General features: G+C 40.1%; 2 protein-coding genes across 2 annotated transcripts; one reads left to right on the top strand and one right to left on the bottom strand.

Annotated features, from left to right (window-relative positions):
* The first annotated feature begins 25,971 nt into the window (after positions 1 to 25,971).
* LOC111894031 (premnaspirodiene oxygenase) lies at positions 25,972 to 27,913 on the top strand. The gene is made up of 2 exons (XM_023890094.3): positions 25,972 to 26,931; positions 27,066 to 27,913. The coding sequence occupies exons 1-2, from the start codon at positions 26,038 to 26,040 to the stop codon at positions 27,690 to 27,692; spliced, it is 1,521 nt and encodes a 506-aa protein (XP_023745862.1). The 5' UTR covers positions 25,972 to 26,037; the 3' UTR covers positions 27,693 to 27,913.
* Positions 27,914 to 48,618: 20,705 nt separating this feature from the next.
* On the bottom strand, positions 48,619 to 51,033 carry LOC128127343 (peroxiredoxin Q, chloroplastic-like). The gene is made up of 5 exons (XM_052765809.1): positions 50,782 to 51,033; positions 50,398 to 50,535; positions 50,146 to 50,235; positions 49,878 to 49,992; positions 48,619 to 48,665 (listed from the first exon to the last, which is right to left on the bottom strand). Exons 1-5 carry the CDS (start codon positions 51,031 to 51,033, stop codon positions 48,619 to 48,621), a joined length of 642 nt encoding a protein of 213 aa, XP_052621769.1.
* Positions 51,034 to 72,089: the final 21,056 nt, after the last annotated feature.

A 72,089-nucleotide genomic window follows, 5' to 3' on the forward strand; every position in this document is an offset into this window, starting at 1 on the left:
AAAGGAAACTTAGTAATATACAAATCTTAACAATGAAGTCCCAAAAGAAAATGTTCGATTTCATGGATTGAAATAAAATTAAAAACAAAATCATAATCATCGAATGGTCGAACCATAATTGAGATATACAGATTAATATTTTACAAAATTCACTTTACCCTAACGACATTGGTAATTACCTATTTTAAAAACCTATTGTTTTTCACTTACTTTTGTTGTTAATTGAGAGAGGAAGAGATATGATGGTTGTTTTGGTCAAAAAATAATTGAACTAAAATGGACCAAAGTGTATGAGAGGCTCTGATGTTAAATGTAAACCAAGTAAGTAAAATGAATCAAAACAACACAAATCGTTTACAAGGAAAGCCCTTTATCCTTGTTAGGATCGCCGACATAAAACCTTGGGAGGTGATAATGATCACCTGCCTTGATATTTTTATTAATTGAAACGAAAATTACAGAGAGAATGAAATGAGTGTCAGTACTAGTAAAAGTATTCCGCCAAAAAAATCGTGTTTAGTGTGATGATTACAAGTGTTTTATATAGTCAAACCCTAACAAATAGAACTCCAAGAATTTCGGGATCCTCCGAGATTACTTATATCCGGTTTCTTGACTTGGTCTTTTGGGTCTTTTGCATAGTTCTGATGACTATCCGTTGTGTCTATGACTTTGACTAGTTATTTACGCACGTGTGGGAAAAACAAAAGAATATGTGTGCGTTAATAATAAATATATTAGTCAGGATCATGAAGTATATTCGGGATCCTAAGGATCGAGGATCATGATCCTTTAAGGCTCCTTAGACTTCGGGATCTCAATGTAGTTTCGAGATCCTAGCCCTAACAATTGCCTACAAGTCATTCCTAAAAATAAGTGAGTTAGTTTCGAAAATATTAAAGGAATATCTTAAAGTAAATTAATAAATGAAGAGAGAGATAAGGGTAATTTTTGAATATATTCCCTAACAGATAGGATTTATCCAATCGAGAGTAATCATAACCGGTCTAATCACTATTTCTCTTTCTTTTGTCGTTGGCTTAAATAAAGGCAATCGATTAAGGATTCTCGTCCGTTCATATTTAAGCTCTTATTTAGTCGTTTCTGAAGGTGCATTTCTCTCCCCTTCTCCTTACTTTACTCTTCATTAACAATGGGCAAGAAAGTGACAGTATCTCGCAAGGACATCCTCACATCCTCTTGGGATGTTTCATTGACCAGAGGATCTTATCCTATGATAAGGTTTGTTCTTTCGAAGAAGATGATATCGAGTTGTTGAAAACAGTAACCGCTTTCTCTAATGAAGTTGTCTTCAAACCCTTCGATCTGAAACTCCAAAGTAATTTAGCTTCTTCGTCCTAGGCCTACTTTCCTGGGTATCCCTTTCGCTTAGGTTTGAAATACCCCTTTCCCAGGATTATTTCCATATTCTTCGAAATCAATAAAATTTCTTACATCCAGGGCATGCCCATTATCTGGAGAGTTTTGTTTTGGATTAAGAGATTGAACCAGTCCAAAGGTTTAGATATAGATCTATCTGAGTTGGCTCACATGTATGATCTTGCTACCTTTTGTATTTCTCGTTTTCTTCTTAGGCTTAAACCTCGCCAATCCCCTTTCGTTCTTAAAATGAAACAAAACAACGGTGCTTGGAAGGAAAAATATTTCTCTGTGAAATGCGACTCAATTCCTGATGGGGATTCCTTATGTCACACCCCAAAACCGATAACGGCGGAATACGTTTCTGGGTGGAGGACGTCATGTACAGTATCATCACAATTTCATAATAGTAAAAACAAGAAACATACAACCATTGCATTACATAGTGAGTTTAGTTACAAGTGCGTTTTGTAATGTTCAACAAACACCAAAAGTAACACAAAAATAAGAGATGGATCTTGTATGCTCCACCTTCTCCAAAATGCTGCACCTGTACCTGTCTATCTTTGACTTGAGGATACAAGTTATTTTGAAAATGAATATCAGCATAAAGCTGGTGAGTTCATAAAATTTTAGTGTGAGTTTTTGTATAAAAGGCATTAGAACCGATAGTATGAAAAGCTGCAATTTACATTCATAAGTAGAAGAAAAACCTAGAAAATCCTATATTTTCCAGAAATATATTGTAAGTGAAAACCTTTAAGAAATATGTAATTTTCATCTTCGAAAACCATTTATTGTAAAAGTATAATAGTGAATCTCAAATAAGTAATGCAATATGGAAGGTTTTGCCTGTAGTTAATAATAGTGGTGCAGACTTCCTTTAGTGTTAGATACTTGATTACTTCGGGATATTAATTTAGGCTTTAGTTTAGTATTTTAGTGTAGTTATAGTGGATTTCTTGTATGTTTCCAATAGTGTGAATAATAGAGGATCCCATGACCTTCCTGGTCATGCACAGTGTAGTGAAGTAGTGGCACCCCTGGGCCTGTACGGCTCGGACTGCAGTTAGCAGTCGGGATGTAATAGTGTCTGCCCCGTATAGATCTATACATATAGCGTCGTCTTCCTATCAGAAGACTCTGGGCGTAGTGCGTAGCGAATAGAGTATCTCGTAGTGGGTTAGTGTGTTATCTCTTGATTAGTGCTTTCTCTTGTATTATAGTGTAGTAGTTTGTTGTATAACTCGTATTGTGTTCTCTTATTAGTGTATGGTATCATAATAGAGTGTATTATAGTGTGTAGAGTAGTAGCTATAGCGAGTAATAGTGGCCTTAACTATACCTATTATTGTTAACTTAGTGTGTATGATTCTTGTCAGTTTAGTGGTTTAAACATCGAATGAAATTAAAATACTCGTATCCAACACTAATATATATGATATATAACTAAGAAATCAACGACAGTCGGACGGATAACAACTACCCTAAGCCCACAATCAAACAAGAACAGGAAATAAGGCGAGCTATCGGTCCTAAGTCCTTCAAGTCTTACTTATATAAATATATTGGTGTGGTTACATTTTATAAGGAATTTAATTAATAAAAATCTTGTCAAAAGGGAACATTTAGAAAATTGTTTATTTATCCAAAATTGTTTTGAAAACGAAAATCCTTTTTATAAAACATAGTAGTAAATCACATGTGATTCGCACTACGGATAGTGAATCACATGTGATTAATTTCCGTAACATGAATAATTGACTTGTATAAATTTCCATAAACATGTATAATTGACTTGTATCCCCCCCCCTAAAACATATAAAACATTTGAAAGGTTCATTAAAGCGGTATGAACTCACCTGAAATCGCGTAAATCGGGTGAATCGGGTGAAAGTGTCGGTTGAGCGTTTTGTACCAAATAAAGACTTGTGCACCTTTTAAGACCCTAATGTCATATGAAATATGTATTTTACAAGAAATTAATCATTTTATGCTTTTCATTAAAGTATTTAGGCATTCTAGCATTGATTTGGGGTCTTAGGGCTTAGAAGGGGTTCCCGGGAGTAGTACAAGGCCAAGAGGGGTTTACAGGGGAGTCCAAGAGTTTACTCCCTTGGAGTTTACGGCCCAAAGGCCACTCCTTGGGAGTTTACGGCCGTAAGCCACTAGGCTTGGCCGTAAACTCTTGTTTTCCTCCAAAAATGCAAGTTAAGGCCTTATTTCAACTCCATATATTTCTAGTAAATGCCTAGGACCAATTTAGATGGTTAAAACCTTCATTTGGTGTCATTTGGGGGAGTTTACGGTCCTAGCTTGTGCTTGGGCCGTAAACTCCATTTTGTCCCTCAAAATGGATTGTTAAATGGTCCTAAGCACTCCCTTAAATCATAACTAAATTCTAGAAGGCCTTAGGTGAGTTTTTTTTGGGACATTTTAGCATGAGGAATGGGTGTTTACAGCCCAGGTATAGTCTTGGCCGTAAACTCCCTTTTTAGGTCCTAAAATGTGTTTTTTAATGTCCTTAAGCATTTCCTAAGATCATATCTAAATTCTAACATGCCTTGGATGAGTTTTTGGGGCAATCTAACATGGAAATTGGGTGTTTACGGCCTAAGAACAAGCTTGGGCCGTAAACCCTCTTTTAGGCTTTAAAAACTTGTGTTTTCATGTCCAAACTCATCTAGGCTAATTCCTTAATTAATATCCCAGCTTAAAGGAAGGGAAAATGGGACTTTTGGCCAAGTTTTGGGTGTTTACGGCCTAAGAGGCTTCTTTGGCCGTAAACTCCATGTTTTCCTCTAAATCATAAGATTTTTGTGTCCTAAATACAATGAAGTACATTTAGAACAAGCTAGGGAAGAAACCCTTACGTTTGGAAGCCGGAAATCGCGGTTTTGGAGTTGGGTTCGGGTCTAGAGAGAGAAAGTAGTGAGAGAGAGAGTGAATGAGTGGTGAAAAGGGTTCAAAGTGGTGTTCATTTACTTTTTATATGCCTCGGGTATTGCACCCGGTACACGGCTACCCGATGCTAAAGTTTAACGGGGTTAAAACATTTTACTCGGGTGAAGTGGTTGAAAAGTAATATAACTCTATTTAGTTAAACAGGGTTAACACTTACCAGTTATATCTACTTATACTAAAATGATAATGTCAAGAAAGTATAAATAACTAGATATTTATTTATTGACGACTTCAAATATTTCGGAAATTAATACATAACGACGAATTCCGTTAGTGAGAACGGGATTATGTAACGACAATAAATTTGGGTTGTCACATCATCCCCCCGTTAGGGGAATTTCATCCCGAAATTTAGAATTCATACAGATAAGTATTACAATACTACTAAGCGAAGATATGGGGATATTTGAGTTTCATTTGATCTTCGCGTTCCCAAGTAAATTCCGGTCCACGCTTGGAATTCCACCGAACCTTCACAATTGGGATGCGGCTTTGTTTCGTTCTTTTCACTTCCCGATCCATAATCTCCGCAGGCTCTTCCACGAAGTTGAGGCCCTCATTGACCTCGACCTCGTCGAGGGGAATCACAAGAGTCTCGTCGGACAGGCATTTCTTCAGGTTTGAAACGTGGAAGGTAGGATGTATGTTACTTAGCCCGTGGGGTAGGTTGAGTTTGTAAGCTACGGGGCTGATTCTGGCGAGAATCTCAAAAGGCCCTATGTACCTTGGGTTCAGCTTTCCACGCTTTCCGAAGCGTATCGTGCCCTTCCAAGGCGAGACCTTCAAAAGGACTCGGTCTCCCACCTGGAATTCCAAGGGTTTTCTCTGTTTGTCTGCGTAGCTTTTCTGTCGATCCCTAGCGGCTTTTAGTCGTTCGCCAATCTGTACAATCTTTTCGGTCGTTTCTCAAATAATCTCCGGACCAGTGAGGGCGCTATCAGGAACTCGTCCCTTAGCTAACTGAGTGTCACCCACCTCAGCCCAGCACATAGGGGATCTACACTTCCGGCCGTAGAGGGCTTCGAATGGAGCTGCCTTGATGCTCGTATGATAACTGTTGTTGTAGGAAAACTCCACAAGAGGCAAGTGTGTATCCCACGATTTACCGAAGTCGATCACGCAAGCTCGCAACATATCTTCTAGAGTTTGGATCGTCCTCTCACTTTGTCCGTCAGTCTGCGGATGGTAGGCTGTACTCATGTGCAGCCTCGTCCCTAGCGCCTTTTGTATTGATTGCCAAAATCTAGAGGTAAATCTACTGTCTCTGTCCGAAATAATAGATATAGGGACGCCATGCAGCCGCACTATTTCCTTTATGTAGGTTCTTGTGAGTTTCTCCATCTTGTCCGTTTCCTTGATGGGTAGGAAGTGTGCAGACTTGGTCAATCTGTCGACGATGACCCAAATGGTATCCAACCCACCCGCTGTCTTGGGTAGCTTGGTTATAAAGTCCATTGTAATCCGCTCCCACTTCCATTCAGGTATCTCTGGTTGTTGGAGGAGTCCTGATGGCTTTTGATATTCGACCTTGACCTTCGCGCAAGTAAGGCACTTGCTCACAAAGGTAGCGATCTCCGCTTTCATGTTAGGCCACCAGTATAGCTTTTTGAGATCCAGATACATCTTATCTGAGCCTGGGTGGATGGAGTAGCGAGTGTTGTGTGCTTCCCTCATGACCAAGTCTCTGAAACCACCATGGCGCGGGGTCCAGATTCGGTCCATGAAGTAGTAGGCTCCGTCACTCTTGACCTCCAAAATTTTATCCATTCCGCGCAGGGATTCTCCCATCACATTCTCAGGTTTTAAGGCTTCCAGTTGAGCCTCCCTGATCTGCGCGGATAGATGCGAACGGATAGTCATTGTCAATGACTTGGTCCTTTGTCCAGAGTACTCCTTCCTACTCAGGGCGTCTGCTACTACGTTGGCTTTCCCCGGGTGGTATCGGATTTCGCAATCATAATCGCTGAGTAGTTCGACCCATCGACGCTGCCTCATGTTGAGTTCTTTCTGGTTCAGTATGTGTTGGAGGCTTTTGTGATCAGTGTACACCACGCTCTTCGTCCCATACAAGTAGTGTCTCCAGATTTTTAGTGCGAAGACGACCGCTCCTAACTCGAGGTCGTGAGTAGTGTAGTTCACCTCATGTGTCTTTAGCTGTCTGGAGGCATAGGCGATGACCTTACCTCGTTGCATCATGACACAACCGAGCCCCTGATTTGATGCATCGCAGTATACAACGAAATCCTCTGTCCCTTCGGGAAGAGATAATACCGGTGCGGTGCATAAAGCTTGCTTCAGGGTCTGGAATGCCTTCTCCTGTTTCTCTTCCCAGTCAAATGATACACCCTTCTGTGTCAACATGGTGATAGGCTTCGCAATCCGAGAGAAGTTTTGGATGAACCTGTGGTAGTAGCCAGCTAGGCCTAGAAATTGGCGAATTTCTGTAGGCGTCTTCGGTGCTGACCAGTTCTCAATAGCTTTAATTTTGGAGGGATCCTCGTGGATTCCTTCTTCACTAACCACGTGTCCTAAGAATTCAACTCTCCGGATCCAAAACTCGCACTTAGAGAACTTCGCATATAACTTCTCTGATCGCAGCGTTTCCAGGACTCGTCGCAGGTGATCCTTGTGTTCTTCCTTGCTTCGAGAGTAGACGAGTATATCGTCAATGAAGACGATGACGAACTGATCTAGATACGGACGACACGCCCTATTCATCAAGTCCATGAATACTGCGGGGGCGTTAGTCAGTCCAAAGGGCATCACTACGAACTCAAAATGCCCGTAACGGGTTCGGAAGGCTGTCTTCGGGACATCTTCCTCAAGCACCCGTAACTGGTGATACCCGGATCTAAGATCAATCTTGGAGAAGTAACTTGCTCCTTGCAGTTGGTTGAATAGATCGTCGATATGAGGGAGAGGATAACGATTTTTGACTATGAGTTTGTTGAGTTCTCTATAATCGATGCACATCCGAAACGATCCATCCTTCTTCTTCACGAACAAGACCGGAGCTCCCCAAGGTGAGAAGCTCGGTCTTATAAAACCCTTGTTGAGCAGTTCGTTGAGTTGACCGGATAGTTCTTGCATTTCGGCAGGCGATAAACGATAGGGCGACTTAGCTACGGGAGTAGCTCCTGGGATTAGGTCGATTCTGAGCTCAACCTGAGGTTTGGGAGGTAGACCTGGAAGATCATCTGGGAAAACATCAGGGAATTCGCATACAACGGGAATGTCCTTTGGATCTTTCGATTTCTGGCTAGTGTCGACGACGTGAGCAATAAAGGCGCGATATTCCTTGCACAAGTATTTCTGAGCCTGAACACTGGAGATGATATGAAGGCTCGTATCGGGTTTATCTCCATAGATCAATAGGGTTTCGTGATTTGGAAGATTCAGGCGGATGGCTTTGTCGGAGCATAGGATATCGGCGCGATGAAGACTCAGCCAATCCATACCAACAATGACATCGAAATTTTTGATTGAGACTGGTATAAGATCGATTGGAAATGGGTGATCGTCTAACGTGAGGGTACAACCTATGTAGATTTCGTTAAAGCTTTCAGTCTTCCCATTAGCCATTTCTACGATGAATGTTTCTTTTAGTGGTTGAGGAGTTTGTTTGAGTAAGTGTTTAAAGTTTTGATTTATGAAGCTTCTTTCTGCACCACTATCGAATAAGGCACATGCATAAGAGTTGTTGAGAAGAAACGTACCCGGGACCACTGTGGGATCTGCTACCGCTTCATTGTGACCGATAGCGAGTAACCTTCCAGTTCCCGCAGCATTTGTAGCCTTCGGACAGTTCTTCTTAAAATGACCAGCTTCACCGCAACCATAACACGTCGGGGTCACTCTTGAACCGGGAACTTGCGAGATAGGTTTGGGAGGGGTCTTGCAAAATCGGACAGTATGGCCTTTCCGGCCGCAGTTGGAGCACTGCAATTCACGGCAGGGGCCGTGGTGGTGAAAAGGACATTTGGGCAGATTCTCGCTATAAGCTTTTGGCAGGGCAGGTGCGGCTGGAGTGGTGGCAGCATGGACCGCCACAATTTGTTGGTCCTTGGAGGAGGGTTGAGTTTTCTTGCCTTTCTTCTTATCCATACGCTTCCTCTTTCTTTCAGATGAACCGGGTGGTGCAGTGGTAGTGGGGGTTGCTGTTGCTGGAATGGAAGAGACTTCATGGTTGATCAGACTCTGGGCCAATTCCTTGGCGCTGTCGAAGGTGGTAGGCGTAAGGCTAGAACATTTCCTCGATACGGGGGCCTAAACCCCAGATGTACCATTCAATCTTCTTGCTCTCTGACGGGATCATGTTGGGACACACAGCCGCCAAGTCGCAGAACCTGGCCGTGTACGCTATTATATTGGTCCCCACCATCTTAAGGTTCCAGAGTTCCTCCTCAAGTTTCTGGATTTCGCCCCTAGGGTAGTATTCCTTCCTCATAAGATCCTTTAAAGTGTCCCAGCCCATGGCATTGGCTGAAACCAAGGAGAGTGCACTGACATGGCCGTTCCACCATGTTAGGGCCCTGTTGGTGAGGGTGGCAGTAGCGAACTTGATTTTGCTCTCTTCGGGGCAAGAGCACATTTCAAACACAGCTTCGGTTCTTTCGAACCATTGGGATAACGCTAGAATTCCTCCAGTATCGTCGAAGAAAGTAGGTTTACAGTTCATGAAATCCTTATAAGTGCATCCCTGCACTCTTTGATGGACTTCACCGAATCTAGAATTTCCACCGCTCGCGTCCCCAGAGCTCATTTGGGCCATGGCTGCTGTCACAGCCGCTGTCACAACTGTTTGGAACAACACTGGATCGAACTGCGGAGGAGGAGGTGGTGGAGGAGGGGTTTGAGTTGCTGGTCTTCCTCTGTTTGGACGCTTTCGTGGAGGCATATTTCACTGGAAGATCATAGGAATGATAGCAATAGTAAGAGCCTAGTGCAAATGTGAATAGAGTGTTTCGTGGATTAAATCAACATAACCCAAGATCAGAATAAGAGTCATAGCAATAGAGTATTCGACTGCCAATATACTGGTATTAATGATGTAACACAAGTTCATGAAAAATTGACCTATCAGTAGGTCTTACATCAAACCATAAAGAAAACGTTGGCAGTTTAGAGGTCTAGTTAGAGTATTTTTAAGCTAGGAATGTTTACAGACAAGAGATCTACGGAACATAGAGGGGGAAAGGCTAGTCCTTTAAACAAAAGAGTGAGGTAATTAGACGTCTTCTACTGGCGACGGTTACCTGTTGGGTGAATCCTCAGATCAGCTAGCTGACACATAACTTCTTGAAGGTGTCGGCCATGAGTCCTTTGGCGTGCTCGGAGTTCCCTAACTTCGGCTCGGGATGCAGCCAGCTGATGCTGCAGAGCCTCGTTGGTCCTCCTTGTCCTGTCCATGGCTTCTTCAAGTTGGCGGATGCGAACCGTGTTGAGATTCGAGTTGGCATCCACTTCTACAACTCGACCAATAGCAGCTTGACCCTGCTCGACATTCCTGGCAATCCTTCAGATCATGATGGGTAGAACTCGGTCTGCTGATCCCCCTTCGCTTATGTTGTAGAAGCTTCAGGCTCCATTGTAAGGTAAGGGCTGACCCTGTTCCTCGCTCCATCGGTGCAGGGATATGGCCCACATAGGAGTGGGACCCTGAAATGCCAGACGGGGGTTGGGGAAGGATCCTAGATTTTGGGATCCTGACGTCGGACCGTTGGATCAGGATCTTTGATTGTGGCAACGTCATTAGGTCCTCCATGGTCATGAGAGTGTTTAAGTTTCTTGGTGGGATCCTTGATTTCCGAGACTAATATGTGGATTATCGGGATCCTGGTTTCCGGCAGGATCCACAAGGAAGATCCTAGATTGGCTAGAGCATCTGCCTCAACATTTTCTTCTCTAGGAACTTGGTTTAGGCCGAATGTTTCGAATTCTGAGGCTAGGTATTTGAGGATCCGGAGATATAGACCTAGCTTTTCTCCTTTCACTACATAGGATCCATTAAAATGGTTAGTTAGTAGTAGAGAATCGAAGAATACCTGAAGTTCCTTGATTCGAAGATCCATGGATAATTGTAATCCCATGATTAGCGCCTCATATTATGCTTTGTTCTTGGTTACATTTAATGCACAACTAATTTTCTGGGGTAGGATTTCCCCATGTGGTGATTTTAGTATAATCCCTAAGCTAGTTACCTTTTGGTTAGATGCTCTATCTGTGAACATTGTCTATCTACCCATGTTCTCCTCTTCTAGGAGTTGCTTGGCTTCTATTTCGACTTAAACTCTTAGATCATCACTATAGTCACCAATGCTTGGGACTTTATGGTGGATCTTGGTTCGTACTTTATGTCATAGGTGCTTAGCTTCACAAAGCATTTCGCCATTCTTCCTGACATTTCTAGTTTTCTCATGACATTCTTAATTGGATAGTTAGTTCTTACAATTATAGGATGTGTTTCAAAATAATGTCTTAATTTTGTAGAAGTTGTTACCAACGCAAGTATGAGTTTTTCAAGGTGAGAGTACCTAGTCTCATGATCCAGGATACTCTTACTTACATAGTATATGGATTTTTGTTTCCCATTGATATCCTTGGCTAATAAAACGCTCACCGCGTTTGAGGATACTGAGAGGTAAAGAAGGAGTGGCTCCCCATCTAGTGGTTTTACCAATAGGGTTGGTGAGCTTAAGTATTTTTTTAAGCTCTTGGAAAGCATCTTCATGTTCCTGAGTCCACTCAAATTTCCTATTCTTTCTCAAGATGTCGTAGAATGGCTCACATATTTCTAAGGATCTTGAGGTGAACTTGTTTAATGCTCCCACTCTTCCTATTAATATCTGGATATCCTTCGTCGAGGCTAGTGATTTTTGGTCGAGGATAGCCTTGATTTGTTCTGGGTGTGCTTCGAATCGTCTTCTAGTCACCATGTATCCTAGGAACTTACCTGATCTCATCCCAAAGTCACATTTGGGAGGATTCAACTTCATGTTATATATGTAACAACCCAAAATTTATAGAAAATTTTTCATTTACTTAATCATAAATACCAACAAATTTGTTTCTAAAATCCTAATACATAATCAAAATGTTTTAAAAATCATAGAATCAAAAACTACGTGCGAAAATACTAGAGAATGTGTGCCACGCCATCAAGTCGAGCCCTTGCCCTTAGGATCAGAAGTACCTGAAACAACCAAGAAACTGTAAGCATATGCTTAGTGAGTTTTCCAAAATACATGAAACACATAATCACATAATGTCATGCACACATACATATAAGCTTTCCATGGACTCCCTTCAAGGTCTTCATATGGAATGCCATAGGTTACTCCCATGGTCTTGTATCCCCGAGCCATGGGATCCTCCTATGGTCTTCACATAATTCCATACATAAATAGAAACCCATTTCTTATCAGATACTAATCATCTCATATCAATTAATGAGTCGGCCTTGGTGCCTTCGACCCATGAATATAGCGACAAGACTCACCTCAATACTAAACGATAGCTGACTAGATCAGGACTCCAAATATCCACTATACACAAACTTGGTGAAAGACTAAGGTCAAAACTCAAAGTCAACAGCCTGAGTTGAGCTAACTCACCGAGTTATCCATCAACTCGTTGAGTTTCTCCATTAACCGTACTGTTCAGGGAAAAATGCTATCAACTCATCCAGTTCACTAATGAAGTCGCCGAGTGGGCTAGAAATCCAACATTTTTATGCATTAAGCTTTTTCCATCGAATCTAGGGACTCCCAATCTTAGATCTCTTCCAAAATGATGTCCACAAGGGTAAAGTTTTCAAATTTACCCTTAAGAACCATCCATAAAGAGTCAAAATCAAACCCTAGGATCATTAGAGTAGGTCTTAACCCATCAAGCTAAACTCTCACAACATATCACCCAAACACATATAAAGTGTCCAAAGCTTGGAAAAATTAGGTAATGTTTCCAACTTTATCTCCATGAAAGCTAGAAATACACTCTAGGGCTTAATAAAGACTTAATGAGGGAATTATAGCATGAATGGGGCCTAGAAATTAATAAAGTTTGCAACTTTAAGCCAAGAGAAGTCATGAAGGGGTCAGATCTAACATAATAACCCTTGGAACCTTGAACATCTTCGACACCCCTACGAAAATCCCAAAATTATGCTAAAACTTTAAACAAATAGATCTAGATGATAACAAGGAAAAGTGTTGACTTTATACCACAAAATGACTGCTATTGGTGAAGAGTTTCTGGATCTATAATCCTCCTTCCAAGCTAGGCACTTCCAACTTCAAAATTCCTTCCAAAGAATCACCAAAATCACTCTCCAAGCTCACACACTCAATCATGAAAGGTGATACACGAATCTAGGGTTTTTGGACATTGGTGGATGGTAAGGAGGCCAACCAAGGGGTTTAAGTTCATTAAATATGGTGAAACACCATAAAATTAGGGTTTCTTCCCAGCTGCCAACTCTTCGAGTTGGGACAACCCGACTCGCCGAGTTGGGTCATTAAAACCTACGGCCACAATCCTTCTTAACACGACGAGTTGGAGCTCCCCAACTTGTCGAGTTCCAACAAAAAAAACTTTCAATAATTTAAAGAATAATTTATACCTGCACCAAGCATTAGAAATCTCCCCCATTTGAACTAGACTTTGTCCTCGAAGTCTGTTGATGCAAAAAGGTCATGATAATGCTTTATCATATCGTCCGCCGGCTCTCAGGTCCATTCAGAGCCTCTCCAGTGCTATCATTGCACCTTTACTGACTTCACTTCTTTGTTCCGAAGGGCTTTTGTTTTTCTGTCCAGAACCGCAATGGGCTTCTCCACATAATTCAGGCTCTCATCAATCTGAATATCATCTAAGGTAATGACTGCGGCCTCATTAGCTTTTCCTTGAACATCTTGTTCACCAATATCTGGTATGTTTCTCCTGCATTTTTGAGACCAAACGACATAACAGTGTAACCATAAATACCTATTGGGGTAGTGAAGGTTATGTCCCTTGGTTATAGGGTTCTTTTTGGATTTGCTGGAATCCTGCTGATGCGTCCATGAATGTCAGTAATTTGTGGCTCGATGTTGCGTCTATCATGGAATTAATGTGTGGTAAAGGGAAAGGATCCTTTGTACAAGCCTTCTTAAGATCCGTGTAGTCCACACACACTTTGTATTTACCGTTCTTCTTTTGTACCACTACTACATTAACTAGCCATATTCGGAACTTTACCTCCTTAATCATGCATGTTTTAGAAGTTTTTCTACTTATTCTTGTATAACTTGGTTTCTTTCGTGTGCAAATTTTCTTCTCTTCTAGTGTATTGGCTTGAAAGATGGGTGAATGTTAAGTTTATGAGTTATTATGCTTTTGTCAATACATGTCATCTCCTCATGTTTCCATGAAAACATTCTACTTTTGGCTTTGAGGAACTCTACAAGATCCTGTTTGATTTGTACAGGAATTGAGGATCCTATGAGAATGTTGGCTTCAGGATCCTTAGTGTTTAGGGGGACTTCTTTTATGTAATGCTCTCTTTCTTCTAGCACATCTCATTCCCCCTGCTTTAATTTCTATGCTTGTCGTGGTATTGTTGAGGATTTCATTGATATCTTGTAGCATTCTTTGGATTCTTGTTGGTCTCTTGTGATCGTCATTTTCCCCCATGGGTTGGGCATCTTCATGCATGGGTGGTACGTTGATTAGCCGACCTTCATTTCATGGATCCATGGCCTACCTAATATGACATTATAAGAAGATACTGTATCAATTACACAGAAGCGTTGAACATAACTTACTCCCTTTATGTAGATTGGTAGCTTTATTTCACCAATGGTGTGTTTAGTTTCTCTGCTGAAGCCAATCAGTACTTAGGATCTTGTGACTATCTTCGATTCACGGATGCTCATTCTTTTTAGTGCATCCAGGAGTGTGATGTTCACTGAGGATCCTCCACCCACGAGGATCCTTCTGAAAAATTGGTTGACAACATAAAGAATAATCAATAATCCATCGTGGTGAGTATCTTGGAAGTGTATCATGTCTATTTCGTTGAATTTGATCTCCTTTTGGTTGGTGATCATTGTGTTTCTTCGCGGTCCTTTTTCTTTTTCCGTCTACGAAACCTTGGCATGCCTTTTTGCTGTGGAGTAGGAGGTACCACAAATGTCAGATCCTCCAGAGACCACGTTGATCACATTAGCGTCAGTCGGGGGGGGGGGGGGGGGATCCTAGTCTTTCGAGGATGTTCTGAGGATCTTCTGAGGATCTTGGTCTTTTTACATGGATTTTTCTCTTCTTATCCCAAGGATATCTTTAAGATATCCTTTGCCCATAAGGTATCTTGATTTCTTTTCTGAGAGCTATGAAATCCTCTGTGACGTGACCAAAGTCCTCATGATATGCACACCATTTGGACTTATCCTTCCAAGAAGTGGATTTTTCTCCTTTCATTGGCCATCTGGCTTTGTCTCCAAGCTCCTACATGGCAAAGATTACACCTGAAACATCCACAGAAAAATAATAATCAATAATTTTAAGGAAATCTTCATCCTACCCCTCATCTTCAAGGGCATTATTTCTATGATGGTAGAGTTTGGAGTAAGGATTTGACTTATAGCATCTTTGAGCTGAGGAGTCGGCCTTCCAATTGGGGTGATCATAGGAACCTGGTGGGTTGCACCATTTTATGGATCTCCTTGTCTTCTTTGAGTTTGATGAATCTCAATGCCCTGCTCCTGACTTTGTCCAATCTCCTGCATGGGGTCATTACGAGATCCTTGTAGAAGGGAGAACCCTTCTTTATGCCCATTTTAAAGGCTTCGACTGCAGTTGCCATGTCGATATTGAGGATTCTCAAGGCTACCCTGCCAAATTTGTTAACAAAATTCCTAAGGGATTCTTGAGGATCCTGAACCACTCGATAGAGATTTAGGGTTGATCCTGTGAGGGTAGAACCAAATCCCTTGCATAAGCAGACTTTTTCAAATGTGTGGGGATGAGGATATTATCCATAATCTACCTATATTACGCTACGTGCTCCTCAGGATGCATGGTTCCGTCGTATGGCTTCATGCTGGGGGTATGGAAGCATTTTGGGACTTCAGTACAAGTTATCGCTGGGATGAATCTAGAGATCCTATGACTTGTGGGGGATGCTTCTGGCACCGACTGTACTATTACGGGCTTGATTGAGATCACTTGTCTTAGCTGTTGTATCTCCTTAGCCATGATCAGGCTCAAACCAATGTCAAGATCCGTTGATTTGGTTGAAAAATTATTATTAGTGTTAAAGTTACTAGGATCCTAGTTATTGGGAGTAACAAAGGTTTCGTTAGGATCCAAAATCTCGCGACGGATCATTGGGGATCCTAGGTTGTCAAAGTTCAAGATCTTGGGCTGTAAGACGGAGGGTGCTGCATCTTGAGATTTATAGATCGTCCTCATTCTCTCCACTTCCTTGAGAAGTGTCCTATTATCCTCATACTGTTGGCCGACTTGTCGCTCCAATCTCTTCATCATAGCAAAGATTTCGCTATTGGAAATTAATACACGAGGATCCTGGAGTCCCGGGGTGACCGGAGAGGTGTTCTTCTTCAGTTTTTCAAATGCTTTCTTGGGAGCTCTAGACGGTAGTGGTTGATGGTTTTTAGAGGAAATGGGAGGAATTGAGGATGAAGATAGAGTCGATTGAGTAGACATGATTTTCTGGGGGATTTTAAACACCACGACCCCACGATGGGTGCCAAATTATTTTGGTCAAAAAATAATTGAACTAAAATGGAACAAAGTGTATGAGAGGATGTGATGTTCAATGTAAAGCAAGTAAGTAAAATGAATCGAAACAACACAAATCGTTTACAAGGAAAGCACTTGATCCTTGTTCGGATCTCCAACATAAAACCTTGGGAGGTGATAATGATCACTTGCCTTGATAGTTTTATTGATTGAATCAAAAATTGCAGAGAGAATGACATGAGTGTCAGTACAAGTGAAAGTATTCAGCCAAAAAATCGTGTGTAGTCTGATAATTACAAGCGCTTTATCTAGTCAAACCCTAACAACTAGAACTCTGAGAATTCCGGGATCCTCCGATATAACTTATAGTCGTTTGCTTGACTTGGTCTTCCAGGTCTTTTGCATAGTTCTGATGACTATTCATTGTATGTATGACTTTGACTAGTTATTTTTGCACATGTGGGAAAAACAAAAGAATATGTGTCCCTTAATAATAAAAATATTAGTCAGGATCTTGGAGTATATTCGGGATCCTGAGGATCGAGGATCCTGAGCCTTTGAGGATCCATAGACTTCGGGATCTCAATGTAGTTCCGAGATCCTAACTTTAACAATGGTGAGGTGCTATGAAAATGATGATAGTGATGGATGGTGACATATGTACTTTCCACGTCAACATTTCTTCAATTTCATAAGAGACGTGTTCCTTTTTGACGATAATTCATAAAAAATGTGATTTAGTATTATTCTGGGAAAGTCCTCATATTTTGTGATACTCCTTATCAGTTGACATAAAATCCTTGAATAATTGGTTAAATCACCTTCAATTTTAAAATTTGATAAATATTGATTGATTGTATATTATAGATTCAAAAGAAGGAACAGGTAAAATAGGCCATGTAATGTCATACGAGTTTAAAATGTCGGATGGGTAGTTTCGGAATTTAACAAAAAATCTAGGAAGGACCTAGGAGATGAAACTTGGCTATAATTATACATCATTATTATAATAGGGGATGTTAATATAATAAAAAGATGATTAAAGGAGTGTTTGATATGCGTCAGACAGATTCGGGTCAGACATTTTTGGCTGCCTCGGTCCACAAAACGTTTTTGGTCATCTAACTTTGGGCATCTGACTGGGTAAGAAAAATCTGACTCGGATAGAAGAGGAAAATAGATGAACGAAAAAGGAAGATACGCTTTCCATCTTTACCCTTACCCCACCGTTTTTTTTCAGTGCCTCCATCCTCATTGTTCTCCTTCTTTCATCGCCTCCATAGCCACACATCAACCACTAAGCGTCGACGATCTCCTCCGTACTAGCGGTCCATTAACTGCCTCGTCTCATTAGGTATGATTTCTGCATAATTAGGTCCAATAAATTATGTGAAATTTAAAAGAAAATCGATAGGTTTCTGTTCCTATTTGATTTCCAATTTTTCTGATTTCTCTGATTTCTGCATAATAGCTGACTGAGCATGGGTTCCGATTTATGATTTTTCTGTTGAACATGTATATATGTTTCGATTTTTGTCCTATTTGATGTATATGGGTTCCGATTTTTTGTCATGTTCATAAGTGAATGGTCTTATTTTGCTGTTCTTTTCCGGTTTAAACTTCTCTAAAAGTTCCAATTTTTTGCTGTTATGTTCCTATTATAACCAAACAGCATTTCACCTGCAACGTTATATTGGGGATCAAAATCATTGAAATTAATTGAAGAGAGGTTTTGTTTAAAGAGAAGCAATACAAGTGTAACTTACATCGAATTGTGATAATGTATAAAATAGTCATCACAGTACAAGTTATGTCATAAAATACAAAAATACCATAAACATAAAAGTGTAAACACAAATCTTAGTGAGTCTTCCCCAAAATACCCCATACCAAAATACATAACAACTATGAACTAAAACTGGGTCTTTATTTAACCCCCACCCCGTTGGTATATTTGAACCGGTACTGGGTCTATTTCACCCTTCAGTAATTTTCAACCGGTACTTGGTGTATTTCACCCTCTATAGCTAAGCATAGAATCATATCAGCAACAGTCATAAAGACAACAAGCACATACAGGAATATCAACAAGTGTCATAAAGACAACTATCATCCTAAAAACATAATCCAGTTAGCCAACATTGGTGCCTTCGACCCACGAGTATAGTGAAGAGACTCACCTCTTAGAAGATAATCAACTGATGTTGCTCTCACTACCAACAATAAAAGTGCTACCCCACACCAAGATAGTCAGACAAGGTAAATCTTTAGTCTACCTTCCAAAGGTAAGGGTTAGCGAAAAGACAACTTAAGTCAAAATGAAAGTCCAACTCAGTTGACCACCATGTCGTGGCCAACCTTGGCCACACCATGGCCCACGAATCTAAACCTGATCCAGATCCAAGTCAAAGAACTCAACAAGCCATCAACAAATCCTCCACGTCATGGTGTTTCTTGGCCACGCCGTGGGCATAAGATTACAAAATTGTCGACTGTTCCCTACATGCCACACCGTGGGGAACAGTATGATTAACTTAACTGAGTTAAGCTACTTTTAACTCAAAATCAAAGGCACAAAAACCTAGATCTATTCCTTGCTTTAATGGATAAAGTTTCCAAATTTATCCATTAAGACAAGATCTCTAATCAAAGGCTTAATAAAGGAAAAACCGTGACATGGGCTTAACTATTAAGCACTTTTCCTCAAAGTCCTTAGCCCAACCAACTCTAGAAGAGTTTCTAATACAAGATCTACAATAAAGTTTGGTGCTTTATAGATATGCTTGTCCAATGTATATCTAGATTCCATTTTAGGTCAAAAATGAGCAAAAAAGTGACCAAAAACTCAGGCAAGGCTAAGAATCCCAACCAAAGTCTATATCTACAAGATATATTGATCATGTGACTCATGAGAGTCATAAAGTTGCAACCTTTATCAGATCTAACCAACCAAGCATCACTTATGGACCAAAATAAGCTAATAAAGCTAGATCTACAACCAACGGATCATCAAGATGGAAACTTGAGGACTTACAAATGGTCCATAGAGTGATTTCATGGATGGGAAGGAGTTGTTTCTTGATCTTTGGGCTAGCACCTTCTTCTTCTTCTTCCTTCAAAATGCAACCAAACACCATAAAAAGCTCAATATCACACAAGGGAGGCTAGGGTTAGGGTTTCTGGTCTTGAGAGGATGATGGAGGCTGGTAATGAACTCTAGAAATGGTTTAGAAGGGTTTAAATATGAAGGAAACTCTAAAAGATTCATGGGCTTGGGCTAAAACAGCTGTCACGTTGTGGGAACTCTTGGCCACGCTGTGGTGGCTCAATAAAATGCACATGGCATTTATTTCATGCCACGACGTGGGCATCCTTGCTCCACACCATGACACAGAGTTTTTACCAAAAACTCCATCTTTAGACCTAGATAATATAAAGCTAAACCATGCTGGAAAACGGGTGTTACAACAAGGGTCTGTTGAGGAGAGAATTTTTAAGTGGTATTGGGAAAAAAGGAAACATCAAAACAACAAAATAAATGAAGGAAAAGATAAGGGAAAGGGAGAGAAACAACTTGAAATACTCATTCTTTAAAATTGCTATGAATGTTTGTGACTTTGGTTTGAAATCCCATGTTCTTGTTCCTGGCATGTTCTTGTTCTTGATATTGGGTTGGATGAATTATGCAGTTAATATTTCGTTTGAAATCCCCCGTTCTTGATTCTTAAATTGATTGATGAATGTGAATCTCTTTAATGAATGAATTGCTTGAATTGTTGAAAAACAATGACTCTATTTACAACATTATAAAAACAATGATTCATTTTATATTTTTTTTATATGAGTTTTTAAATGATTTGTGTGTAATTTACCTTTTGTATGAGAATTTGTATGTTTTTATAACTCTTCAACAACTTCATCCACTAGTGTATAGAGCAATAGAGTACAATGGTAATTTTTTTCACTACTAGAAAAAAGGCCTTTTACGACGCGCAAACAATGACACTCGCTGATAGACGACGTGCATTTGTAAGTGCCCTAAAAGATAATGTTAATTTTGCAAAATTTGAAGGATAGAGGGCACGCATTTGTGCGCGCCCTAAAATTAGTGTCAGAAAAGAAAAAAAAGAAATGCGGAGGGCGCCTTTCATAAAATGTGCGTCATGTAAATGTGTCGCTTTATAATTTTTAAGTGAAATACGCGTTTTAGGCGGGAAATGAAATCGACGAAAATTATCCCCGCCTATTGAATCCCAAAAATTAATCCCCCCGCCTCTTCTACTTAGCAAGAAAAAGCCCTAGGTTTCTCATCTTCATCTTCAGTATCATCAATCTCTACTCGATCTCCTTCTTATCAGTATCATCAAACATCCCGTTCATCCTCTGCATTATTTCCATCGTTCTTCCCTCTTCTCACTGATCAATACCCAAAAAACCCTAATATCATAACCACTCCTCTTTTCTCGCACAACAAAATACCAAAACATCACCAAATACTAAATTCCACAAAATCGTTGTGACCATTTTAACTAGGGCTTTTTTCATGAACGAAGACACTCTCGCATCTCTCTTAGCTCTGAAACAATGGACGATCTCAGTATCAATTCTGATGATCGAGAAATTGATTAATCTTTGTTTTTGTTGCAGGTGCAACTTGGTACAGATTCCTTCACTTTCGATCATGTCTATGGAAGCTATGGTTCCCCATCATCCTCCACGTTTGAAGATTGCCATGGTGGATTTCCTTCTTCCTTTCTGTTTCTACGGTAGGGATCCATTTTTTTCTCCCCCGCAGATGGTTGTGGTGACCGGCCTCCCCTGTTTTTCTTGTCTTTTGTGAGTAATTCTTCCCCCATTGTGAAGCACCTCTTCATATTCCCCCCGGTTATCTCGAGTCTCATCGGTGGTGGAGACAGTGGCGGTAAAGGAGGGTAGGGCGGCGGCGGCGGCAATGGTGGTATGTGGTTATCGAACAAAGGTATCTCCCGCTTCCTAACACTCTGATTAGGGCTTTCCATGAACAGAATCGTAGCCTCGTTTCCCTTCTCGAACCCTAGAGCTGATGTAAACAACGGTGGTGAAGGTGGTGGAGAAAGCTGTGGAGCCGACCACAGTGATGGTGGAAGCTGAGGTTCCATCACAGGTTCCGATTCCAACTTAGTAACTTCCAACGATTCTTCTTCATCATCATCAGATTCCAACTCCGTATCTTCCAATGATACTTCTTCCTCTTCATTGACTACTTTCTCCTTCCCCTTCAAGTTTGAGTAGTAAATTTATCTCCATTTAGCCGTCTCAGCCTCCATCCCTTCCTCTGAGTAGTAATATTTTCTCATTTCTGCTATTTTAGCTTCTGTCTCTTCTTCTCTCTTTATCTGGTCCTCACGATGCATCTTCATTATCTTCACCATTTCTAGCAACTCTGTTCGGATGATCCTCAGCTCTTCCTGGGCATTTTCTTGTTGTTGAATCCACAGAGATTGTTGTTGTTGTTCATTTGCTGTTATTTTTTTCCCAGCATAGCCAATAGCAGATAAGAAAAAAAAAACCCAAAAGGACAAAACTACCCCTAGACCCCAAAACAGAAAATAAAAAGACTCAAATAAAGCAATTAAGCTAAAAGCATTTCAGACTGAGTTGGGGCTTATCACTTCTATGTCTCCCCCACAGTCACCTGCTAACATGAGCCTAGGTCCAGATCATCTGTTGCAGTTACAGCATGCTAGGCAGCAGATGAATAAGTCTTCTCCACAGCCTCCTGCAGCTTCAGCTAATGGTGTTGGATTGGAAAACCCTTTAACATCTCAGAAACAACAAACACCACAAGGCCAACCACACCCAGGCTTTACAAAGCAGCAACTACATGTTCTCAAAGCCCAGATTCGAGCTTTCAGGTGTATAAAGGTTTGCAGAACTTTTTTTTTTTTTTTTAAATATATTTTTCATTTATCATCTCAGGGGTTATTTCTTTTCGACTTAATGAGCTTAATGGGATAAGCACGTAATATGGACAACTATTTATATCACTGTTGTTTTTTGACTTAATTCGGACAGAATAGCTTACTGGTTTAAGCAAAAAACTTGGCTTAATGTATTTGGACACTACTTGTTTACCTATTTACCCCCCCCCCTTTTTTTTTACCCTCCAGACAACTCTACTCATGTTCTCCCTTCATGATGACCTAACAAGGTTTTACATTAGTTTTGATCTGAAAAAGCTTTGCTTAATGGTTTTTTGAATTTGAATTTTCAGACCATTTTCATTTACGTATTCGAACATTTCAAACACTTACAACCTCCAAAATCATTTTACTTTGTATTAAAATATTATTTGAACGATATTTTTCTTATAATCATGTGTGATGGTTGGCAGTAAACCAAGGAAATCTGGAAGTGGATCCTCATTAGATGCAATTAAATTTGGAGAGGTTTGGCTTTATTGTATTTCTGAATTAACCTAGAATTTATGCTATAAAATCATGGAGAATACCCTTGTGTGTGCAAAACACGTGATATGGCTTAATGTGTGATTTTGGAAAAAGATAATAATGTGTGTTATGGAATTACTTATATACCCTTGTGATGGATGCAGTAAAAGGAAGAGCAGTTACTATCAGCGGCAATGACAGGCGGCTGTACAACTCACTGCAAGGAAGCTTGGAGGGAAAACAAACCCAAAGTACTCTGTGAATCAAGCAAACAGAAATTGAAACTTGTAGATGAAATTTTAGTATATACCCTTTTAGTCTTGTAATATCAGTAGTAGCTTTTCACTAAATTTTACAAATCTTGTGCTTTTTTTTATAGACATTTGAGTTTGCCCAGAGAACATATGCAGACTTTTTTAGAAGATTGGTGGAAGAACTTATTGGGATTTCAGAATTTGTTTTTATACGGATATGGTGCTGTTTTCAACTTCCTAGGCATGCTTGGAACTGTCATTATTAAAGGTACTTACTCCCTTGGATTTTACTCTGACCATTTTACCCTTTTACTTTTTTTAATTATGTTAATCATTCACAGAAAACCCTTATTTCCATGTGATTATTTTTTCCAGGTCCTGAAAGCTTTGATATTTTACAAGGACATTCAAAAGCTACCATTCTTTTAATTGTGAACAATGCAGCTCAAGGAATTGTATCCTCTTTTTTCTTCAAATATGCTGGTAACATTATTATAAGCATTTGTTTTTTTACACAATAAAAAGATTATAAATAGTGGAAGACTAACTTTAATATCTATTATTTATAACATGCAAACACAATTTTGAAAAAGTATTCATCAACAGTTGCTACGATCTTCACTGGCTTTACATCTGCAGCTTTATTTGGTTACACTCACACTATAAATGTTATGTTTTCATCTCAATGCATCAGGTATATGGATTCAACAGTTTTTGTCCACTAATAATTACATTACATATAACTTGTAATTGTCCTATTATTATACATCCAAAATACATGTAAATAAGAAGCAAGACAATGATTTAATTTTTTTTTTTCAGCTTTCAAAACTTCATCAGTTAATGGTACATGCAGCAGAAGCACTGGAAATTGAAGCTCCTGATTTATATAGCCATATACACTAGCCCTTAATGGTGTACGGATAGCAGTTGCAAATATTTTTTTACCCTTGGAGCCTACACGGTACCTGGAAATTGAAGCTCCTGATTTATATAGCCATACATGGTACATTAATCTGTTAATTGCACATTTTCTTTTTAAATTTTAATGTTATTATAAGGTTTCATGAAAGTCTTTTAACTTATTTTTGGTGTTACAGGACCTTAATATTGGGATTGCCTTTTGGTTGGCAGCTGGTGGTGATGGGTGTGTGAGTGAAGAAATAAATGGAAATAATAATTTAAAGGTTAAATACAAGTCTGATTCCAGGATCCTATTGGTTGGTTCTGGTGCAGATGAGCAGTGTGGTGGGTATGGGCGCCATAGAACTAAGTTCAGAGAAAGCAGGTTACTTCTTATTAATCAGTATTATCTCATACTGTAAAAGAAGCAAGATAAAATACTGAAGTAAGTTTTGATGATTATTTGTTGATATGTTTATTTGGGGTGGTCTAAATAAGGAAATGAAGTTAGATATGCAGAGAATATGGAAGAGAAACCTAGGTAGAGATGATAGATGCATCGCTGATAATGGCAAAGAGGTACCACTTGCTTCTTTGTTAAGTCGTTCAGTTCTTTATGTGTTAAGTCCTGAAAGAAACACATTACATTACACATTTAGTTGGATTGAATTTGAATGGACATTTGTGGTTTGGTCACTTCAGGCTAGGTTTCCTTTTCTGGATGAAAATGTAATAAGGATACTGCTTGATATTCCACTATGGGAGATTGCAGACCTTGGCCAACCAAGTGGAGTTGGTGATAAGATCTTGAGAAAGGTAAGTTTGTCTATTCCAGTTTTATCCTTACTAAACTTCCATGTGTACATGTGCACATTTTGATTACTTCATTTTCTCTGATATTGGTTCAGATCTTGGTCAATTTTCTGCAATATATGAATCCTGTTTTCCAGTTGTTAAAAAAGAGTGGGAAAAGTTAGAGATAGTTGGGGTTGGAGTTACTACATATGAGGTATCTTTGAAGAGATTTAGATTTTTTATGAGCATTTCATGATTTACAGCTTTTGTATTAACTTTTACACTTAATTCTTACATTGTTACAAAAGAGTGGCATGTTGTTGTTCGTGTTGACTATATTCCTTCTCGTGTTGACTTACCTTCTTTAGGCCATGGGAAATATGTTGATATTTATACGCAGTTTTTTTCTTACGTCGGTGGTGGCGAAGTTCAAGATTAAGGGAGACTTGTAATCATGTTTGGCTTTCCTTTCCAGTAAGAAACAGAGTTGTATGATTATTTGTTAGTTTTATAGGAATGTATAACACATGTTAGCAATGTATTATTTTTGTTTAACATTTGAATGATTTTTTGTATGACATTATAATTTGTGCAATTTATTTTATATTATGCAATGGATTGTATTTTGTGTATATGGTATTTTATTTCTGTTATATGAAATTAAATGAAAATTTAATTTAAAAATTAATAAATATATAAATTTATTTTTTTTAAACATTTAAATTTACGATACGCAAAAATGTATGTCATCTTCATTTATGACATGGCCTTTCTTGACAGGGGCTTTCTTGATACGCAATGCGTGTCATTAACACGCGTGTCGTAAGGTTACGACACGCGAATGCGTGTCGTCTTCCTTTATGACAGGGCCTTCCTTGATACGCATTGCGTGTCGTAACCGCGCGTCGTAAATGCGCGTCGTCTATAGACGACGCGCAAAAGCGCGTCGTCTCTCTTTATGACAGGGCCTTCCTTGACACGCATTTGCGCGTCGTCTGAGCGTTTTACGACGCGCAATGAGCGTCGTAAAAGGCCTTTTTTCTAGTAGTGTTTATCGGTTTGCACATTGTTGTACAATCAAACAACATGGTTTCTTACTCGGGTAGGATTTCTTACCCACACATACATTTCCAGTCAACACTCTCTCAATCGGCAACTATGAAAACCGACCTAAGTAGAAAAGTCTTAAAATAGAGAATATTATTTTAATTTTAAAATATCATTTACAAGCCTTCCAAATATTGAAAGGAGATAGTCTATAAGGCTTGGAAAATGAAATATGGTGGCATTGCAAAAAAGATGTTGATGACAGTGGTGTAGACAGTTGTCAGGAAATAGATACGTCCCCACTCATCTATGTATTATTGGACCAACGATCAAAAAGACAAGATCAGGGGTAGAAAGCTAAAAAAATACAAGATCAACACATCCCCACAACTGTCCCTACTAATTATAGATTTGACTTTTTAGTATTTTACGGGATAAAATAGCACCCTGATATCAAAACTAATGACCAGCAGCTTCTCATATGTCTATAGATATTGGTTGTTCTTCTAAAAGAATTGCAAAGCATGTCCCCCTTGATGAGCCTCATAGTGACTTCCTTTTTTTTGTTTATTCTATTTAAGTTAATCAAGAGATCTAGCTCAGGGAAGGTGGATACCAAATTGCCTCCAGGCCCATGGAAGCTGCCTTTCATCGGAAACATGTTATCGATGGTTAGTTCACAACTACCACATCATGTTCTTAGAAATCTGGCCAAAAAACATGGTCCCTTGATGCATCTTCAACTCGGAGAGATATCTGCGTTGGTTGTTTCATCTCGTCAAATGGCCAAAGAGATACTCGTAAAGCACGATCTCTACTTTGCCAGCAGACCTGAACTGCTAGTCTCGAAGACCGTGTTGTACAACTCTTCAGACATCGCATTTTCACCCTATGGCAATCACTGGAGGCAGATGCGCAAGATTTGCGCCTTGGAACTCCTCACTGCAAAGAAAGTCCAGTCATTTTCCTCAATCCGGGAGGAAGAGGTCGGTGCTCTGGTGAACAGTATTCTTTCATCTGCAGGATCTCCTGTAGATCTTTCCAAACATTTTTTCACGTTCATGAATACTGTAACATCAAGAGCTGCATTCGGCAGGATCTATAAGGACCAGGATCTACTGATTGAGAGTTTACAAGAACTGTCCGTTCTGGCTGGAGGTTTTGATATGGCTGATTTGTTTCCTTCGTATAAGTTTCTTCATGCTGTTACCAGTATGGGGTCCAAGTTAAAAACCCTTCATCGAAACCTTGATATGACCCTAAACAGAATCCTTGTTGACCACAAGAACTCCGAACATACAAATGGATGTAAAACTGGCACAGATAATGAAGATTTTCATGATATTTTGTTCAGACTTAAAAACAATGGCGAGCTTGAGTTTCCATTCACAACCGACCATATCAAAGCGTTGGTAGTGGTTAGTAGAGAGGACACCATTTTGATAGACTCAACAACTTGTGTTTGTCATGGGCAATCACTTCATATCTTCACTCCAAAACTTGTCCTGATTGATAACTTTATGGTAACTGATTATGGCTGGTTTGTATGCAGGATGTTTTCTCAGCTGGAACTGATACGTCTTCAACAACTATGGAGTGGATCATGTCAGAACTTGTAAGAAACCCGAGAGTAATGAAAAAGGTACAAACTGAAGTTAGAGCAGAGCTAAATGGAAAGAAAGAAGTACATGAAGCAGATATTCAAGAATTGAAGTATCTAAAATTAGTGATCAAAGAGACCATGAGATTGCATCCATCACTTCCCCTGTTGCTTCCTAGAGAATGTCGGGAGCGTTGCGAGATTGATGGATATGTGATACCATTGAAGACGAAAGTGATTGTTAATGCATGGGCTCTTGCAAGGGATCCTGAGTATTGGCATGATGCTGAGTGTTTTTTACCTGAAAGATTCGAAGACAATTATTATGATTTCAAGGGAAGCAACATGGAGTATCTACCATTCGGGGCTGGAAGGAGAATCTGTCCTGGAATTTTATTTGGTGTGGCTAATGTTGAGCTTCTTCTTGCAAGCTTACTCTATCACTTCAACTGGAAACTCCCAGATGGGATGAACATTAGAGATTTGGATATGAAGGAGAAATTTGGTGCTTCCGTTGGGAGAAAGACGAGCTTGCAACTAATTGCAGCCCCTTATGATCTCAATTGCGGGGACTCCTAAAGTGCACCAGTTAGGATCATCATGTATTTGGTTCTTAGGTGTATAATACGTCCTTATTCCAGCTTTTCGTCATATTCGAAATTGCATTGTTTAAAGTAGGAACTATAAATATATTCTCTTTGGTCATCATGTTCTTATAGTTACATGCTGTAAAATATTTCTCTAAAGTTTGTTCAACTTAATCAAATCTCTTTTATATATGCCCCATGTAAGAGTATGGATACAATGATAAAATTGTTAGTTTTTTTTTCAACTAAAAAAAAAAGGTATGTCCCAACTAACATATTTATAGTAACCTTAAAATTATACACGATCTCCACATACTGTGAATCTAGGCCAAGATATCACCGATCTATTGTTGAATTGCCATGTGGTAGGTTTTAGTTCACCATTTGTTTTGTTTCCTGCTCATTTCAAGTCTCAGTTATGATCGATCATATCCCAAAAATTCAACATACATTCCTTAATTACCAATTGTGCAAAATAATTTGAATTCTATTTTTTAGCAAAATTTAGGAATCCTGATACATTTCAAGTTTAAAATTTGATCGGCTTCATATATACATTAAATCGCTCTAGATGACAGACATACAATTCCATATTCAACACAGATAGGGTTTCACACCAAAAAAACTCCAATCCTATTTCACGATTTGAATCTTTCTATGTCTATCGATCGACTTCGCTCCCTAAATGTGAAAGAACCCTAAGTCACCACCTACATCCGCTCCCCTGCTCCACCATGATCATTGTCACAACTACTATTTCATCTTCATCACCATTCACTATAACCACCACTACTTACACCACCATAGAACAACTATAACATAAATTTTTCTGAGTGAATCACCAAATGATGTAACAGGACCAAAGATGTAGTTTTTGGGCAAAAACCTATGCCACGACATGGGTCATGGGTTGCCACGTCGTGGCAATAGCTATGTAAGAGTGCATAAATACTGTGTCCTAGACAGGATAGGTTGATGGTCACGACGTGGCAGCTGCCTGAAGGCTTAACCGCAATTTCAGGATTCGTGCCCTTATTTAAGGGAAGTGAGTGCTAGGGTTTACACACCCTCAGCCTCCATCACATCCCTTTCACCATCCATGAAGCCGTAGCCATCATTTTGAACTTGTGAGATCTTTGTCATGATTTTAGCCCTTGAAGAAGGAGATGGTGTACTTGCTTGTTGGAATAGTGTATCACTCCAGATCTTGCATCTGCTACGTCTTGTGAAGCTTAGGAAGGTATAAAGCTTCCACCTTTTTGGTTTTCTCTCCATATATCTAGAATTTATGGCATTTCTTAGCTCATTTTCGAGTTTGGATTAGTTAGATATGTTAAAGTTTGCAAGTTTATAGCTCACCTTGGTCCCTTGGTCTTTATATCTTTTGGGTCTGAAGTTTGTTTGTGTAATGATCTTTAAGCATCAGATTTTTGTCTTATTTCTCCGTTTTGACCTAGTTTGAGATATAGACTTGCATTGGACATGCATGTCTGAAAAGTTTCAATTTTTATGTTGGAATAGGAGAAAGAAAGCCTTCTGGAAAGTATCAATGGGTGGCTTGAAGGATTCATAGCTTAACCCATTAGGCAGTGAAAACCTAGTTTCTACGACGTATCAGTCTTCTCACCATGACGTGACGACTAGTGGTTGCCCGATTGTTTTGTCGAGAAGCAGTCATGGCATGGCTGTCGATTGGGGCTAACTTTAATCATTGACTTTTGACCATGGTTGACTTTTGGTAAATTTAAGGGTTTTAAGGGTGTAGACGAGAATGTACTTCCTTATTGTTATTAGGTGTCTTGAAGTACCAGTATGTACTGTGTGAGAGTTGTGTCGTCTACCTTCTATCTACGAGGTGAGTCTTTTCACTATATCTGCACGTGTGATAGTGTATACATGCTGACAAGCGGTTCTTATTTGTTAATTGTTGTTATATGTGAATTGAGTGGCTAATAACTCCTGGACTACTGTGAATCCAAGGGACTGTTGATTGTCCCCCAGATTTTTGATAACCTAGTGTGACATCCCCAAAATCACGGCAAAAAAAGACCGTTTTAATTTATGCTTTTAAAATAATTTCAGAGTAAATCCGTTGATTTAAAAGAGTTGCGGAATTTGTTCCCAAAACAAAATATGAAAACATAAAGTTTATCAAAACACTTCATCAAGAGATGCATTTTCATTATATAACAATATTCGGGATGTTATGTTCTGATAAACAGACCAAAAGCATAAACAACAAAAGATAGACCATACAAAAGTTACATATAACAACTGGTCTAATATCAAAAGATCTTGACAAGTCATCCAACTTATTCTCTCGCGCCACTACCTGTAATACAACAAAACTGAGTGGGTTAGGCTTGGGAGCCTGGTGAGTGTAGCACCTGGCTCTTGGTACGTATTCTGTTACTTAATCTTCATTTATTTTTTGCATTTTTTGCCTTGGACTCGGTGAGTCGAAGGACCGACTCGCCGAGTAGAAGCGGGATGAGGCACGGAGTTTAAGCTGCGGACTCGGCGAGTAGGGTCCCGGACTCGGCGAGTAGCCGCTGTTTGGACAAAAACCCTAATCCAGGGGTTTGCACCCTATTTAAACGACCTTATACAACCTCCTTTCCCCCTTTATGCTCCCAAACGCTTCTCATAGCAAACCCTAGCCGTTTTTGAGTAAATCCAAGGCTTTTGAGTGATTCTTGTGAGTTTTTGAGGAAGAGCATAGGAGGATCAAGAGGAGACTGAAGGATTCGAGTTTGGTTCACCATTTGCAGTCTTTAGAAGGTATAAAGTCTGAACCTTGCTCATTTATTTGTTAGATCCCTCTTTGGGTTGATTTAAGGCTTTTATAAGCCATTTTTGTTGGCCAACCATGTTTGCAAACATGGTTGGGGGTTTGAGCTTCTGGTCATGTCATTATTGGAGTCACAAGTCAGATTTGGGATGATTTTGCACTCAAGGAAGGCCCCATGCAACAAAAGAACTATTTTAGAGCCTTTTAAGCTCAAAAGTGCCATGCATGCACGCAAAGTTTGTAACTTTACGTGCTAGATCAAGTTTAGGGGCCTGGATCTATCCTTTGGTTAAGTGTTGTACATCAGAAATCGAAGTTTTAGGAGGGGATGTGGCCGACTCGGCGAGTCCATTCCTGGACTCGGCGAGTCCATTCCTGGACTCGGCGAGTCCATTCCTGGACTCGGCGAGTCCAAGGGTTTTGGTCCCGTATCAATGAGGGTCATAAGGACCAGATAAGTGTGGATGGGTTGTAGGGAGTCTCGGGGAGTGACCCAACATTTTGGGCTAAGCAAATTGTTCTGGAAACTCATGGCACCCGACGAGTGCATGAACGGACTCGGCGAGTCGAAGACAATCTTCATAGAACTCGGCGAGTTGTTCATCAACTCGGCGAGTCGAGGACAAAACGTGTTCATAGGAAGAAGAGTAACTCGACGATTTGTTCATACAACTCGGCGAGTCAAGGCAGGACATGAGTATCAGTTGATGATGAACTCGACAAGTTGCTCATACAACTCGGGTAGTCGGATGAGGATTCAATCGGTGTTCATTTAGAAGGAAAACTCATTGAGTCATCGCCTAACGCGACGAGTAGAGACGAGTATGAGGTCTAATGGTAGGATAGAGACTCGGCGAGTTGGCGAGCCAACTCGACGAGTTAGGGCAGCTAGAAGTTGACTTTGAGTTTGACTTGGTCAAGGGAAATTATCTTGGTCTGGTAGGCATTGGTTATGAGTTATATCTGCATGATATGTTACATGATAGGGATCGTTTCCCTGATAGTGGTCCTTAGGACCAAGGGGTAGGTCAGTACCCGGATATGTATGGTTGTGTGCTTATATCTTGCTATTATATGCTAGTGGTAGGGGGTGGAATAGTCCCCAGTTACCGGTTGAAATATACTGATGACGATTACCGGTTGAAAGATACCAATGGCAATTACCGATTGAAAGATATCGATGATGGTTACCAGTTGAAAGATACCGATGGTATTGTATGGTATGCGGTATGATGGGGGAACTCACTAAGCTTTGTGCTTACGGTTTCAGTTTTTGGTTTCAGGTACCTCTTCATCTAAGAGGAAGGAGCCGGCGGCGTAGCATGGCATCACACACACATTTGATTTTCCACACGGTGTTTTCTGGGATTGTACTCTGATATGTTATTTGCTTATGTTGTGGGTTCGAAACATGATACTTGATTTTATGAGATGACGTGTTGATTCAATATTTTCTAGTGAATGTTTTATGAGCAACTTAATTAAAAATGAAGTTTTTGGACTTGAATTTTGGGACGTTACAAGTTGATATCAGAGCCCTGGTTTGAGGGATTCGGACAAGCCCTCGGGGGGGGGGGGGTGTCTGGACTCAAACTAAGGGGCTAAAATATTTTTACAAGGTATGTGATGCATGCGACCAGCTGGGCTCAAGTAAGTTTTCCCCAAGATACCCATACATGTTATGTTATGCTATATGGATTTGATTCAGAATTGCATGCTAGAATAGGACTAAGGATCTAGGAAGATGCCTTGTGTGCCTAATATATGATTCTGATAATTGCATGCTAGTTAGGGCTATGGATCTTGGAGGATGCCTTATATGCCTATTGTATGAGATGTATGCTAGGACTGTTTAGTCAGCAGTAGGATGGCCTATATAGGTTATGCCTGATTTGGTTACTCGATGCACGAATGCTGCTTGCTTTGTGCTATGGGGTTATGGCTATTTTCGACTAACTAAGGAGCGGATATGTAACAGTACCTGCAAGTTGGTTAGGTGGAAATGGTAGGGCTCCTGGTGCAGCTGATGGCGGAGGATAGGTCGGAGAGTGCCCTAGGGAAGCCTAGGATGAGGTTAGTGGAAGGGCATCGGTAAAGGGACTCGGTGAAGTCGAAGCAATCCTTGAGGAAAGCACGGGTAGATGTGGAAGGTAGTATGGGCCTGTACTACTGAAAGTAGAGGACCCGTACTCGAACCAAGGAGGGCTTAGATGAAACCGGGAACCTTGGAGAGTGTGTTAGATCTTTTGAGTATATGTATGATCCTGACTTTTATGCGTGTGTTTTCAGTATGGTGACCACACGACTTGGAGCAGGAGGTTCCGGATTAGGATCAAGATCAGGCCCGGGTTCGGGATCCGAGCAGGTTGATGACGGGCTACACGAGTTCATTGCGTCTGAGATCACGAGAGGCATCCTTGAGTCAACCCCTATCATCTTCGGGTCGATCAAGGAGGGGATTGTTGAGCTGATGGAGGATCGTCTCCGATCATTCAGGAGTGATATGGCGTTTAGCCAGGTGGGTACGCGCACACTGTCCTTTAAGGACTTTCGTGAAAGTGGTGCGCCGGATTTCAGTGAGGTGAAAGACCCCATTGCTGCTAGGAGATGGATCGCAGACATTGAGTCTGTGCAGCTGATGAGCTTCTGCCCAGAGGGGTCGAAGGTGAGATATGCATCAGGATGCTTGCGAGACAGGGCTAGAGATTGGTGGGAGTCTGTTGGTGACTAATTGGGAGCCTCAGCTGTTGAGGCTATGACTTGGTCGGACTTTGTGACCAGATTCGGGGCATATTTTGCGCCAGCTGTGGAGCTTCAGCGGCTAGCCAGGGAGTTTTTGGATATGAGGAAGACTACAGAGAGTGTGGCGGAGATCACCGCCAAGTTCCGGGAGAGGGCATTGCTGGTGCCCCAGTATGCAGGTGATCAGGATATGAGGAGGATCCGCTACCATGACATGCTACGAGCTGACATTCGGGAGCATGTTAGTTTTTCAGCTTGCCCTACCTTGGATTCCATGATCGTAAGGGCCAGGGAGAGGGAGATTGATCTGGAGCACGTCCAGAAGAGGAAGGCAGTGGAGGGGTTGACGACCGGGGTGTCAGGGAAGAAGCCCAAGGGATCTGATGGTAGGCCGAAAGGCCTGGCAGGACGGGACCGCTGTGGGAAATGCGGTCGGTCACATGAGGGAGCTTGTCGCACTGGGTCGGGTTCGGGCTGCTATAAGTGTGGCAAGGTGGGGCATTTTGGCAGGGATTGTACTGCCCCCGCCCCTGCGGTACAGATGACATACCTGATTTGCTTCTATTGCAATCAGAGGGGCTACAAAAGGGCCAATTGCCCGAGATTGACAACAGCGTCAGCAGCAGTTCCAGCAGCGGCACCTATCTCAGCGACGGTGCGGGTTACAGATGGTCAGAAGGTCAAGACAGAGGCTCCAGTGGTGCGGAGCCGAGCATTTCAGCTGACAGCCGAGGAGGCATGCACTGCACCTGATGTGGTGACATGTATGATTCTTTCCCTCTGATCTTTTTTTGTTGTGATTGTGTTATTAATTTGTGCTCTATTTAGGATCGTTCCATGTGAACGACATCCCAGTCATGATGTTGTTTGACTCGGGCGCTACCCGATCATTTGTGTCTCTTGCGCTTAGCAAGAGATTTTCCGAGTCTTCGGGCATGTTGGATTTCCCTCTAGAGGTAGAGATTGCAGACGACCGTTCGGTGCGGACATCGACGGTATTTCGAGATTGTGTGCTGAGGATATTTGAGGAGCGCTACTTGGTAGACTTGGTTCCCATTCCATTGCATGGGATCAAGGTGATTATAGGCATGGATTGGCTCAGCCTTAATGGGGCAGTGATCGACTGCGCGTAGCAGTTGGTGCGGGTCAGGATCCCAAGTGGGGGAGAGCTGGTGATTCAGGGCGAGAGGCCACAACGAGGACCAGCTTTATGTTCAGCATCAACAACTAGGCATTACCTCCAACATGGTTACGCAGGTTATGTCACATATGTTATGGATACCTGGGAGACGGGTCGGGCGACGGTGGACGATGTACTTGTGGTATGAGAGTTTGTGGACGTATTCCCCGAGGAGTTGCCTGGGATACCTCTAGAACGACAAGTGGAATTCAGGATCGACCTAGTCCTTGGTGCGGCTCCGATAGCCAAGGCACTGTACTGGTTGGCTCCTTCATAGATGCATGAGTTGGCTACACAGCTGCAGGAGCTGTTAGACATGGGTTTCATTAGACCGAGCAGTTCACCCTGGGGAGCCCCGATTCTGTTTGTGAGGAAGAAGGATGGGTCGCATCGGATGTGTATAGATTATCGGGAACTGAACAAGGTAACGGTGAAGAACCACTACCCACTCCCGAGGATTGATGACCTCTTTGACCAGCTTCACGGAGCATCTTGGCTCTCCAAGATTTATTTGCGTTCAGGGTATCATCAGATGAGGGTCAGAGAGGAGGATGTGCAGAAGACTGCGTTTCGGACGCGTTATGGCCACTATGAGTTTGTAGTGATGCCCTTCGAGCTCACCAATGCTCCTGCCACATTCATGGACCTCCTGAACCGCGTATGTAGACCGAAGTTAGACCGGTCTGTGATAGTGTTTATCGAAAATATCTTGGTTTACTCCAAGAGGCGATATCAGCATGTGGAGCATCTGCGGGAGGTTCTGGAGACTTTGAGGAGGGAGAACTTGTATGCTAAGTTCTCCAAGTGTGAGTTCTGGTTACGCGAGGTGCAGTTTCTTGGGCACCTTGTCAACCAGAACGAGATTTCGGTAGATCCGACGAAAGTGGAGGCCGTGATGAGTTGGGAGGTTCTGAGGTCTCCATCTGAGATTCAGAGCTTTCTAGGATTGGCAGGCTACTATCGGAGATTAATTCAGGACTTCTCCAAGATAGCAGTTCCGCTCACCCGGCTGACTAAGAAGTCAGTAGTGTATCGCTAGGGGCCTGAACAGCAGGCCGCATTCGAGGCATTGAGACAGAGATTGTGTGAGGCTCCAAATTTATCCCTGCCATAGGGCATGGAGGATTTTGTTGTGTACTGAGATCCATCCATCGCAGGTTTGGGCGCGTTTTTGATGCAGAGGGGGCATGTTATCGCCTATGCGTCGAGGCAGCTGAAGCCTCATGAGGCGAACTACCTGACACATGATTTAGAGTTGGGGGCTGTTGTTTTTGCCCTCAATATTTGGCATCATTACCTCTATGGGGATCGTTGTACGATTTACACGAACCACAAAAGTTTGAGGTATCTCATGGACCAGCCAAATCTGAATATGAGACAGCGACGGTGGCTTGATGTGGTAAAGGATTATGATTGTGAGATCCTTTACCGTCCGGGGAAGGCCAATGTCATGGACGATGCGCTTCGCCGCAAGGAAGCGCCGATCAGGGATATCTGTCTGAGGATGACAATGGTGACTCTTCTTCTGAAGCGGATTCGGGAGGTTCAGCAGGAGGCTATGAAGGAGGAACATCGGAAGATTGAGTAGATTGTGGGGCAGGTTTCCTCTATCGACTATGATAGCCGAGGGTTATTGAATCTTCACCGTAGGGTGTGGGTCCCTTATCATGGAGGCATGCGCCAGGTCCTGATGGAGGAGGCACACAAATCCCGATTCTCCATTCATCCCGGGGCGACGAAGATGTATAGAGATCTTCGTCTGGGCTATTGGTGGCCCTGCATGAAACGGGATGTGGCATGGTACGTGGAGCGGTGATTGACCTGCAGGAAGGTCAAGGCCGAGCATCAGAGACCACACAACATGATGCAGTCGTTGGATATTCCGCTGTGGAAATGGGAAGACATCACGATGGATTTTATCACCAAGTTTCCCAAGACCGCGCGGGGAGTGGATTCGATCTGGGTCATTGTCGATCGATTGACCAAGAGCGCCCACTTTATCCCGATTCAAGAGAGCATCTCGGCCAAGAAATTGGCCGATATCTATATCAGGGAGGTGGTGGCGCGACACGGAGTGCTAGTTTTGGTGATTTCAGACAGAGATGTGCGGTTTACTTCCAGGTTTTGGAAGAAGTTTCATGACGATATGGGTACTCTTATGGATTTTAGCACTGCTTTTCACCCGTAGACGGATGGCCAGAGCGAGCGGACCATCCAGACTCTGGAGGATATGTTGTGGGCATGCATTTTAGACTTCGAAGGTAGTTGGGATACCTACCTCCCGTTGGCGGAGTTCTCGTATAATAATAGCTATCATGTGAGTATCGACCATCCTCCCTTCGAGATGTTGTATGGGAGGAGGTGTAGGACCCCGATATGCTGGGGCGAGGTTGGCCAGAAGGTAATGGGGAGAACCGAAGTAGTGCTCAAGACGAAAAAAAAAGATTCACCAGGTCCGGAGCAGGCTTCAGACTGCTCAGAGTCCGCAGAAAAGTTATGCCGACAAGCGCCGATCATACCTGGAATTCCAGGTCGAGGATATGGTTCTCCTGAAGGTGTCGCCATGGAAGGGCATCATCCGATTCAGGAAGCGGGGCAAGTTGGGCCCCAGGTACATTAGACCCTTCAGAGTTGTAGCCCGGGTGGGCAAGGTGGCGTACCGGCTGGATCTGCCAGCCGAACTCTGTCAGATCCACAACACCTTCCACGTCTCCGGAAGTGCCTAGTGGGCGATACGGCGGTGTTACCCTTGCAGGACATTCAAGTTGATGGCAGCCTGAATTACATCGAGCGGCCTGTAGCGATCTTTGAACGAAAGTCGAAGGATCTGAGGAACAAAAGGGTAGAACTCGTGAAGGTGTAATGGCAGCACTGGAAGGGGTCGGAGTGGACTTGGGAGCCGGTGGATGAGATGATGGAGCACTACCCCGAGTTGTTTTAGGATCGAGCGGTAGAATTCGAGGACGGAGTCTAAAATAAGTAGGGGAGATTTGTAGCACCTGGCTCTTGGTACGTATTCTATTATTTAATCTTCATTTATTTTTGCATTTTTAGCCTTCGACTCGGCGAGTCGAAGGACTGACTCGACAAGTAGAAGCGGGATGAGGCGCAGAGTTTAAGTTGCGGACTCGGCGAGTAGGGTCCCGGACTAGGCGAGTAGCCACTGTTTGGACAAAAACCCTAATCCAGGGGTTTGCACCCTATTTAAACAACCTTATGCAGCCTCCTTTCCCCCTTATGCTCCCAAACACTTCTCATAGCAAACCCTAGCCGTTTTTTTAGGAAATCCAAGGCTTTTGAGTGATTCTTGTGAGTTTTGACCTCAAGCAAGAAGGAAGAGCATAGAAGGATCAAGAGGAGACTGAAGGATTCGAGTTTGGTTCACCATTTGCAGTCTTCATAAGGTATAAAGTCTGAACCTTGCTCATTCATTTGTTAGATCCCTCTTTGGGGTGATTTAGGGGTTTTATAAGCCATTTTTGGTGGCAAACCATGTTTGCAAACATGGTTGGGGGTTTCAACTTCTGGGTCATGTCATTATTGGAGTCACAAGTCAGATTTGGGATGCTTTTGCACTCAAGGAAGGCCCCATGCAACAAAAGAACTATTTTAGAGCCTTTTAAGCTCAAAAGTCACATGCATGCACGTAAAGTTTGTAACTTTACGTGCTAGATCAAGTTTAGGGGCCTGGATCTATCCTTTGGTTAACTGTTGTACATTACAAATCGAAGTTTTAGGAGGGGATGTGGCCGACTCGGCGGGTCCATTCCTGGACTCGGCGAGTCCAAGGGTTTTGGTCCCATATCAGTGAGGGTCACAAGGACCAGATGAGTGTCGAGGGGTTGTAGGGAGTCCCGGGGAGTGACCCAACATTTTGGGCTAAGCAAATTGTTCTGGAAACTCATGGCACCAGGCGAGTGCATGAACGGACTCGGCAAGTCGAAGACAATCTTCATAGAACTCGGTGAGTTGTTCATCAACTCGGCGAGTCGAGGACAGAACGTGTTCATAGGACGAAGAGTAACTCGACGATTTGTTCATACAACTCGGCGAGTCAAGGCAGGACATGAGTATCAGTTGATGATGAACTCAACAAGTTGCTCATACAACTCGGGTAGTCGGATGAGGATTCAGTCGGTGTTCATTTAGAAGGAAAACTCATTGAGTAATCGCCTAACGCGATGAGTAGAGACGGGTATGAGGTCTAATGGTAGGATAGAGACTCGGCGAGTTGGCAAGCCAACTCGGCGAGTCAGGTCAACTAGAAGTTGACTTTGACTTTGACTTGGTCAAGGAGTAAAATGGTCATTTTACCCTAAGAGTAGATGTCAGTTTCTGACTAAGTGTTTTGTGGGAATTATAGCCGGAGGATTTCCAGAGCAGCAGTAGCAGCAGTCAGAGGATTTCCACACAGTTCTGCAGCTGCTACGTGGTGAGTTACCTTCCATTAGGGGTGGGTCTAAGGCCACAATGCCGTCCCACCATTGAGGAGTATTTAGAAGTAATTGTCTTTGTGATAAATTATCTTGGTCTGGTATGCGTTGGTTATGAGTTATATATGCATGATATGTTACATGATAGGGATAGTTTCCCTGATAGTGGTCCTTAGGACCAAGGGGTAGGTCAGTACCCTGATATGTATGGTTGTGTGCTTATATCTTGCTATTGTATGCTAGTGGTAGGGGGTGGAATAGTCCCTAGTTACCAGTTGAAAGATACCGATGACGATTACCGGTTGAACGATACCGATGACGATTACCGGTTGAAAGATATCGATGATGGTTACCGGTTGAAAGATACCGATGGTATTGTATGGTATGCGGTATGATGGGGGAACTCACTAAGCTTTGTGCTTACGGTTTCAGTTTTTGGTTTCAGGTACCTCTTCATCTAAGGGGAAGGAGCCGGCGGCGTAGCATGGCATGACACACACATTTGATTTTCCGCACGGTGTTTTCTGGGATTGGACTCTGATATGTTATTTGCTTATGTTGTGGGTTCAAAACATGATACTTGATTTTATGAGATGACGTGTTGATTCAATATTTTCTAGTGAATGTTTTATGAGCAAGTTAATTAAAAATGAAATTTTTGGACTTGAATTTTGGGATGTTATAGTGAGCATATAGGGTATTCAACCCACAATAAATAATTATATTTAATTTCACCAACCAACAATAACCCGATTACCCATTCCTGTTATCCTCACTTTACATCCCTAAAACAACATCTATCTAAAGGGACCTAATCTAGGATTTTTCATCGGGACGGATGTGACAACCTGAAATTTTCATGTGTATAAACTCCGCAGTCAAGCACTTCAAAAATTAGCCAAATTCATCCTAAAACATTTATGGCCGGATTTAAACCCGTTCGAGTATTTTATTTTATATTCGTCAAGCGAACAAAAATAAGGAAGTATAATTTAGAGTTGGTCGTGCTTAACATAAGTCGCGAAACTCCAAAAGTTTAGAGTTACGGACGTAAATCTGGAGTTTACGACCGTGAACCCCAAGAAGTATAAATATGACACTTAGTCATTTTTTTTGCCCATTTTTCACTTCCAAGTCCAAGAACACCAAGAATTCTCTCTCAACTATCATAAAATCTTTCCTTCAAATCCGCCAAAATGTAAGTGTTTTCTCCCTATATTCATTAATATAAGACTTAATCTATTGTTTTTACATGATTTCATCCATGAAATCTTGTCTTTTTCATAGATCTTCAAGTGTTCATCAAGAACACCAAGAACACAAGAACACACACTAGTGTTCTTGGCCAAAATCGATAATTCAAGCTCCTAGATCGTAAGTACACTCCTCCCATCAAGTTAATTGATTAGAATACATGTTAAACCATGGATTGAACACCAAAACCCCCCAAGAATATGTGTTTACGGTTTGGGCACCTCCGAAAACGTAAACACCCCCAAAAGGGTGTTTTGATGCCCTTAACACCTTCTATGGCTTGTATAAGTGACTAGAACTTTGCATGCTTAACCTAGATACACCAAATCACGAAAGGAAGGGGGCAAACATGAGTTTACGGCCGTAAAATCATGTGTTTACTGTCGTAAACTCCCCAAGGAGTGGTTCAAAAACCGTAAACTCCAAAGAAGGGTCATCTTGAGCCCCAATCACTTCCTAAGCCCTTGATTCGAGTCTAGCATAATTCCTTGAGTAGTTTAAGACCTTTGAGCAATCAATGACACCATTCCCATGAGTTTACAGCCATAAACTCATGGGGGAAATGGTCCCAGAACTGTAAACAATCATAAAGACCACCATTTGAGGAGTAAACTCCAATGTGAGGCCATACTCTCTTTATATGCAACCCTTGGTAATCCTAGCACTTGTAGCAAAGTGTTTTCATGCTTTAGGGTGTCCTTACTTGCATAATTAGATGTTAAATGACTAATTGGATACTCAAATGCATCACTACATGTTAAATAGGATTCGCGTGTATGGTCAAGTCCTCACTTGACACTTAGCATCCTATACCATCCGTTCATCCGAATCACCTACGTCAGGTGAGTTCATACCCCTTAGAATAACCTTTTAAATTATTTTAAATGCTTTTATGTGGGGGGGGGGGGGGTGGAATACAAGTTGAACTATAGAGTTTTTATATCAATCGCATGTGATTAATAACTGTATAGAAAAATAGATTTTTGCTTGTTAAACTGCTTTATCCAGCTAAAGGTTTCCAAATCTTGTTTTCAAATCTCGTTAAAGTATGAATATCCCTTTTTAGATTATTAATGATTTTCCAAAGGTTTTCAACGCTTGTTTTATAAACTGTCATCAAGTCATAAATTCTTATTGATAAGTTTCCAAAGGTTTTACCAAAACTTCTTTTATGCTTTTATATTGTTAAATGCATGCATGTATATATATAGTTATATAAGTAGTGTTTAAAGGACTTAGGAAGGCTAGCTCGACCTACCTCTTTTTCCTTGTTTGGATGTGGTTCTAGGTTATTGGTTATCCGTCCGAAGGTCGTTTAATTATTAATTATATATCATGTATACATATATAGTCATAAAAGCTCTCTCAGCTAGTTCATTTCCTTTGGGTAGCAAACGCATCCTTCCATTATTCATATACCAAAAACATTAGTAACTATTATAGGAATAGTTAGGCGATTCTATTTACTCTCTCTCTCTAGTACGAAGTATTACACAAGAGTCAATTCATTCGTGAGTCTATCCCATTATTTTAATACTTTAAATAGAATGTGACGTACTATTTCCCGATACGACGCTTCCTGGCGCCATCGTTGTGTAACCAGAGTCTCCTGGAGGGAGAGCGGACATTATGTGTATAGATCTATACGGGACAGACACTCCCGCATCCTGACTGCTAGCTACAGTCCGAGCCGGTAAAGCCCATGGGTGACATAATGTCACAATGCATCATGTGACCTGGAGGGTCATCAGGTATTCGATCGTCAATCAGCATGGTTAAATACAAGTTCACATTCACCCCTTTTACTCACCCTTTTATTTTAGACCTTGCCAGGCGTATTGTCCATTTGATACCCTCCTGGGGTCTATGTTTTACTCACCTTTAGACTGAGCCATGTGTATTGTCCATTCGATACCCTCCTAGGGTCTATGTTTTACTCACCTTTAGACTGAGCTAGACGTATTGTCCATTCGATACCCTCCTGGAGTCTATGTGTTATTCACCTTTAGACTGAGCCAAGCGTATTGTCCATTCGATACCCTCCTGGAGTCTATGTGTTATTCACCTTTAGACTGAGCCGGGCGTATTGGCCATTTGATACTCTCCTGGAGTCTATGTATTTATTTCCCTTTTTAGACTTTGCAAGGCGTCCCCCCTAAAGTCTAAGATTGTTTACCTTTAAGCTTTGTGAGGCGTCCCGCCTGGAGTCTAGATTTTATTTACTTTTAGCCAGCAGATTTTCTGCTAAGGTAAAATATTATTTTCCCCTATTATTTTTACTTGTGGCTTTTCTCACAATTCCTGTAAAGTAAAAACTATGTTTTGATAATGATAATGCCTTTTGTGGGAAATTACTCCTTAAACATAAAACAGTCGAGTCTTGGTAGAAGACTGCTTTTAATAGAGATACTCCTTGGTTTAAACATAAAACAATTGGGTCTTGGTAGAAGACTACTTTTATTTAGAGAATATAGGACTTTCTGGAAAGAATTCTAACACTCTGTAGATTTTAAACCACCATCTTTCATGAGTTTATTTTGAAGAAAAACATGTATTTACACCAATGTCATTAAATACTTATGTACTCACCAACATTTAAAAATGATGATACTCGCTTTCAAAATAACATGTATTCTCAGGTCATCGGTAGCCAGGTACACTCCGAGAGCTTTTGCGAAGTCAGCCTAGTACCAAGCTGCAGCTTATGTTATTTTCTATATCTACTTTGATGTTATTGCTAAATGTAACCTATGTAAAGTTATTACTATTAATGCAATGGTTTTTATACTTTGATTACTATATTGCATATGTTGTGATACTTGACATGACGTCCTCCACCCCAGAACTTTTCTGCCGTTCTTGGTTTTAGGGAGTGACAACGGACATCACTGCAAGGGGTTTCCTCAACAATAGATGTCCTAAAGGCCACCATGAGGGGGATAGAGTACACCGGTGAACACATTGTTCACAACACGTACAGGTTATGAACCTGCCAGCGTTCCACTGGACTGTCTAGAAAGAGTCTGTGGTCGTCATCCATACTCTGCTAGATGACTAGATCAACAACAACATTGAGGCCTCTCATCAGTTTATCACACGACAACTATCTACCCAAGTTCTACCCTACATTGTGGTGATAACAATATACATATGCATACATATGCAACTTAAAATCTGATAAGATATTCATTTAATACTCATTCCAAATATACAAATTCATTCCAAGTAACAGATAATATATATCTATATACACGTAGCACGTATTCACTAGGAGATACTTTATATCTATGTGTTAGAAGAAAAGGAATATACACTCACTTGATCAGAAGATGATCGGACAGCACTACGGCTTTAAAAGTAGTATTTCTTCGGTGAAACAGGAAGATCTTCAAACACCGGGCTTTTCGCAGGCAGAGCTTCGGTTCAGAAACTCTTTTCTTCTCGGGATCTTCTGGCTTCGGGACATGCTTTGGGTCTCGGGATGATACCGGGGCTTCGAGGGTATAATATAGGGCTCAGAGAGAGTATCGGGAGTGAGAGAGTGATAAAATAGCAAACTACATCGGCTGCCCTTTGATTTCTATTTATTGGGCTGATTTTCTGGATTCACGTCGTGAATCTCAAGTATTTACGTCGTGAGTTCAGTCGTCATCAGTTGCGTCGTCGCAACTTGTGTCTGTCAGGCTCCAGAAGGCGTCAGAAGTTAGTTCACGTCGTGTCAGGCTCCAGAAGGTGTCAGAAATTAGTTCACGTCGTGAACTCTGACACAACTTTGGGGTTCACGCCCCGAACTTCAGAAGTTCATAACTTTCGCATACAAGCTCCATTTTCGACGTTCTTTATATCCACGCGTAGGTGAGATTATGATCTGCAACTCTCCTTTAGACTCTGTTGGCTAATTTTGAATTTAATTTTAATATATTATTTTTAGTAGGCCGGGACAGGAAAACTTCGTTCGAAATTCAAAACTCTTTCATCTGAACTCCATTTTCTTCTGTCTTTTTATCTTTGGACTACTATCGACGAGATCTTCAATTCTCGTTTACATTCTTCTGGCTAAATATCATTTGATCTCATTCTCGAGATTTGGGCTGCACACTGCTAAGTCGAAACTTGGAAAAATCAGAACTTCCTCATATAAAGTCACATTTTGACATTCTTCTTATGTGCGCTCTCAGTTTAACATATTCTACGACTTTCATTTAGATCACTACGGATAGATATCGCTCTATCTTAAATTCGTATTTTACGTCATTCAACGTCGTGCCGGTTCTGTCGCAAAACTTCGACATGTCATAACTTCTTCGTTATAACTCGGATTTCAGCATTCATTATATATCCGGAAACCTCGTCACGACCACTACCACATCCTTCATATATATCGGGATTATCTAACATTTCATTTTGACGCTTATTTTTATCCTTAATTTATTTACGTCACACAATTAAGCACAAAACACATAATACTCAAATATTACATCTTTATTATTTCAAGATGGGTTACAAAGGTTAACCTAGACTGTTACATCATCATTAATGACAATCCCAAAAACATAGGCATTACAATTCTCTCGACCATAGAAAGATTCCGTCCCTGGAATCACAAATCAACAAAAAAAAATGTGAATAGCGAGTCATCGTGTCACTCTCCGTTTCCCAGGTGAGATTTGGCCCATTCGTATGTTTCCAATGGACAAGCACTAACTCGACCATCTTGCGTTGTAACTTCTAAGTCTTTCGGTTAACGATTGCGTCTGGTTCTTCAATCAATGTCTTGTTCTCATCAATTCTCAACTCCAAAAGTGGAATCATGTCGGGAACTTCTCATGTCGGGAACTTCCCCCGTGAACTTCCTCAGATAACACACATGAAAACTGTTATGAATTCCACTCAGCTCTTCTGGTATTTCAAGCTTGTAAGCTTGATTCCCAACCCTCTGAAGAACTTTAAACGGTCTAATAAACCTTGGACTTAACTTTCCCCTTTTACCAAATCTTATAAGTCCCTTCCACGGCGAGACTTTAAGTAAAACCGAATCTCCAACTTCAAAAGTCATCGGTCTTCGTTTCTAGTCAACATAGCTCTTTTGACGATCTTGAGCTGCTAACATTTGCTCCCTAATTATTTTCAACTTTTCTGCAGTCTGATGGACTATCTCCAGTCCCATAAACTGCTTTTCCCCAGCCTCAAGCCAACAAGACAATGTACGACATTTTTGTCCGTACATAGCTTGATAAGGTGCCATCTTTATGCTCGATTGGAAACTATTATTGTAGGAAAATTATACCAAAGGTAAATGTTCATCCCAATTACCTAGGAATTCCATGGTACATGCTCTCAACATATCTTCAAGTGTTTGTATCATTCGTTCGCTCTGACCATCGGTCTATGGATGGTATGTTGTACTTAAACACAACTTGGTACCCATTTCCTCTTGTAGAGTTTTCCAAAATCTTCAGGTGAAACGGCTGTCACGATCCGATACAATCGTTAACGGAACACCGTGAAGCCTCATAATTTCCGTCACGTAAGAATTCGTAAGCTTATCCATAGACCATTTCTCATTGGCTGCTATGAAATGCGCACTCTTAGTGAATCGATCTACGACCACCCAAATAATGTCGTGACCGTTCTTTGTTCTGGGCAGTTTAGTGACAAAATCCATAGCAATGTCCTCCCATTTACCCATAGGCACATGCAAAGGTTCTAAACTCCCGTATGGTTTCTGATGTTATGACTTTACCCTTGTACAAGTCACACACTCGGCCACATACTTCGCAATGTCGAGCTTCATCGTCGGCCACCAGTAATAGGGTTTCAGGTCCCTATACATTTTAGTCACTACTAGAAAAACAGCCTTTTACGACGCTCATTGCACGTCGTAAAAGGCTCAGACGACGCACGAATGTGCATCAAGGAAGGCCCTGTCATAAAGAGAGACGACAAGCATTTATGACGCTCATTTACGACGCACAATTACGACGCGCGTTTATGACACGCAATGCGTATCAAGGAAGGCCCTATCATAAAGGAAGATGACACGCATTCATGTGTCGTAACCCTACGACGCGCGTGTTAATGACACGCAATGCGTATCAAGAAATCCCCTATCAAGAAAGGCGATGTCATAAATGAAGATGACACACATTTTTGCGTATCATAATTTTAAATGTTTAAAAAAAATTATTTATAGATTTACTGATTTTCAAATTAAATTTGTATTTAATGTCTCATAATAGAAAATAAATATCATATACAAAAAAATACAATCTATTGCATAAATTTTAATGTCATACAAATAAAATACCATAAATAACAAAGATAATTCATTTCACTAATATGTCAAATACAAATAATTATTCCAATAGTGAGTAAATGTTATATAAAAAATGAACTCAAAAGAAGCAGAATATACAATTGCATTATCTAGCTTACTATATGCCGACAACTCTCCGTGTGTTTGCTTTTTGCTTGAGTCTCATTTCCTCCAAAACTTCTAGATACAGTGGCTTGCTTCTTCCTCATTACTGTAAGCAGAACCGAATTACATTTGATGCTAATGTAATTAATTATGTTGCAAAGGATAAGGGTGGGGCTACTAGAACGACTTATTTATATGCAGCTAGAGCATAAGTATCTTTATGAATCTTAACTAACATGAGAACAAAAGGCTTATGGATGTTAATACAGAATAGTACAGGGGCACAACCGTAAATAAACAATTAAATACTACATGTGGGTTTGATGTTAGAACAAGGTTGCAAATGCAGCTGTAAACATGCATGAATTATAAACATCATGTAATAAAACTAATTGTATTTTACTCTAAATTCAACAAAACATTACAACTATTCATTTTTTAAAGTCTCAAATCTTTAATCTTGTAATTCATTCCACTTCCATTTGTAGTATGATGAATCTGAACACAAAAGTGAAATGGCAATGAATTCTTTAGAGAGATAATACTCACTATTATGAACGTTGGGCTACTAACCAATCGGTATACAAGGGCATAATTGTAATTTTCTATATATTTGTAAATTTATGTTTCTGATACATAATACTTTGTTTCTTTTTTTCACAATAACAGTCGAGGCAAAAAGCACTTGTGGATTTACTTCATATGCAAACAGTTTATGTAAGTTAGAATTCCAATATTTTTTGGTAATATTATATTAAAAACTAAAAAGTCTTTTTTTTTTTGTATTTTATTAGGTTTATTGACATTTGGTAAAATTGCAGCTTGCAAAACTTAGTGAGAGGCAATGCCAATCCACGACACAGTTGAAATTTATTCTAGAAGCTTGGTTGCAGGTATATGCTTACTTATATTTAAATTTTAATATATATTTTTTATTCTAAATGATGGTTTTCTATTGAAGATAGTTGAATGTAGGAGTGTGTTAAAATGGACATATGCGTATGGGTATTAGGTTGGGATAAATTAGTAAAATTTAACTGTGTGTATATGATAGAAATGTAGCCTTAGAACAAGTAGAACAATTACAATATTATCCTCTAGGGAACAAATAGACTTACCACTTCAGATGCATTAGGAGTGAATTCAATAAAAGATCCAACAGCCCTGTAATTTCACTTTCTGTCCACCATAAATCCTTAAAAAGCTTTAAAAAATCAACATCTAATACGTTTATAATGAAATACTATAATACTCCAATCAAAAACAAAAAGGAACAAAGATATACTTTCGTTTATCATGAAGCTCGTCTCTTTTTGACTTATGCTTATTGAAACCTTTGCAATAACTAGATATTCGAGCTTCTAAAGCATTCATCTCCTTTTGACGATTTTGGACATGTTCTTCTTGTGCTTCCATATCTCTCTCAAGTTTACTGATTTCATCATTCAGTAGATTCTCTTATAATATAACAAAAGGAAACCATTTTATAGTTAAGATCTCACAAACATTATTTCCATTCATTTATATGTATATATGAATGTAATGATTACCTGTTTCAAGCTTATAGATATTGGAATCAAGAAATGATCATCTCTAAGATGACTAACAACATGAACCATTGAACAACGATAACATTTTACATATTAGAGCACTTGGATGAAAGTATCACTTAATAACAAAAGTAAGAAAAAGTTACCATCTTGTGTAAGATCCTCAAATATTTGTATGAATTCAGTCTTGAGATGAGAAGGTTCCGTAGTAGCAGCAAATTTCCCCAAATTTGTAGCAGCAGATCTTCTAACCATTGGCATATCATCTTGAGACAACTGACTATATACAAACCTCAAATATAAGTCTTCTTATCATTTCATAATGAAGTAATGCCTATAAAACCAACATACAATAAAAGGAACACTAAAAGCAACAAAAACCCTATTCTGCAAATATCTAAGATTAACAATAACTTACCTTCACTAGAACCATAAAGCACTTCAGGTGCAGAAAGCCGAGGTATTGCCATATATGACATGTAAACAGACCTTGAACCATGCATCAGTGCGGCTTTATTCTTGGACACAAAGCTTGTCATCTTGTCATTCAACCGTACACTAGCCTGACAATGTATGATTTATCAAAAAAAAAATCCGAATGCATCTGGTAAGAACTAGAAGAAAGAAGCCCGTGAGTCATACATCTGCTATATGTGAATGGTGAAGGTCTAGCCATACAAGATCATGATCTTCTAGAAGGAACTCTTTCTTTTTTAGAAGGTCGCCTGTTTTGCTTGCAACCTAAGTAGTATAGTTACTTGATTTATAATAGCAAAATAAAGGTATAAAAAAAACACTCGATGAACAATCCATGGCTAGAAACAGAGACTAACCTCATGAACATATTTATTCCCATCCATGTTAGGCATTGCATATATATGTAAGAGTTAAAATTATATGTAAGAGTTAAAATTTAAAAGAAAACCAAGTTAGGGATTGCATATTAAGAGTTAAAATTATATATTGCAATCTGAAACACGCTCAGGGTAGCTTAAAGTCATAGCCCTTTGATAGGAACTCCAACCTAGAATAATAAATACTCCCATAAAAAAGAAAAAAGAAAAATGTGGAAGCAAGTGAGTGAGAGTGAGTGACCTCTATAATCTTTAGATTAGGTTTAGGGGAGATAACTGTCCTTCCAGTATACTCAAGACGCTTCCCAGATAAGTTTTTCTGAATACACCCTTGCTTGCCTTTTTGGCGTTGAACAAGGCTAGTAATTCGTTTGTCTTTCTGCTGAGATGAATCTGATACATGGACATCACTGTTTACATATTGTGCAACACTAAGTTGGAGATTATCCCATAAAACACCCTACAACAACATCCTCATATGGAACATCTGAATTAGTAGTCTAGCTAATTTGCTTCAACACTTCACAACATGGTATCAATAGATAAATAAATAAAAGAGAAAAGAGATTATTTAAGAGGGATAATAAGATTAAATAGAAATAGAAAAACAAAACAGTACCAAGCTTTTGTTATGGACACTTGCTCCTGATAACGTCTCATGAACAGATGCATTGGCTCTTATATTTGAAGCTCATTTCCATGGCTACCCAACCAAACACCAACACAATTGGAAACATCCGACAGAAAGAAGCAAGAATATACTTTGACAGTTCATGTAGGCCTAAAACCCTGCAATTGCAAGTCCCTTGATAACAAAAAGATCCAGCTACCTCAATTGCCTTTTTCTTTGCCTTTTAATTCATAACCATAACCAATCATTCTTGATTGGTAATCCTTCAAATCGTGTTTTTCGGCATGAGAGAGAGAGAGAGAGGTCAGATGGCCATTCTTTTCTGACTACCAGGCAATGTTCCAAAAAGATCAGAAGGGACTCCCCATTCTTTTCTGGCTTTATTACCCTCATCACTCAGCAAGGTAAATGGGAGTCTGTATTTCTTTGCAAATGCCTACGACAATAATAACAAACTTATGTTACTTCATTAGACATTAAAAAAAGAATAACAATGGATATACATGTGTATGGGTGTACTAATTGATATGTGTACACATCTACCAAGCTTAAAATTGCAACATTAGAGATTGATTCTTCTTATTATTACCTTGTGTGATTCTGCATCATCACCACTAATCCTGATAACCTGGGCTCCTGCTTTCTTGAATTTTTTATAAGAGTCTCTGAATCCACATGCCTAAAGATTGCATAACAAATCTTGTTTATCTACTCATATACTTTCTAGACGAGAATCAACAATAATTTTTCCAAAGATGTTTAAACATCCAACATTAGCAGATGTAAGCTTCGAAAAGATCATGTCTTTAAGGATAACGACATGAGAAAATGTGATTGGAACCTGTTTAGTGCACCTAGGGGTTTCATCAGTAGGGTAGAAATAGACCACAAGAGGCTTGCCTTTGAATTTCGAGAGGCTCACAGTTTTACCGTCTTGATCTTTAAGTGTGAACGATGGGGGAATAGACCCTTTGTTTACCTGCAATTGCATACACGGAGACACAGAGGTGTGTGATATTGAAGTAGACATATGATCGAGAAATCAATGAAATGTACCTTAGCAGAAACAATGGGAGAGGAGCTCTATCCCACAGTGAAGAAGGCGTGTGACCAAACTATCAGCATCGATGAATCCTAATTTTGAAAATAACAAACCATTAAATTAGAAACCCCAACGAATTGCAGAAACCCTAACAAATTGCAGAGGAATCTAAAAAAACAGTACCTTGGCGACGTCGAGGGGGTTAACTATGATGGCGGACAAAAACGCTGCCCCGACGGCTGATAACGACCTTTCCAATAAACCCATATTGACATTCGAAGGAGAAGCCATCGAATTCGTTTGAATTGACGAAGAATTTTGAAATTTAATCTCACTTGATGATGATGATGATGATGATGCCTCTGCACTCATCAACGCTGACAACCGCTGCCTCGGTGACGAGCTCGCTGTTCCTGAATTATTACTTTCAATCATACATACGGAGATGGTATATAATTGTTAAACACCGTTGAATTTAATTGGTTTACGAAGGTTGCAGGAACTCCTCCATGCCAAGTCCTTGTGCTTCTGGACTAGGGTTTGTAAATGAGAAGTCGTGTTCCCCTTATTTGCTAAACGGATGAAGAAAAAGGACCATGGCTAGAAGCACAACTGGACTAGGGTTTGTAAATGTGAGGAGTCGTTGTAGATGGAGTAGGGTAGAGGGGAAGACGAGTTCTGTTACCAATTTTATGTTGAGATTATTGTGTCTAATCGTCGCCATAAAGATACGATCGAGAGAGAATGGTCTTCAATTTCTGGAAGGAAGCGAGGGTGTTACAGAGAGGGGGGATCAGAATCGTGGGAGATATAAGGAGAGAGTGAGCGGTCTTCGATCCGATCGAGGGAGAATCGTTACCATAAAGATACGATCGAGAGAATGGTCTTCATGTTTCTGGTGGTGGCGGCTGCTAGGTTTTATAGAGAGAAGGAGGGGAGAAAATGAAGGTCATCAGTAGGTGGAGAGAAAAGAATGAGCGGGTCTTCAAAAAATTTGGCGATTTTGTTTCCACCATATCATTTCCCGCCTAAAAGGCATGTTTCATTAAAAAATTATAAAGCGACACACTTACACGACGCACATTTTATGAAAGGCGCCCTCCGCATTACTGTTTTTTCTTTTCTGACACTAATTTTAGGGCACGTATAAATGCGCGTCCTCTATCCTTAAAATTTTTGAAAACTGACATTAGTTATTAGGGCACGTACAAATGTGCGTCGTCTATCAGTGTGTGTCATTGTTTGCGCGTCATTAAAGGCCAGTTTTCTAGTAGTGAGTGCTATCGGGATGAATCGGGTACATGGTTTTGTGAGCTTCTTCCATCAGAAGATCACTTATTCCTCTTGACTTAGGCACCCAAATACAACCTTGGAATACCTTCAGTCCATGACCGTTTGTGCCAAACACCAACGTTTTGCCCAAACGATCCTCCTTTCGGTCATTCTTTTCAAAAGCTTCCTCTTGAGCTTTCTTTATACTTTCCACATTGGTTGAGACAATTTCTATTCTCAACGCTCTTGGCCTTTTTCTTTAAAGATTAACTTTCCGAATAAGAGCATCAGTAACAACATTTGCTTTACCGGGGTGGTAAAGTATCTCACAGTCGTAGTCCTTGAGTAACTCTAGCCAGCATCGTTGCCTCATATTCAATTCTTTCTGATTAAAGAGATATTGGAGACTCTTATGATCAGTGAAAAGTTTGCACTTCGAGCCATAGAGGTAATGCCTTCATATTTTCAGAGCGACAATTACTGTTGCCAACTCCAAATCATGAGTGGGGTAGTTCCTTTCATGCTCTTTCAGTTGTCGAGATGCATACGCGATCACCATATCTCTTTGGGTCAAAACACAACCCAATCCAACCCCAGATGCATCGCTATAAATAACGAAGTCTTCAACTCCATTGGGTAGAGATAAAATCGGCGTCTCACATAGCTTCTTCTTTAACAACTCGAATGCTTCTCTATGCTTATCACTCCAAGCATAAGCAGCTCCTTTGTGAGTCAAAGTCGTTAATGGGGTAACAATCAAAGAAAAACCATGGATAAACCTTCGGTAATATCCGGGTAATCCTAAAAAGCTTCGGATCTCCGTGGGACTTTTTGGTTGTTCCCACTTCATTACAGCTTCATTCTTTGCTGGATCAACCATTATCCCTTCTTGATTGACCACGTGACCCAAGAAATGGACTTCTCGAATCTAAAAATCACATTTGGAGAACTTAGCATACAACTTCTCCTTCATCAAGACTTCCAACACTTCTCGCAAGTGTCGGCCATGCTCCTCTTGGCTTTTTGAGTAGATCAGAATGTAATCTATGAACACTATCACAGATTTATCAAGGAACGGATTACAAACCCTGTTCATTAAATAGATGAATGCTGCTAGAGCATTGGTTAGTCCAAACGACATAACCAAAAACTCGTAGTGTCCATATCGTGTTATGAATGCAGTCGTCTCTATATCTTGCTCTCTCACTTTCAACTGATGATAACCTGACCATGGGTCGATCTTTGAAAAATAACTTGAACCTTATAGTTGATCGAAAAGGTCATCAATCCTCGACAACGGATATCTATTCTTTATTGTTTCCTTGTTCAGCTCTCTGTAATCGATTCACATTCTCATACTTCCATCTTTCTTCTTCACGAATAACATCGGAGCTCCCTAGGGTGACAAACTAGGTCTAATGAAACCTTTGTCCAATAACTCCTAAATTTACATCATGAGCTCCTTCATCTCTGTCGGTGCTAATCGGTAAGGTGCATTTTCTATTGGCGTCGTCCCTGGTAACAAGTCTATTCTGAACTCCACTTGTCTATCAGGGGGTAATCCAGGAAGATCTCCGGGAAATTCTTCTGGATACTCACATACGACAGGAATGCTCTGCATCTCCATTTTCTCCTTCTTAACATCGATCACGAATGCCAAATATGATGTACATCCTTTGGCCAAACACTTTTTGGCTTTCATTAGAAAAATGTTTCCAGAATTTACTCTGCGTTTGTCCCCATACACCATGAATGACTCTTTCCCTGGCGGGTTTACTTTTACTATCTTCTTCTTACATAAAATCTCGGCATCGTTGGCGCTAAGCCAATCCATCCCCAACACGATGTCGAAACCATTAAGTTCGATAGGAAATAATTCCTCGTGAAACTTATTCCCATTCAGGTCGATTAATATGTTTTTCATACGATGGCTAATATGTATAAATTTGCCACTAGCAACTTCGACTAATAAAGCATTATCTAGTCTATCAACAGGCAAAGCTAGTTTTCTACCAAATTCATGCGATATAAAGGAGTAGTTGGCTCCAGAATCAAATAAAATTTGGGCAGGCAATTCGTTTACGAGAACGGTTCCTAAAGCGACATCAGATTCATCTTTAGCAGCTTCCAGTGTCATCTGGAAGTCTCTCGCTTTCGGCTTTGAGGGAATATTGGATCTAACTGTCTCCTTCTTCTTCGGACAATCCCTTGAGATGTGATCCTCCTCACCGCAACCATAGCAAACTTTCTTGGTGAGGGTGTATTCGTTGGCAAAATGCCCTGGCTTTCCATATTTCAAGCATGTGGCCACTACGTCACATTTTCCGTGATGCTTCTACTTGGATTTGTCACACCATTTGGCTTCGCCTCCTCCTCCTCTCGAACTAGACTTCGAGAACATGTTTTTCTTGTTGGACCCTGAAGGTCCATCGAATTTCCTTTTCTCACCAACCTCTATTCTTTCCAGACCCTTTTCCTTCTGTTGGGCCTCCACATTCTTAGCTGCTCGAACAGCTGTTTTCAGAGTGGCTGCCATCTTGACTGTCGGGCCAAAGTCGGTAGGCTGTCCATTAGCGAACCTCTCAATCTTGGAGAGTTCTGTTGGCATTAGGTATGGAAATAACTTCATTTTCTCAATGAATTCAGTAGCATAGTCGTCTATGATCATTCTCCTCTTCTTCAAGTTTTGGACCTCATTGTTCAGATCAGTCAGATCTATCTCTGAACAATACTGCACCCTTAGTAGTTCTAAGAACCCCTCCCATGACATTTTCAGGACTTCTCCTCATGGCATAGTATCTACCAACAACTTCCACCAGCTCAAGACTCCGGTCTTCAGTTGTCTAACTGCAAAGACAGTCTTCTGTTTGTTGCTACAGTAGCAACTTTCAAACACCATCTCTATTTTGGAGATCTAGTCCATAATCTAAATAGGCTTTGGGCTTCCAGAAAGACTTGGCCGCTTGGCGCCTAAGAAATTCTTGTACATTCGCCCACCCTTGTTGTTTCCCCTTCCCGGGTCATCCCTTCGTTCTTCTTGAGTCCCAACTTGACTCACAGCGAGACTATTGTTTCCTTCCTCCGATTGTTCGGGAATCAGTTCGGCTTCCTCAATGGTTATGATAGGTTCGTCCCTATTTTCATGTAATATCTGCCGCATTTCTTCCCTTTGTACGGCTAACATAGCCCGAATCATGGCTTGCACTCCAGCCATGGTGATTGGTTATGGTGCAGCAGCTACAACAGCTGCTTGCTCAATCACAGGTGGTTTATTTCTATTTTCATCTGCGTTTCCAATGCCACTCCTGGTTCTTACCATTTTGATCTATACACCGAATAAGGTTAAATTAGATCCCCATCCATGAAAGATAATTAAATCATCCTTATCACTCCAAAACGTTTACATGCTAGTTCTAATACCGTAATCCTACACTTAGAATCCTAAACACATAATGGTTCTAGATCCGGTTGGCAACAAACCATAGATCCGAACAAATAATATCATATATGGCAAACATATAACATTTAGCACATAAAAACATTTAGCAACTTTCCTAAAATAAACTAGTGCTCGTGTCTAAAATACGACAAACACTCATCTCACAATCTTCACTTAACATTCTAAGTTTAAGTCTAGAAATCCTACAAATTCCTAGTTCGCTTAAACTAACGCTCTGATACCAACTGTGACATCCCCAAAATCACAGCCAAAAAAAAAAAGACCGATTTTATTGATGCTTTTAAAATAATTTCAGAATAAATCCATTGATTTAAAAGAGTTGCAGAATTTTTTCCCAAAACAAAATATGAAAAAATAAAGTTTATCAAAGCATTTCATCGAGAGATGCATTTTCATTATATAACAATATTCGGGATGTCATGTTCCGATAAACAGACCAAAATCATAAACAACAAAAGATAGACCATACAAAAGTTACATATAACAACTGGTCTAATATCAAAAGATGTTGATAAGTCATCCTACTTATGCTCTCACGCCACTACCTGTATTAAAACAAAACTGAGTGGGTCAGGCTTCGGAGCCTGGTGAACATATAAGGTTTTCAACCCACAATAAATAATTATATTTAATTTCACCAACCAACAATAACCCGATTACCCATTCCCGTTATCCTCACTTTACGTCCCTAAAACAACATCTATCTCAAAGGACCTAATCTAGGATTTTTCATCGGGACAGACATTACTGTAAGAGGTTTCCTCAACAATAGATGTCCTAAGCAACCATGAGGCGGATAGAGTACACCAGTGAACACATCGTTCACAAAACCTACAGGTTATGAACCTGTCAGCGTTCCACTGGACTGTCTAGAAAGAGTCTATAGTCGTCATCCATACTCTGCTAGATGACTATATAAACAACAGCATCGAGGCCTCTCATCAGTTTATCACATGACAACTATCTACCGAAGTTCTACCCAACATTGTGGTGATAACAATATACATATGCATACATATGCAACTTGAAAACTGATAAGATATTCATTTAATACTCATTCCAAATATACATATTCATTCCAAGTAACAGATAATATATATCTATATACACATAGCACGTATTCACTAGGAGATACTTTATATCTATGTGTTAGAAGAAAAGGAATATACACTCACTTGATCAGAGGATGGTCGGACAGCACTACGGCTTTGAAAGTAGTATTTCTTTGGTGAAACTGGAAGATCTTCACACACCGGGCTTCTCGCAGGCAGAGCTTCGGCTCAGAAACTCTTTTCTTCTCGGGATCTTCTGGCTTCGGGTCTCGGGATGATACCGAGGCTTCGGGGGTATAAAATAGGGCTTAGAGAGAGTATCGGGAGTGAAAGAGTGATAAAGTAGCAAACAAAATCGGATGCCCTTCGATTTCTATTTATAGGGATGATTTTATGGATTCACGCCATGAGTCTCAAATATTCACGTCGTGAGTTCAGTCGTCATCAGGTACATCGTCGCAACTTTCGTCTGTCAGGCTCCAGAAGGCATTAGAAGTCAGTTCACGTTGTGAACTCTGACACAGTTTTGGAGTTCACGCCCCGAACTTTAGAAATTCATAACTTTCGCATACGAGCTCCGTTTTCAAAGTTCTTTATATCCATGCGTAGGTGATATTATCCTCTACAACTCTCTTTTAGACTCCGTTGGCTAGTTTTGAATTTATTTTTAATGTATTATTAATATATTATTTTTTGTAGGCCGGGACAGCAAAACTCCGTTCGAAATTCATAACTCCTTCATCTAAACTCCATTTTCTTCTGTCTTTTTATCGTTGGACTACTATCGACGAGATCTTCGATTCTCGTTTAGATTGTTCCGGCTAAATATCACTCGATCTCATTCTCCAAATTTGGGTTGCACACTGCTAAGTCGAAACTTCGAAAAATCATAACTTCCTCATATGAAGTCAGATTTTGATGTTCTTCTAATGTATGCTCTCGGTTTAACATATTCTACGACTTTCATTTGGATCACTACGGCTAGATATCGCTCAATCTTAAATTCGTATTTTACGTCATTCAGCGTCGTGCTGGTTCTGCCGCGAAACTTCGACATGTCATAACTTCTTCATTATAACTCGGATTTCAGCATTCATTATATATTCGGAAACCTCGTCACGACCACTACCACATCCTTCATAGATATCGGGATTATCTAACATTTCATTTTGAAGCTTATTTTTATCCTTAATTCGTTTACGTCACACAATTAAGCAGAAAACACATAATACTCAAATAATACATCATTATTATTTCAAGACGGGTTACAAAGGTTAACCTAGACTGTTACATCACCATTAATGAAAAGCCCAGAAACATGGGCGTTACACCTAGTCCAAGGGACTACTGACAGTCTCTCTGGTTGTTGATAACCCGTGAGGTGTGTTTTTAATCCACATGGTGTTTTATTAGTCATTAGGACTCCTAATAGTCCCCAGGATTGCTGATAACCCATAATTGTTTAAATTGTTGTGTTGCATGTGATATTCAGGACTGCTGACATTTCTAGGGCTGTTGATAACCCATGGTTGATTATTATGATTTGTCAGATGAGATATTTTAGGGAACTAATTAAGTTTTGTGCTTACAGTTGTGGATTAAATATTTTGTAGGTACTTATTAGATTGCGATGGTAGGAATGTATACACACATCAATAGTTTTATGATTCAAGATTCCGCATTGTCTTCTTTATTAATCTAATTTCTGAATAACGGTTTATGAACAAATGGTTTGAACTGAATGTTATGTTATTTTAAAAACCACCGGTCACCGCATCAAAAGTTTTTTGATTCAAAATGGGTGTTTATATTATTTTAAAAATAAAAAATTTAGTCTGGAAATTAGGATGTTACAACAACCACCAATCACCACAACAAACTTAAGAAGAAACGAGCAATGATAAAAAGGAGGGAAACGATATAGATTTGTTATGTTGTTGTATTAGCCAGAGGCAAATCTCTCTCTCTCTCTCTCTCTCTCTCTATCTCTCTCTCTCTCTCTCTCTCTCTCTCTCTTTCTTTCTTTCTTTCTTTCAGTTCAAAGTGTTGAACCACGACACCACCAACATTTTTTCTTTTTTTAGGCTTAAATCTATTTGTGTTGCTTGAACTAGCTAGGTTCCATTTGTATGGCAAGAAAAGCTTACGGGTACTCAAAACTTCAGAGAAGATGTAACATCCATAAATTTTACGCCAAATTAAAACTTTTTCAATCATAAATCAAACCCAATGGTATTGTTTACATAAAATATTTTCAAATTATAATTCAATCAGAGTGTCCCAAAAGCCAGATCATAAGGATGAGGAACGGTACGGTCATGCCTTCGCCTTGCCATGATCTCTTGAAGTACCTAAAACAATAACTGAAAACTGTAAGCCCGAGGGCTTAGTGAGCTACCCCCAAAATACCAATACCACACTAATAATGTCATATCAGTAATAATCAATCAATCAACATGCATACTAGGCCACCGGCTTGACTGGACCGCCCTATAGGGCCTACAGTCTAGCTAAATCTATACCGAGCCTTTGGCATGACTGGACAGCCACGTGGGCCAACAGTCTCCCCGGACAACTCATAGGGTATGTTGGCCTTCAGCACAAAGCAGGACCGCCTCAACCCAATGTCACACCCCAAAACCAAGAACGGTAGAAACGTTCTGGGGCGGAGGACGTCATTCACAGTATCACAACAATGAAAAGTAGTAAACAAGCAACAACATCATCCATTGCATTAATAATATAATTATTATACCAGTGTGTTCTGTCAAATTTTGATAAACACTAAAGCATAAATCAAAATGAAAGATGAGTCTTAAACGAGCTCCATCTTCCTTAAACCTTGCATCGGTACCTGTCTAGACTGACTTGAGGATAAAAGTAATTTTGAAAGAGAGTATCAGCTTTGAAGCTGGTGAGATCATAAGTATTTTAGTGTCTTAATTTGTATGTAAGAATTTGTATGTATATGAATTGTAAGTATTGAAAATGTATATGAACGGTAAATGTAAAAATGTTTGTAAAACAACTGTAAACGTTTGAAAAACCCTAGAAATCCCTATGATTCCTACTATTAGATAAAGGTGTCTTCTACCAAGACCTAACTGTTCTCAATGTAGTCTTCTACCAATACTTAACTGTTCTCAATGTAGTCTTCTACGAAGACTTAATTGTTCTCAATGTAGTCTTCTACCAAGACTTAACTGTTCTACATGTTCGTTTCTTGTAAAAGTGTGTACTTTTCCCAAGTGTAACTATCATTAACAAAATATAGTTTTTACATTTAAAGTTTAAGTGAAAAGATCACTAAATATATGTAAAGGGGAAATTAATGTAGTACTGAAGTGTAGTGATATTAGAACTACTGTTGTACTAACTACCTTAAACCGGATTTATATAAAGGTATCATGTGATTAATTGTACCATACTATCGACTGGATAAACAACGACAAATGTAGGTCGTAAAAAGAAATGACGTTTGGCACTTGCAGACCTTCAGGTTCGGCTGTAGCTAGTAGCAAGGTGTAGGATAGTCAATCCAGTATAGATCTATATGCAAACTCATGCTCTCCCTTCAAGAGACTCTGGCTACAACTCGGGCCATGACATTTAAGGCATGCTTCGATATAGAGGATCACAATTTTGTCAATGTATTTATGTAAATGTAATGTACTGATTTGTTCTACGTGTGCTAGCTGTAATGTGTGTTCTATCTCTATCTAGCAAGTATAGTAATGTACTGTAATGTTCTAGCTGTAATGTATGTGCTCTCTATTTAGCAAGTATAGTAATGTACTGAAATGTTCTAACTGTAATGTATGTGCTCTATATCTAGCAAGTATAGTAATGTACTAAAATGTTCTATTTGTAATGTATGTGCTCTCTATCTAGCAAGTATTGACTCATGAATGAACTGACTCATTGTATGATATCGCATTCTAGTAATAGTTCTAGTATCTTCCTAAACTACCCATATGGTAGTTTACTAGTAATCTAACTGGTATGGATGGACTTGGATGTATACCCTTGCTACCCAAGGGCATGGGATGAACTGGAAGGACCTTTATGACTATATATATACATATGATATATAACAAATATTTAAACGACCTTCGGACGAGTACCCGATATCCCACCATACCACATCCAAATTGAGGAAAAGGAAACAGGGTGGACATCCTTCCTAAGTCTTTTAAGCATTTCTTATATAACCATACATATAGAGGCATGCAATTTATAATATAAAAGCATAAAATAAGTTTTGTAAAACCTATGAACATAATTACTATCTAAGAAAAGATCGACTGGATGTCAATCTATAAATCGATTTGAAGGCATGGGTTTGATAAAACAGTTTAAGTATAAGGAAACATTTGTTTGAAACACAAATGTAAATAAGTTTGAAATGTAACATACAGAGTAAAATGAACAGTTTAATAAGGAGTTTTAAACATAATAAGTGTTTACGATAAACATTTGAAGGAAATTGTTTGGTAAAACGGCTAATGAGTAGCCAATCATTTGAATGTTGTTTATTAATCACAAGTTATTGATATAATAAGTAGCACAATTCTACTTGTATCCCCCCATAAAACATTTAAAAACAGTTAAAACATTGATTAAGGGGTATGAACTCACCTGTTGTGGGTGACACGGATGAACCGAAGACGTAGGACTGCTAGGTGTCAAGTGAACTCTTGAACACACTCTATGATCCTAGTTAACATATAATATCACATATATATATATATAACAAATTAGTCTATAAATAACTAATAAACAAGACAAGACACCCTAGGACATGCTAACCACCTTTATCAAGTGTTATTAGCCTCTAGGATTGCATCTAAGCGTTTGTAGGGGAAGCTATTATGTGTAGGGTTCAAGGAAAACTCCTCCATGAGGTTCGCGGCCCTAATGACACTACTAAATGAGTTTACGGTCGTAAACTCATGATTTTACGGCCGTAAGCTCATACTTATGTTACCATTTGATGTTTGATGCTCTATAATGCCCTAAGAAGCATTTCTACTTAATGGCTTGGTCTATGGAAGAGTTTAGGGCATAATATAACTCCTTTTAGGAGTTTACGGCCCTGGGACCATATCCCTTGGAGAATATGGCCGTAATCTCCCTTGGGAGGATGTTTATGGTGTTTTCAAGTCCCTAAATTAACTAGGAACTAAACTAGGCTTTTGTACTAGGATTTAGAAGAGTTTATGGCACCATTTGGCACCATTTTATGGAGTTCAAGGCCCTAGAACCTTTTGGGCCGTGAACACCTTACTCTTGGTGTTCCAATTCTGTTTTCTAGTCCTAAACACATTTAGGTACATGTCCAAATTCAAGCCTAAGCCTTAGGAAGTGTTTGTGGCATCAAAACACCCCTAACTTGAGTTTTCGTCCCATGAACCATTTGGCCATGTTTTTGCGGTTGTGAACACCCATAGGTGCTGGTATTTTGATTGTTTTGGGTCCTAGACACATCAAGGTAATGTACTACGCTAGTCTCTTGGATCAATGAAGGCTTTTAAGGAATTTTGGCACCTAAACATGGAGTTCACGGCCCAAGAACTTCCTTGGCCGTGAACTCTCTTTCACCCTTTGTTTCTAATTGATTTGGTGGTCTAAACATGTATTAGTGGCTTCTAGTTTGAGTTCCAAGGCTTTGAGGGACATTGGCACACTTTTGGCCCTTAAAATGGAGTTTACTCTCCAAGTGTTCTTGGGCGGTAAACTCCCAAATCTTGGGGTTTTGATTCGATTTTGATGTTATCAAACATAATCTAAGCTATATAATACAACTAGATAGAAGTACTTATGATTTGGGATAAAAACCCGAAGATTCGTGAGAGAGAATTTGGCTTTTCTCTAGTTGTAAATGTAACTAATGAAAGAATATGGTTTAGATTTCTATATATAGTCCTGAGATTTTTGGCAAAAAATATTTTATTCCCAGAATGAACTCTAATATCCTAGAGTATTGGAATAACAGTGTTGCATAAAACCCTAGTGCATTCACTCTCCTAATATCTCCTTAAGTGCTAACCCTGAAATACTCAAACTTATACCCAAAGTTTGGAATTTCACTGTAATAGTTCTAAATTCTATTGGCTTGATATGGTTTGTTCAGAATGGAAATTTCAGGTTGTCACGTCATCCCCCTGTTAAAGGAAATTTCGTCCCAAAATTAGAATTTAGATAAGGAAGTAGGTATGAATGATCGAGTCGTGAGGAGGAAACTTCCTAAGTGATTGGTTCTAGCGCTCCTAAGTGAAATTGGGTTCTCGGTTGGTATCCCAACGAACCTTCACTAATGGGCGACGGCGTTGCTTCGTCCGCTTGACCTCTCGGTCGAGGGTCACTACGGTTCTAATACGAAGGTGAGGATCTCGAAGAGTGGACTTACAAGAGTCCTGATGGAAAGGTATGGTTTCACGATCGAGACGCGAAGAGTAGAATGTACGTTACTAAGTTCGCGAAGTAGGTCTAGTTTGTGCGAGGCACAAGACCGATTCTGGTAAGAATCTCGGAGGTCCTATCTATCTTGGATTTAGCTTTCCACGCTTACGAAGCGTATTAAGCCGTTCCCAGAGTGAGACTTCCTAAAGAACTTAGTCTCTCACTTCGAATTCCAAAGGTTCTTTCTCTTGCTAAGCTTCCCAGTCAAGGGCCACCCTTTGCTAGGTCAAAGTCGTAAGGGTTTCTGTAATTTGAGAGGAGTTATGAATGAACTATGACGGTAGGTCTGTAAGACCTAGAATTTGGCGAATGACTGTCGGCATCTCTGGTGTCGACAAATTCTCAACGGTCTTGACAAATTGTAAGAGTACTCAAAATTTCCCACATCACTAACAGTGTGTCATAGGAAACTGACTATTCAATTTCAAAACTTGTGCTTGGAGAACTTCGCGAAAAGTACCTCTGAAGGTAATGTTTCCATGGGTTTCTTCTTACTACGAGGGTAGATAAGTAAGTCATTACATGGAGAAATGACGAACTGATCCAAGTAAGAAAGACGTACCCTACTTATTTAGCTCATGAAAATTATGGGCGTATTGGTCCTATCCGAAGGGTATCACTACGGACTCGAAGTGTCCGCATCAAGTTCAGAAGATAATCTTCCGGACATCCTTTCCTAACACTCGAACTGGTGATATTCGGATCTCAGATCCATTTCTGAACGTAATTCTTTCCTTGCGTTTCCTCAACCATTTCATCTATGAGAGGCAGAGATAACGATTTCCAATGAAAAATCTTGACGGAGTCCTCGATATCCGAGGCACATACGATGCAATCCGTCGATCTCTGGAAGAATAAGATCGGGGTTCTCCAGGGTGAGAAGTCTAGTCTTTTAATTCTATTTTTGTGTAGTTCGCTAAGTTGTCTGAACTGTTCTTGTATCTCCGGAGTGTTTAGACTGTAGGGCGATCCGATTACGGGAGTCATACTGGGTTCTAAGTTTGTTCACATGACGATGCGATTACATGTGGTCTTGGGCAGTTCTCCGTCCTGAAGTTCATTTTAGAATTCATACATGGTTCGACGATCACAATCTCGTGTATACGAGTCGTATATAACTAAGATTGAAAAGATAGTCGAATAACTGATTCTTCTTTAAGCTCACATCCCATCGAGGAAAAAGAAGTTAAAGTGGAATCATCAATTCTAAATATGTAGAACCTTGATTATATATTACCCTTATGTATACATTCCTCACTGATAGATCAACCGTATGGATCTTTGGATTGAACTTGACGCACTGTACGAGTGGTACTTCGGGGATTTCTTCGGAAAATAAAGGAACTATGAGGTACTCCTGGCATGAGTACTTCGGTGTTCTGATATGACGGTTTCGCTAAAAAGATGTTTACTGAAAAAGAGATGTACGTATGAAGTTGTTTTTGTGAGGATCAAATTGAATCGAGTCGTATGATAATGTCGGAATCATACAGCAACTTAAAGACATTAGATTTGAGCATAAGGCGTTTACAGACAAAACACAACCGAGCAACCATGAATAGAGTTATCGTATCATAGGCTAATTACAAGACTATTGCTGCGAACAGGTATACTACAGAAGACAAGTATACGCAACACGAGCATCCCTATACGGAAGGGATCTCGCAAAAGACGAGACCCTAGTTTGACTAGTTTGGGATAATTTATAAGTCTGTTACAACAACAAGCCTAAATTACTTTAACGAGGGTTCTGGAGCAGGTTCTCCTGCAGCTGTGATTCTGAGAATCTTCCCATCTGCGCCAGAGTTCTTTTCTATAGGAAAATCCTTCTTGAAGTGCCCTATCTCACCGCATTGGTGGCATGACTGGCTAGTACTTGCATTGCTGACAGGAGTGCGGTGTTTAGCCAGTGTTATGTAGACACGAGTGCCTTCCTCATTACTCCACCTTGGAAATTGCTTCCTAAAGCATTCTGCAGGAGTTGCCACTTGTGGCTGTGGCATGGCAAGTTTTTGGGCTCTCTTGCGCTCCTTTAGGGCTTTACGATATCGTCTCTTCCTTTCGGTCTTACTGCTTTGTAAGCCCATGGCTGTTGCCATTTGTTGATTTCCCGGTTTGATACTACCATCGGAAGTCTCGACTCCTTTTTCAATCTTGTTTGTGTTGCCTGAGTTGATGTGTGTAAGGAAAGTTGTCATAGCAGCTGCTACTGCAGCTTGTAATGTAGCGGGGTCGATATGGAGGATAGGGGTTTCGTTGTTCGACTGATTGTTTCCGGATGACGACATGATTCTGAAACACGAAAGATAAGGGTTTCATGAGCGATTCTTGTTGGCCCTAGATGTACTTCGATTGTCTAATTAAAGAGGAAGACTATGTTCTCGGAAGTTTGACCTACATCCCTATGATGCAGTCTTAGTACGGATCGGAGGTGAGTTTGCAGAATGGTCTCAAGACGTTTGTTGTTCAAGCCGAGGTATCGTGGATTGGTGAATAACATGATCCAACCACTAAAAAAGAGATGGAAATGTCTCCGGAGCTAAATTACTATATTCTAATGACTTGACTAAAGCATGTTTCAGATAGACTCCAATGAAAGTATGAGAAAAGTACTTGAATGAAGAATTACACGGACGTTAGCCGACTGTCAAAATCTTTGATATTCACGACGTAAAGATTCGGGAAAATGACCTTGTAAAGGTCTTACATCATATCCAGAGAAGATAGTTCTTGACAGCATAACGACCTAACCTAAAGTACTTACAACAAGATAATTTCATAAAAAATGCCACATAGGGAATAGAAAGAAACACGATTCCTTTTAACAAGGAAAATAAATTAAAGCATCTACTATTGGCGACGGTCATCCCTCTGGTGAACTCTCAGTTCATCCAGTTGACGTTCCATGTCAAGTAGGTGTCTTTCGTACACTCTCTGACATACTCGGAGTTCTATGAATTTCGCTCAGGATTCAGCTAGTGCTTGTAGCAGGGTTTCGTGGTTTCTCTCAGATCTCTCTCGAGCATCTTCTAGATGAATGGTGCGGAGGGCATGCATTCTCACATCGGCGACAACTTCGGTAATCTGATGTAGGGCTGTCCTGCCTTGAATCTCATTTCGTGCCACTCTGCGGACCAAGATTGGCAAGGTTCTGTCTGCTGAGCCCCCATTGCTTAGGTCATAAAAGCTTCAGTCACCATTAAATGGCATGGGCTGATCTTTTCCTTGGCTCCATGTTTCCAAGCATTCCACCACTAAGGCGTCGGGCCATGAAAAGCCGGACGAGGGTTAGGAATTGGAACGGGAGCTGCCTGAGGTAGGTTCTCAACCTCGGTTTCGGAGTTAGCATCATCCGAAAGATCTTCATCATGGTGATCATTCAAAGGGATAGGATGATCATTATCTGGTACTTCTCCAAACCAACCAGCTATGACTTCGTTCGGAAGGTACTGGTTGCCGTGGGGATGGAGTCCAGCCATGTTATCTACGCGAGAATTGGGGTAAGAGAATAATTAGTAGACGAACTATCTAGATAATTATTTAGAAAATCTTCGTTAGTTACATCGCTATTTGTGAAGTGCATACCAGTTATATGTAATCGAAATATGATAGGCCTTCAAATAAGTGATCTTAACTCCAAATTCACACAGAATAGGGGTAAAGTAAAATTTTCACAGATTCTAAGTCTATAACATCCTAATTACATATAGCCTTTGTGTATCAACTTAGCAACTATCAACTTAGAAATGAAGATTCTGTTTTAGTTCTCAAGTATAAAGTACTTATAGTAACTACAAATACTCCTATAGTATTTTAAGTTTAATGTTATGTTCTACTGTTCTCATTGTGGTATTGTTCGTAAGATTTTAGACTTGTTGCAACCACACAACTACACTTAGGCACATGCTAGTCAACCCTCAGATAATATACTTGATCAAGCTATACTTCCCGGTTTTGACCATATGTCTCTAAGTCCACCTGTGTTGCCCAACAATCGAAATTCTTTTGTACTGTCCTAGTGACACTGATTTTAGTATAAATGCAGGCACGTATACTTTATTAAATATTTTATTATTTAAAGTATAAACTCTTGGTCAGAGTATTTTTAATCCCTTATGTATTTATAGTTAGTATATCTTTTATGGGTTAATACAATTCTGTCACACCCCAAAACCAAGAACGACAAAAACGTTCTGGGCCGGAGGACTTCATGTACAGTATCACAACAATGAAAAGTAGTAAACAAGCAACAACATCATCCATTGCATTAATAATATAATTATTAACCAAGTGTGTTCTGTCAAATTTTGATAAACACTAAAGCATAAATCAAAATGAAAGATGAGTCTTGAACGAGCTCCATCTTCCCTAAACCTTGCATCCGTACATGTCTATACTGACCTGAGGATACAAGTAATTTTGAAAGAGAGTATCAGCTTTGAAGCTGGTGAGATAATAAGTATTTTAGTGTCTTAATTTTTATGTAAGAATTTGTATGTATATGAATTGTAAGTATTGAAAATGTATATGAACGGTAAATGTAAAAATGTTTGTAAAACAACTGTAAATGTTTGAAAAACCCTAGAAATCCCTATGATTCCTACTATTAGATAAAGGTGTCTTCTACCAAGACCTAACTGTTCTCAATGTAGTCTTCTACGAAGACTTAACTGTTCTCAATGTAGTCTTCTACCAAGACTTAACTGTTCTACATGTTCGTTTCTTGTAAAAGTGTGTAATTTTCCCAAGTGTAACTATCATTAACAAAATATAGTTTTTACATTTAAAGTTTAAGTGAAAAGATAACTAAATATATGTAAAGGGGAAATTAATGTAGTACTGAAGTGTAGCGCTATAAGAACTACTGCTGTACTAACTACCTTAAACCGGATTTATAATAAGGTATCATGTGATTAATTGTACCATACTATCGACTGGATAAACAACGACAAATGTAAGTCGTAAAAAGAAATGACGTTTGGCACCCGCAGACCTGTAGGTGCGGCTGTAGCTAGCAGCAAGGTGTAGTATAGTAAATCCAATATAGATCTATACGCAAACTCACGCCCTCCCTTCAAGAGACTCTGGCTACAACTCGGGCCATAACATTTAAGGCATGCTCCGATACAGTGGATCACAATTCTGTCAATGTATTTATGTATATGTAATGTACTGATTTGTTCTACGTGTGCTAGTTGTAATGTGTGTTCTCTCTCTATCTAGCAATTATAGTAATGTACTGTAATGTTCTAGCTGTAATGTATGTGCTCTCTATCTAGCAAGTATAGTAATGTACTGAAATGTTCTAACTGTAATGTATGTGCTCTCTATCTAGCAAGTATAGTAATGTACTAAAATGTTCTAGTTGTAATGTATGTGCTCTCTATCTAGCAAGTATTGACTCATGAATGAACTGACTCATTGTATGATATCGTGTTCTAGTAATAGTTCTAGTATCTTCCTAAACTACCCATATCGTAGTTTACTAGTAATCTAAGTGGTATGGATGGGCATGGATGTATACCCTTGCTACCCAAGGGCATGGGATGAACTGGAAGGACCTTTATGACTATATATGTACACATGATATATAACAAATATTTAAACAACCTTCGGACGAGTACCCGATATCCCACCATACCACATCCAAATTGAGCAAAAGGAAACAGGGTGGATAGCCGTCCTAAGTCTTTTAAGCATTTCTTATATAACCATACATATAGAGGCATGCAATTTATAATATAAAAGCATAAAATAAGTTTTGTAAAACCTTTGAACATAATTACTATCTAAGAAAAGATCGATTGGATGTTAATCTATAAAACGATTTGAAGGCATGGGTTTGATAAAAAACTTTAAGTATAAGGAAACATTTGTTTGAAACACAAATGTAAATAAGTTTGAAATGTAACATACATAGTAAAATGAAAAGTTTAATAAGGAGTTTTAAACATAATAAGTGTTTACGATAAACATTTGAAGGAAATTGTTTGGTAAAACGGCTAATGAGTAGCCAATCATTTGAATGCTGTTTATTAATCACAAGTGATTGATATAACAACTAGCACGATTCTACTGGTATCCCCCCCCCCCATAAAACATTTAAAAACAGTTAAAACATTGATTAAGGGGAATGAACTCACCTGTTGTTGGTGACACTGATGAACCGAAGAGGTAGGACTGCTAGGTGTCAAGTGAAGTCTTGAACACACTCTATGATCCTAGTTAACATATAATATCACATATATGTAACAAATTAGTCTATAAACAACTAATAAACAAGACAAGACACCCTGGGACATGCTAACCACCTTTATCAAGTGTTATTAGCCTCTAGGATTGCATCTAAGTGTTTGTAGGGGAAGCTATTGTGTGTAGGGCTCAACGAAAACTCCTCCATGAGGTTCACGGCCCTAATGACACTACTAAATGAGTTTACGGTTGTAAACTCATGAGTTTACGGCCGTAAGCTCATACTTATATTACCATTTGATGTTTGATGCTCTATAAGGCCCTAAGAAGCATTCCTACTTAATGGCTTGGTCTATGGAAGAGTTTAGGGCATAATATAACTCCTTTTAGGAGTTTACGGCCCTGGGACCATATCCCTTGGAGATTATGGCCGTAATCTCCCTTGGGAGGATGTTTATGGTGTTTCCAAGTCCCTAACTTAACTAGGAACTAAACTAGGCTTTTGTACTAGGCTTTAGAAGAGTTTATGGCACCATTTGGCACCATTTTATGGAGTTCATGGCCCTAGAACCTTTTGGGCCGTGAACACCTTACTCTTGGTGTTCCAAGCGTGTTTGCTAGTCCTAAACTCATTTAGGTACATGTCCAAATTCAAGCCTATGCCTTAGGAAGTGTTTGTGGCATCAAAACACCCTAACTTGAGTTTTTGGCCCATGAACCATTTGGCCATGTGTTTGCGGCCGTGAACACCCATAGGTGTTGGTATTTTGACTGTTTTGGGTCCTAGACACATCAAGGTAATGTACTATGCTAGTCTCTTGGATCAATGAAGGCTTTTAAGGCATTTTGGCACCTAAACATGGAGTTCACGGCCCAAGAACTTCCTTGGCCGTGAACTCTCTTTCACCCTTTGTTTCTAATTGATTTGGTGGTCTAAACATTTATTAGTGGCTTCTAGTTTGAGTTCCAAGACTTTGAGGGACATTGGCACACTTTTGGCCCTTAAAATGGAGTTTACTCTCCAAGTGTTCTTGGGCGGTAAACTCCCAAATCTTAGGGTTTTGATTCGATTTTGATGTTATAAAACATAATCTAAGCTATATAATACAACTAGATAGAAGTACTCATGATTTGGGATAAAAACCCGAAGATCCGTGAGACAGAATTTGGCTTTTCTCTAGTTGTAAATGTAACTAATGAAAGAATATGGTTTAGATTTCTATATATAGTCTTGAGATTTTTGGCAGAAAATATTTTATTCCCGGAATGAACTCTAATATCCTAGAGTATTGGAATAACATTGTTGCACAAAACCCCAGTGCATTCACTCTCCTGATATCTCCTTAAGTGCTAACCCTGAAATACTCAAACTTATACCCAAAGTCTGGAATTTCACTGTAACAGTTCTAACTTCTATTGGCTTGATATGGTTTGTTCAGAATGGAAATTTCGGGTTCTCACACCCAACCGACAGGCAAATAATCATGTGCGCGTAACTAACATATACTGGCATATACGGACATCAAATCTATCTATCTTATGGATCATCAATCATAGCAATCTCTCATAACTAGAGCACAGGCCCAGCAGGCTGCTAACATACCAATCCCTAAGGATCATAGAAACATAACATACTGTCTATCCTGATTCTGATCTTTCAGATCATAATCACATATATCATAACATAACCATAAGAACTAAAGGGTCGGCCTTGGTGCCTTAGACCCCTTTTTATACGGTGAGGATAACTCACCTTGCAGATGTCGACTCGGTAGATAAACTCCAAATCTTGGATCACTTGCCAAAAAACTCCACCACTTATTACCATAATAAGAATATACCCATAAGTCCTCAACCTTACAAAGTACTCCATAAACCAACTAGTCAACCCTTGGTCAAAGTCAAAGTCCTTAGTCAAGGTCAACAGTCCATGTTGACCCTTACTCGCCGAGTACCCTTGGCTACTCACCGATTTCCTTGAAGTACTTGTCCACTCGCCGAGTCAAGGTCAACAGCCGCGTACCCAGTTCCTCATGGAACTTCCGCCAAAAATGGGAAGTAAACCTGACATCCCAATCAGAGACAATGGAGACTAGGACCCCATGACGAGAGAAAATCTCGCGGACGTACATGTCCGCCAATTTCTCAGCCGACGAACTCTCCCGTATGGCCAACAAATGGGCACTCTTGGTTAATCGATCCAGGATGACCCATATAGCATCGAACCCCTTCACCATCCTCGGCAACCTCGTAATGAAGTCCATCGCGATCTGCTCCCATTTCCACATGGGAATCTCCAGAGGTTGTAGCTTACCATGCGGTCTCTGATGCTCGACCTTGACCATCCTATAGTTCAAGCACCTCTCCACATACCAAGTGATTTCTCACTTCATACCAGGCCACCAATAACTCAAACTCAAATCGCGGTACATCTTGGTGGCCCCTGGGTGAATGGAAAAGTGAGACTTATGAGCCTCTTCCATCACGGTCTGGAGGACCCCTCCGGACATCGGAACCCAAATCCGACCGTATCGATTCAATAATCCATGGCTATCCTGAACAAACCGGGCGCTCTCGCCCTTAATCCTCTCTAACTTCCAGTTTTCTAATCTCATAACCTCGACCTGAGCATCCCTAATCAAGCTTACAAGCGGGGAATCCACTGCTATCCTCATACACCTTGCCGGGGTAGAAGACCCAGCTGACTTGCGGCTCAAAGCATCCGCAACCACATTCGCGTTACCTAGATGGTAAAGGATCTCACAATCATAGTCCTTGACCACATCCAGCCACCTGCGCTGCCTCATGTTCAGGTTCGGCTGATCCATGATGTGTCTCAAACTCTTGTGATCCGTATATATAGTGCAACGGAACCCGTACAGATAACGCCTCCAAATATTGAGAGTGAAAACCACCGCTCCCAACTCAAGATCGTGCGTAGAGTATCTTGTCTCATGCGGCTTCAGCTGTTGCGATGCATAAGCTATCACTCGTCCTATCGGGATGAGGACTTCCCCCAAGCTCGAGATGGATGCATCATAAAATACTACAAT

The sequence above is a fragment of the Lactuca sativa genome, chromosome 7 (genome assembly GCF_002870075.4).
Source record: "Lactuca sativa cultivar Salinas chromosome 7, Lsat_Salinas_v11, whole genome shotgun sequence".
Lineage (NCBI taxonomy): Eukaryota > Viridiplantae > Streptophyta > Magnoliopsida > Asterales > Asteraceae > Lactuca > Lactuca sativa.

What these genes read in the sequence shown, in the direction of transcription:
- LOC128127343 (XM_052765809.1), bottom strand. Translation starts at nt 51,033, where the DNA reads ATGATTGAAAGTAATAATTCAGGAACAGCGAGCTCGTCACCGAGGCAG. An exon ending in CCCCTAGGTGCACTAAACAG is followed by an intron (nt 50,236 to 50,397) that starts GTTCCAATCACA and finishes TGCAATCTTTAG; the next exon opens with GCATGTGGATTCAGAGACTC. An exon ending in AACATTGCCTGGTAGTCAGA is followed by an intron (nt 48,666 to 49,877) that starts AAAGAATGGCCA and finishes AGATGCATTCGG; the next exon opens with ATTTTTTTTTTGATAAATCA.
- LOC111894031 (XM_023890094.3), top strand. Translation starts at nt 26,038, where the DNA reads ATGTCCCCCTTGATGAGCCTCATAGTGACTTCCTTTTTTTTGTTTATT. An exon ending in ATATCAAAGCGTTGGTAGTG is followed by an intron (nt 26,932 to 27,065) that starts GTTAGTAGAGAG and finishes GTTTGTATGCAG; the next exon opens with GATGTTTTCTCAGCTGGAAC.